The sequence below is a fragment of the Tauraco erythrolophus genome, chromosome 14, assembly GCF_009769465.1.
Source record: "Tauraco erythrolophus isolate bTauEry1 chromosome 14, bTauEry1.pri, whole genome shotgun sequence".
Taxonomy (NCBI): Eukaryota; Metazoa; Chordata; class Aves; order Musophagiformes; family Musophagidae; genus Tauraco; species Tauraco erythrolophus.
In genome coordinates this window covers 21390193-21458575 of record NC_141478.1, presented here as the reverse complement: position 1 = coordinate 21458575, position 68383 = coordinate 21390193, and the positions used below count along the sequence as shown (strand labels likewise).

The 68383-nt window shown below is 50.9% G+C and overlaps 4 protein-coding genes across 13 annotated transcripts in view; 1 reads left to right on the top strand and 3 right to left on the bottom strand.

Moving 5' to 3' along the window:
• Window positions 1-10235, bottom strand: part of SEMA7A (semaphorin 7A (JohnMiltonHagen blood group)) — a 25068-nt gene extending 14833 nt beyond the window's left edge. For both annotated transcript variants that reach the window (XM_009986032.2, XM_086620272.1), the window contains exon 1: window positions 10116-10235. In XM_009986032.2, the coding sequence (XP_009984334.1) occupies window positions 10116-10227 (112 nt within the window). In that variant the 5' untranslated portion in view covers window positions 10228-10235. The remainder of the gene's footprint in view (window positions 1-10115) is intronic.
• A 12830-nt stretch (window positions 10236-23065) lies between these two features.
• UBL7 (ubiquitin like 7) lies at window positions 23066-30087 on the bottom strand. 3 transcript variants are annotated; one of them, XM_086620319.1, is made up of 11 exons: window positions 30052-30087; window positions 29402-29626; window positions 28362-28481; window positions 27105-27187; window positions 26901-26985; window positions 26203-26260; window positions 25553-25686; window positions 25046-25095; window positions 24352-24519; window positions 23990-24112; window positions 23066-23638 (listed from the first exon to the last, which is right to left on the bottom strand). In XM_086620319.1, exons 2-11 carry the CDS (start codon window positions 29583-29585, stop codon window positions 23501-23503), a joined length of 1143 nt encoding a protein of 380 aa, XP_086476445.1. In that variant the 5' UTR covers window positions 29586-29626; window positions 30052-30087; the 3' UTR covers window positions 23066-23500. The 3 variants fall into 3 exon arrangements, with proteins under 3 accessions (XP_086476445.1, XP_086476446.1, XP_086476447.1); XM_086620320.1 differs by lacking the exon at window positions 30052-30087 and adding an exon at window positions 29714-29826; XM_086620321.1 differs by lacking the exon at window positions 28362-28481.
• Window positions 30088-31029: 942 nt separating this feature from the next.
• Window positions 31030-33189, bottom strand: LOC104374637 (actin, cytoplasmic type 5). 5 transcript variants are annotated; one of them, XM_086619974.1, is made up of 2 exons: window positions 32367-33021; window positions 31030-32255 (listed from the first exon to the last, which is right to left on the bottom strand). In XM_086619974.1, the coding sequence occupies exons 1-2, from the start codon at window positions 32647-32649 to the stop codon at window positions 31489-31491; spliced, it is 1050 nt and encodes a 349-aa protein (XP_086476100.1). In that variant the 5' UTR covers window positions 32650-33021; the 3' UTR covers window positions 31030-31488. The 5 variants fall into 5 exon arrangements, with proteins under 5 accessions (XP_086476100.1, XP_086476101.1, XP_009979099.2 ...); XM_086619975.1 differs by having other exon boundaries at window positions 31031-31827; window positions 31993-33020; XM_009980797.2 differs by having other exon boundaries at window positions 31031-32364; window positions 32491-33020.
• Window positions 33190-33519: 330 nt separating this feature from the next.
• On the top strand, window positions 33520-65499 carry ARID3B (AT-rich interaction domain 3B). 3 transcript variants are annotated; one of them, XM_086620239.1, is made up of 9 exons: window positions 33520-33560; window positions 36251-36930; window positions 46279-46350; window positions 47965-48037; window positions 59457-59640; window positions 60457-60716; window positions 60938-61195; window positions 64196-64297; window positions 65052-65499. In XM_086620239.1, exons 2-9 carry the CDS (start codon window positions 36340-36342, stop codon window positions 65204-65206), a joined length of 1695 nt encoding a protein of 564 aa, XP_086476365.1. In that variant the 5' UTR covers window positions 33520-33560; window positions 36251-36339; the 3' UTR covers window positions 65207-65499. The 3 variants fall into 3 exon arrangements, with proteins under 3 accessions (XP_086476365.1, XP_086476366.1, XP_086476364.1); XM_086620240.1 differs by lacking the exon at window positions 33520-33560 and adding an exon at window positions 34647-34850 and having other exon boundaries at window positions 64199-64297; XM_086620238.1 differs by lacking the exon at window positions 33520-33560 and adding an exon at window positions 34647-34850.
• Window positions 65500-68383: the final 2884 nt, after the last annotated feature.

The following is a 68383-nucleotide window of genomic DNA, read 5'->3' as shown; positions in this document are numbered from 1 at the left end:
ATGTGTGACAAGCAGCCCAGCACGGGCAAATTTCCTTTAAGGGCCTGAAATGGGATTCAGGTCCACTGTCTCAGTCACTCAGATGTCAGGACTCCCAGTCTCTGACATCAGCGAGTTCCAGTTTCACTATTCCTCCAGACGAAACCAAGAGAACAATTCCCAGATTTCCTATCTGTTTGGCCCCAGGAGCCCCACTGGCAGACGGTCCCCTCTAAGAGGAGCACGGGAAGACACAGCACCCACCCCAGAAGGATGGAGACACCCCACGGGGCTGCCATGGATCCCCTCCATCCCTGGGAGGAGGACTGGACTGAACCACACCGCTCCCATCCAAGAGCCATGCGCCGTCTGTCTCCCCAGCTCCGCCACGGATGTCGGCAAGAAGCCAAGCTGCGGGTTTTGGGGTTTTTTTTTAGATGATCTATAAATTCCCAAGTTGAGACATTTCAGAAGGAGGAAGTATGCCTCCGCGGAGCTGTTATGCTCACCGAGCAGCTAGGTTTTCCTTACCCCGTGACTTTACCCAAAGGGAACAACATGACACAAGGAAACCACAGTTGGGCCTCCCCAGAGCCCCACTCCCTTCCCAGGGGACGAACACCTCGAGCAGTCTGACCGGCTTCTGGGACCCGGCAGATCCTGCAGCAATGGGGTTTTTTTTATAGGAACAATTTGTCTCTAGATGAGACAACCCAGGAGGGACACACTGGGGGGGTTGGTCTGACCTGCCACAGAGTAATTGAAGGGTTGTGAGTTGCAAGGTCTCCAATACGTCTTGTGAAAAGCGATACGCTTTTGCGGGAGGGGTTTCTGAGAAAAGAGTGAAAAGGCAATACAATATGGGAAACCACTTCCTTCTCATTGCTCACAAAAAAACCCACACCAGCCCGTTGCTCCCTCCTCTCCCCGGCTTACACCATCAGCCCGCTGCCGAGGGGTTTAGCTGCCCCCCTGGGAGCTGGGACCCTTACAGCCACCTCTCGGTGCTGGGGACACAGAGGCACAGGCTGAAGGATCATCCCTCGGTGCAGACCTGCACCACTTCGGTTCAACCTACGCCCCAACATCAGACATTTCTGAAAGAAAGCAAAATAAAAAGAGCGGAACCAATATTTCTATCCCGGACCCCCAAGAGCTCCCTCCAGAGCCCTCCCAGGGCCAAATATCATCCTTGTTCCCCTTTCACTCCCTCCCTGTCCCCTAGTTATTCAGCTTGGCACGACGTAGCGGACTGGGAGCACAGCCACGAGCTGGTACCCATCAGCTTGGTGCCTGGCATGTCTCAGACGGGGTTTGTGCTGCCTGCCTTCCCCTCCCGGTCTCTTTCCCCTGCCTCCTTTTTAGGATGTTTGCAGGGACCCCTCAAATCTCCTCTGCAGTATCAGTCTGCCACAGGCCAAAAAATATTGGGGAGCAGCAGTGGCAGAAAACAGGCAACCAGAAAGAGTGCTAAAAGCATCTGTTACTGAAGCAGGACCAGACACAGGCACACATTTCCTGCTCTTTAAAACCCTCCGTGCTCTCCCAGCGCCCATGCCACTCCCTGCCACGGGGAGACCCTCAGCATGTGCCCATGCCCACCACGAGAGCCTTACACGGCAGCCACACTGCTTACATCTCTCCTGTTCCTGCCCCGAGCACGCCGCACCAGCTGAAAAACCACTGATGAAACACGGGTATGATTATTTCTAGTACCAACTGCCGGAGTCCAGGAGCAGTCACCGGCTGTGCCCAGCAGCTCCACAAAGGGCAGGGTCAGGAAAGCAGATCAGACAAGCCCTGTTGCAGGCATCAGTCATCTCTTACGTATTTCATACCAACACAACCTTTCCCATCGGGGCAGGGAAGGGCACTGACCAGGTAGGGCAGCAATGCTGACGTCAGAGCAGCTGCCTTTCCTTTAGCCAGACACTCCCACAGACAGATCCCAAGAGCATGTGTGCAACCAGAAAGGAAAGAGTAAGTAAAATAGTTTCCCAGTGAAGCCAAAGTGCTTTCTCATAAGACCAGGGTGGGTAAAAGCCCTGACCGTAATTTTCCCATGCCCTCCATCCTGTAGGAAACGGTTCGCTTCCCAAAAGTGGCACAGCTGAGAGCAAGGGCTTGGGCCATGTGCTGCTCCTTTTCCTTTTCCATCTGTGACCATTGTCCTTCACGTGGAGAACCAGCGAGCCCAGCATTGGGCACCACTGGCACCCTACAGCAGGTTGGAGAGCACCAGGGGGAACGTGCAACCCTGATCCTTTGCAGAGGGGTCCGTGCACTTGTGGGAAACCCAGAAGGAAGAGGTGTGAAAGCACGGAGGGGAGACGTGCAACCGGGAAGTCCACGTTACTCAAACCCAGACCTCACTGCCTTACACATTTCACTCCTCTTTCTCGTACTCAGTTCACGGCAAGTCAGAGCGACGGAGTTTAACCTGTCGGGTATTTCTCATCCTGTCTGTCCCCCAAGACAGTTTGGAGACAAGCATTTCATCATCTGCCCAGAAACCTCACGCTACCTTCTCCCACACCCCTCTCCAACTGCTTCTGACTCCCTCTAAGCACCCCTCCAAAGGAAAGAGCAAAGCCACGGATATATCAGTACCATCTACATCCTCTCCGCAGCGGGACCTCTCCACCCTTAGCCAAGCTACATTCCTGGCTACCACCACACGCCGCCGCTTGCCTCTTCTTTGGCTTCTTCCCCACTGCTCCTGAAGACCCTGCAATGCCAGGGTGCTCACACAGCTGCTTTCCGCTGCCCAAGGGATCCCTGCCATCAACAGCAAAACGCTCCGGAGCAGAGGAAACAATTCAGCCTGCGTTATCAGGGATACAGCCGACAAAAGCTCTCAGCTTGTGCACAATCCAAATGCCCGGGAGGGCCGCGCTAGCGCAGAGGAAAGGCTCGAGCTTACAAAGTACATTCTATAACTAGACAAATGTGCTTTTTTAGAGTTACACTCCAGAAGGCAAATATTCTGGCGCATTAACGATTTCCACTCTATTTCTGGTAAGCTCCGGAGTGTCTTGCCAGCAGTATTCAGCGCAGGGGTGAGCTAGGGCAGAGAGAAAGAGAAAAATTAAATAAAAATCTCGGTTTGGTAGCGCAGCTGCTGGGCATGGCTGCTCAAAAGCTCTTCTGAGAGCTATGCAGCCTGGATCCCCTTTGCGAGGGGCCTCCGAGCCGGAGCCAGAGCCGGCAGCGATCCCAAACGCCCACTCAGCAAAGCAACAAAAGAGACCCCCTAACCTGCAGCCGGGAAGGAACAAGCCTTGAATTCAAAGCCTCTGCCATCAGGCAGGGCTTGGTGAACACGGGCAGCGCTGCAGGGCTCCGCTTACCCTCGGAAGGCTCGAACCGGAGCGCTTTGCATTCCGAGAAAGATGAGTTTCTCCTTTTTTTAAACACAAAACGACTCTACGACAGGCACGGCAGTGTTTTCCACGCATGCTAACGCATTCCCGATATCCCCTGCCCGCCCCTGCATGCTCACCCCCCCAAAATTATGCAGCACTGAAGCCTGTGCCTCTGCGAGATGAGTCCAGAGCCTTTGATTTCACATGCAGCTCGTCATCCAGCAGGTACGTTTTTCCCTACCAGCCCCAAAGCCGAGCTGCTGGCTGCACCCTACGGACCACGGGCGCTAAATTTAGAGCCAGGTTTTGTTACTTCCCTAAAAGCCCTTCTCTGTAACGATGGTCCCGAGTTGTGCCGTGTTCCTGCTGGAAGCTGGGCAACCTCAGCCTGTGATTATGGTATTTTATTATACGGTCACTGGAACAACGGCAGAACAACAAAAGGATGCTTTTAGCAGGAGAGCTGCTATCTGGAGAGCCCGGCTGCCCCTCCTACTAGGAAGATCACTTTCCAGAGACTGATTTATCTTCAAAAGCCTTCCAGAACAAAAATTGCCCCGTGCACCTCTACGAGCATCCACCAGCGAAACAGCCGCTTTACCTTTCAGCTTAATTGGCCGCCATCTCCCACCTCCCCGCTGCTGGGTAGGGCACGGCAGCTGAAAAACCCTCCTCGGGCACATACCCTCTTCTCCCAGCCCAAGGGAGGCTCGCCAGGAGGTGGACACAGGCTAGGGGGACCTGTGCAGTCCCCCGTGGAGCCTCCAGCCTCTGCAGAGGTTTAAAGGTGGGAAGAAAGCTCCGTGGCTGCGGAACGAGGGTGAAGTCTCAGTTCCCTACAGAAAACAGATGAGATTACGTACGCAGCAAGGGGACTTTCTCGCTAGATTGGGAAGGACCGTCTTGCTCTTTGCAGTCCTCCTACCTGCTGCTGTAGGCTTCCCACCCCTGTAAGGAGTATCAGCTAGGTCTCAGCCTGGAGGAGTGCCATACAGACCTTCTTAGCACGCTATTTCTGGCTGCTTGACCCCCCACCACCCAGTATTTATTCTTCTTGCATCCGTCTTTGGCTGCGGCACTGCATTACTCAGACTTGGGAAGCCAAACCACCAGGTTACAGTCAGGCATTTGAAACCAGACACTCAGACTTTCCAAAACTTGCGTTATCCAAGATATGAGAAAACTCATGGCCACGGTTGTCGTGAGCAGCCCAAGGGCAGGTGTCTGGCCAGGACATTCCGTGCATCCCCCAAGGAAACTTCTACAGCTCCTTAAACTTGAGATGCCCTCTCCCTCCCAGTCCACGCACGCCCGATGACGGAGAATAATTTAAACCCAGTGAGTAATTAGATGCGGAGTCATCGCTGCAGGAGGACGCTGACACCAGATAAACAGTGTTCAAACTGGGCACTGGATAGGTTTAGCACTAGAGAACCAGAGCTGTCATTAAGGGCAGTATTAGGTTATTATATGAAGCTTGTTGCTCCAGATTTAAGTTGCTCTGGAATTAGTAGAGATGGTAGGAGATGCTTCTGCATCCAGCTCCTGCAGCACTCTTAGAGCCTTCCTCTGCCACACCAGACACCGAATGCAGTTAGACACGGGCTACTACACCGGGCAGAGCTGGGATTGAAAAGAAAGGAGGAACAAGTCCTATTCTTGTAGCAACCAGGAATAGCCGCACACCATAGGATGTAGCTCAACAGGAGACAGCTGGCTGCAAAACACCCAATTTCCTCCCTCCAACTCACCTTCCAGCCCTTTTTCTGGATACATGCTTCTTTAAAAAGCATCTTGTACTCAATACTTAGATTTAGTTTGTACTCGAATACTCAGGCTCAGATTTAGTTTGTGCTGCACTGAGCCGGACTACAGCAACTACAGAAAACATTCCCAGACCAATTTTCTGCAATTCTGACCCTGATTCAGCCCGAGGGCTGGCACAGAGTTGGGCTGCAGGTCAGCAATTTGAATGTGGCTCTTTTTCCCCAGCCCTGAGCGTTTCAGTGAAGCAGCCACAACTTTTATTACTTCGCCCATGCCTGTTGTTTTTGTGTCAAGCTCTTTGCAACAGGAGGTGGTTGTGATTCACTCGCTCGGTTTGTTTGGTTTGGTTTTCTTTTTCAATCTGCGCAGAGCAAAAAATATTTTCAACTAACATTTCATGGTACCAGCATCTCCCACCCTGCGAAAACGAGCCGTCTGCAGAAAATAGCGTTGCTGGGAAAGTGAGAAGCTCTCTCCTGGAAATGCTGATGCTCCGAGAGTTTCGTGCAAAACTGGCCTACAAATATGTTTCACACCCGTGGGGCCGTGGCTCCTAAGAAAACAGTGTCACTGGCACTGAGGAGTAAAAGCTGGTGCTAGCACCACGATCTCTCATTTTGCCACCGCTCCCCATCAGCGAGAGCTCGGCCTCACCTCTGATCAGCTCCTCTCTTCCTTTGCTAGTTGAAGGCAGACAGCACTGTAGCACCACTGAGCATGAAGAGCTGCTAGAAGAGCTCCTTCTCTCCTAAGGAGAGGCAGCTGAGCTCGGTAAAGCCCAGGAGCTACTACTGGCAGGGTGGGCAATTCCCAGAAACTGCCATTTTGGCTCCCCCTGTGTGACTCAGGGCAGTCGAGCCAGTCAAGGGTCAAGTGTATCATCTTCCTTTTCCCCTGTGGGACCTGCTTATCTCCTGTGAGGGACACACCAGCTCAGAACCCATCTTTCAGCCTCATCTGTTAATGAGAAAGACAGGAATAATTAAACCATCAGACCCCATCCCACCCTGAGGTGCGAACGCAGCAGGCAACCAGAGAGGGGCTGGGAGCTTGTCTCGGATCTACCACGTGCGAGTAAACAGGGACAAGATAACTTTCAACATGGTAGTAGTTAAAAATGATTCCTGTTCTGCACCAAAGCCCCCGGCTATAGGAGCCTGACCCAGCCCTCAGGCTCCTTGTTGTCCTCACTGCATTCCCGATGCTCGGTGACTTTCCGGTCATGAGACAGCCAGCGTGGGATGCCACGCTCCCGCTCTGGACAGAGGAGCTGTATCTGCCTGCTCTGCCAACCAGACAGCTCTGCCCAGCCCCGGGACACAGCGGTCTCCATCTCTGCAGATGGATCAGAAGAGTAAACACGTTATCTGTGCTGACAAGCAAAAGTTCAGTGTGGGATGTGAACGCACCTTTTCAAAGCAAAGCCCAGCTGGTCAGCGTTTCGTTAGAAAAACATCCATGGAGGCAGGGAGAGGATAGAAATAAAAGGGAAGATAAGCAAGAACACAGCGTGCAAGGTTGAAATACTTGCTTCTGCGCCAGCCCAGGCTGCTAAGGCTGAACTCACTCCCACTCTGCAAATCTCAAAACAGGGAACATTCAGCCTTGAAAAGAGAAGACTTCGGGGGGACCTAATAGCTGCCTTCCAATACCTGAAGGGAACCTACAGGAAGGCTGGGGAGGGACTTTTTACAAGAGTGTCCACTGACAGGACAAGGGGAAATGGGTTTAAGTTGAAGGAGAACAGATTTAGATTAGATCTTAGGAAGAAATTCTTCAGTATGAGGGTGGTAAGACTTTGGAATAAATTGCCCAGAGAAGTTGTGGATGTCCCCTCCCTGGAGGTGTTCAAGGCCAGGTTGGACAGAGCCTTGAGTAGCCTGATCTAGTCGAGAGGCACCCCTGCCCACGACAGGGAGGTTGGATTAGATGATCTCTAAGGTCCCTTCCAGCCTATGCCATTCTATGATTCTATGATTTATAATCTTCCTTCCTTAGGACACCGAGGAGGGTAATAGCCAAAAGAGACCCTGATCTATCTGTGTGCTGTGTCAGCTGCAAAGGGGAAGGAGGCAAAGTCCCTGACAGTAAAAAGGACCTTAAGTACTTCAGATATGACCAGTGATCTGGAGATGACCTCAGTCCTTTGTTCCAAGTGTCTTTCCCCTAAGAGGAAGAAATCCTGCAGAGTCAGACATGCTTTCAAATAACTGCTTACCCAGCCAGACCAGAGAGCTGCCACCTGTGCCAGCTGCTGGGAGGGCTCCAGGGCTCCTCACCCCACCTTCGGTGGCAAACGCTCCCAAGTACGTGTTGAAATAGGGCAGATGTTGGGGAAAAGCGTGCACCTTCCTTAACCCTTCCTGCACTGTGGCATCAGGGAAGCGAAATAGCAGCAGAACAAGCATCCGTGGCCGAGGCCTCGGGCTGGATTTATATGTGCTGCATGTTGCAGAGCAAGGCAGATCCGCAGACCACGGTGCTCCAGCCACCCCACTGCCACAAGTCCAAGTCCCCAGGACTGTGCAATTACTTAAACCCAGGCAGCTCCAAGCACCGAGACAGGCCAACTCGGTTTCTTTGTCTTCAGATCTGAGCTCAGGATCGTGCCACCTAAGCCCAGCTCCGTTTTTTTCCCAGCTCACCATGTCCCCTCACCTATTTCTTGCTATGAAACCAGACAAGGAGGGACCGCGGGGCGAAACAGCAGAGTAGCTCAGGCTGCCTGCAGCGAGGCCAGGGCTTTATCTCCCTGGCTTTGGTGAAGGGAACAAGGCTGAGAGATGGAAGGGCAGCTGCAGCTTTGCCCAGCACCAATTTCCTCCTCTCTCCCAGCACCACAGCCCGGGGAGGGATCCCACACACATATTCTTTGCTCCTAGTGAGAGCTGGGCCCTGGCCAGCACCAGGAATATCCTCCTTTGCCCGCAGGGCTGTAACGTCTCTAGGTGCCTTTGCTGAGGCTGCTGTACCTGGTGCCAGCGATGGGCTGTGGCGTGTAAGAAATTTAATTACGTGAAGAGCTGCCAGCTCCAGCAGAGCCCAGGGCTGAGGCCAGCGCTGCACCACGGCAAACGCGGCACGCCAGGTCCAGCCCTGGCACAAACGGCCATGCAAACGTCCCGGACCGCTGCTCTTCTCCATCCAGCTCCCAGGACCAGGGCTCGAGGCGCAAACGGAGCCCTGCAACACCATCACCCCCACGGCAAGGGATGAGTTTCTAGACATGGATGCGAACAGCAGCAGTGTGCTGACCTGCAGGTTCTACTAAAGATGCTGCGCTTGCCTTTCGCTGCGCCTGGAGCACTGGGGAAGTCAGAGAGGGTTCAGTGCCACCCACCGTGTCCCCTTTGCCCCTGTCCCATTTCTTCACCCTCCTCCAGAGCCTCCTCTCCAACCTCCTCCTCACCCACTGACCCACTTCCTAAAGGGTAGAGGTTACACCGAGCAAAATGCAATCTGTTAAGTAGGACATATGAGTGACTCTTAACGAGTGTGCCACACGGCTGCCTCTGATTCCTCCCCCTAATTGAATCCCCCCCCAAGCCTGCGTCCCAGCTAAGCTCTCAAAAAAAAAAAAAAAAGAAATAGAGATAAGCACGAGCTGATCCCCTTGCAGGGAAATGCCCTAACACTAATTGCTTTGGAGTTCCTCAGCGACAGATCCCCGCTGTGCCCACTGCCAGGAAAGCCACCATCTGACACAGGGGCAGGGAAGGGCGACTGACCGCACCGCGCGGGCATGCCAAGCGCGGCCCACAGACAGGTGCAAATCACTCCCCCGAGCCTGCTCTTCCCCCCCAGCGCAATTTTATTCCAAGACAGGCACTTCCGACCACACCAGACCCCAGTAATTTAACTTTCCCTCCCGCTCCCCTAAGGGGTGCAGGGGAAATATCCATGGAGAAACACGACCCCGTCCTCTGTTGGGTCTCGAGCTTCGTGCCTTCTCCTCTGCTTGCAGCTCCCTTCTCTGAGCCACTTTGCTTGCCAGCAACCAAAGCAAATGACATAATACCATGAGCAACCTTTTGCTGCCCTCCTTGCTGGTGTCTCTCCCCTTTGTGAGCCAGAAGAGGCCAGCTCCGAGCCACGCACCCAGCCCTCCCCTCCGCTCCCGGCCCTTCACCCGCGGGCAGCGGTGGGCCTGACGAGGAAGAAGGGCAGAATAAATAACGGCAGAGGAATAACAGATGGCGCAGAATAAACCACGGGAAATTCGCGTCCTCTGAAGTTGCCGGCGACCAGAAAAGACAGAGGAGGCTGTTGTACTGCAGAGCAGCGTGAGATCTGCAGCTCGGCTGAGCCAAACACCAGAACCGCCGGGGACAAGACCGGGGCTTTTGTTAAAGCCTCCCTGGAGGGTAGTAATCAAAAAGCTTGGAAGACACATGATAAAACCAGTAAACGTTAGTCTGCTCTTTTCAACACACGAAGCCGGGGCCGTGCTCTAAGCTCGCTCCGTGAAAACATTTCTTTGTTCGGTTTCTGCTAAGATTGGATCTGATTATTAGTCCTTGCGTGCCGTTTCAGGCACATATATTTTCTCAGAGAATACAGATCATCTGCAAACATTTACTCACAGAACTGGTCTGCAGCTAACAGGGCAAGTACATCAGATGAATAAGAAAATTAACTATTATGCAAATACACTTCTCCATTCGCCCTGCAAGTTAGGGGAAATGGTTACTGTGTCTGTTTCAGGGCTTTTCGACAGCCTTTAATACACCCAGCTTGTAGGAAAATGGTTTTAGAACATAGAAAAGAAAGGACTTGGCAAGAACAGGGGTCTAAAAATTCAACTAAAAGCAATCAAGGAAGCCAGAAGCCCCTCCCTGAGATCACAGGCGGTTTGGCTGCCCAAAGAGACAAAAGAAATAAAACCAAAAAAGACCAACTCTTCTCAAAAGACAAGACATAGGTAGAAAACACACGGCGCAGGGAGTAGCTGTCAGCTGCAGACGCTGCTGCTGCATCCCAAGGTTGCAGCCAAGCGGGACTCACCTTGTGGAGCTGTGATGATCCTGGGGTTCACCTTGGAGCGTCCCGCTGCCCACATGCCCAGCTGGGTGGCCCAGAGGGCCACGAAGAGGGCAACGGGTGACCTCCTGCCCATTTCTACTTACTCAGTGAGCAGCGATCATGAGCCTGTGAGGCTGACAGCTGCATCGCCTGCGTTATACAAGAGTTTCCAGCCTGCAGAACAGCCAATGAGGACGGAACAGGGCGGGACCATGTTAACTTCAGAGGAAGCAAATGTAATTTCAGCACCCATATGCCTCTTTCTCATCTAGTACCTCATTTCAGCAGTACCTGCAGGCTGTGCTGGGGGTTTCTTTCTGTTTTTTTCCCCCCTCCCTTCTCCTTCTGTAAGGGGAAGGTGGGAGCCTGATGGCTTTGTTCACCTTCAGGCTCTTGAGAAAAGCTGCAGCTGACCCGAGGCTTGCGGTCACCTTATCCCAGAGACTCGTACGAGGAATGTGAAGGTTGAGATGAATGAAATAAGAATGAACGTATGTGTGTGGAAGAACACGCCAGAGGCAACGGCAGACCAAGGGTGCAGAGACCAGTAACAAAGGATGCCGCTCCCCGTTGCTTAAATAGAGGGATGTGCCGAGGGCAGAAAGCCCCGCTCGGATATCGAGGCAGCAGGAACAGCTCGCTAACAGAAGACCCCGCGCTGCCATCGGGAAGGATGCAGCAAGGCTGCAGCGTGTCTCGCGTGCCAGCTCTCTTACTGCTCGTGCTACAATTAGAAAATAACGAAGGGCCACTCCTAGCAAAACAAAACACTGCCCAGAAATTCATTCATCGTCACAAGGCAGGAAGACTACGAGACATATACCAAGAGAGATGACGACAACTCAGCTGTGTCCCCTGTCCTGTGTCACGCCCCCCCCTTGCCAGACCAGTCGAACTTGCATCCTGGAACATGCAGGTGATTGACATTCCAGAGCGCTTGTGGAAAATCCATTTGGAGCTGGGGTGAAGCACCACTCCCTTCCCTAAGATCCTGCCTTAATTTTTGTGATGCTAATGCTCTCCAAAGCGAGGGGATGCTGAGCACACCGGCTCAGCGGCTGTGCCACAACCTTTGGAAAGTCACTTTGCTTTGCCAAACCTCCCCATGCTCCCAATTCCCCATCGGGAGGCCGGGAAGGGCTGACGGTCTTTGTGAAGCTCTGCGAGGTTTGTTAATGAGAAGAGGAGGCATTACGTGCAAGGAAAGCGAGGTCGGACGTGACCAGAATAGGAGAGCCCCACGGGGAACTCACAAGGATGAGAGACACAGCTGCGCTCTCTAAAGTTGGTGTTGAAGCTAAACCCAGGGCTGCTTGCTCCTGAAGGAGATCAACAGTGGCAGGGCAAGGGGGGGCATCTCGGAGGAAGCAAAAAAATTAATGAGCCAGCTCATGGTGAATTTTAAGGACCCACAGGAATTTCCCACCAACTTCAAGCATGGGGTTTCATCTTTCACCAAATATCTGCTTGGGTAACTACACACAGATCATGTCTGGTGTTTCACTTTTGGACATGGTGATTCCCAGCCTTGAACCCTTTTGCATTCCCGCTCACCTCGAAACAACTGCCTGTTCCCCTCCCATAGGCAGCTGTATTTCTCTACCTGCCCCATCGCTCCCAGAGGTGCTAAACCCCGTTACCACTTGTTTTCTTGCTGAAAAGCATCTGTCCTGGCTTCGGCTGGGATAGAGCTAGTTTTCTTCTCGGTGGCCGGTTCAGTGCTGTGTTTTCAGATTTAGTGCAAGAACAGCGCTGATATTGCACTGATGGTTTTAGTTATTGCTAAGCAGTAGAGCTAATTTTCTTCTTAGTAGGTGGCACGGTGCTAAGTTTTCAGATTTAGTACGAGGACAATACTGATACTATACTGATGGTTGCAGTTGTTGCTAAGCAGTCAAGGACTTTCAGCTCCCCCTGCTCTACCAGGTGCACAAGAAGCTGGGAGGGAGCTTCGCCAGGACAGCCAACTCTGACCAAAGGGATGTTTCCTACCACGTAACACCATGCTCGGTATATAAACTGGGGGAGCGCTGCTTGGGAACGAGCCGGGCATCACCGGTCAGCGGGCGGTGAGCAATTGTATTGTGCATCACTTGTTTTGTACGTTCTTTTATTATCATTGTTACTATAATTATTATAATTACTATTATTATTCTTCTCTTTTTTCCCCCTGTTGGGGTTAATCCACGACAACATCTAATTCGTTAAGGCTCTTTCATACAGTCAGGAGTGAAAAAGAGAGGCCGTTTGTAAATCAACAGCCTAAGCCATCCGACCCATGCTGGCTCCTTAACAAACATGGAGGCTTAGCATTTGCATCCACCCCAAATTTGGGCTATGCTATGAGTTGCATTCATTATTATCTGCTTTGCCTTTTACGACTCGATGCAGCTGGCGGGCCGGGAAACTGGCTTTCAACTCCCACTCTTGACAAAGTTGCCAACTGGAAACACAGAAGGGTTCTGATCAGAGATGAACGAGGAGAGTTTCTGCCTTATTAGAACACTAAATCCTTTGCTTTCCCCTTTTCCTTGCCCCTAACACACACGACTGGGGACTCTGCATGCTGAGCATTTAGGTTTCTTCCACCTACAGCTCAAAAAATGCTCCCGCATATAAAATTCAGCCTCAGATTCCCCCAAGAGTTTGGAATTACTCAGCTCTGGGCTTTTTCTACTTCAACACACGATACTTGCTACACCTCCTAGACCATGAGCAGAGCCACCCCATGAACATGACTGTGTTGTGGTCCTGGAATCAGAACGATGCTGTAGCATGTTTTGCTTTTGCAAAGAGACTCAGCAGACAGCTGAGTGTGTATCGACTGAATACAAAGCTGTGCGAGATTTCTGCACGCCAGCTCAGCAAAGCTGCCTGCAGCAGAGGAGAAAAAAGGGATAGTGGTGGAACAGGCAAGCACACACGAGCATCGCACCCAAAATGCTGGCTACAACTCTTCAAACGAACGTTCTTCGTTAAAATTGAGCTTTCACCCAAATGCCTTTGCTCCCTGCAGAAGCTGCAGCTCCCCTTAGCGTCCTTTTTGCTCCCCACAAGCTCCTTCAGGGCAGCAGCGTGACTGATCAGCTGGGGTGAGCCTGACTCCCACTGTTGCAGAAACATCACATCATTGCACAGGACAACGTTGGGAAAGCGTTCAAGATCTGGAATGCCAAGGGAGTGGCATGACACACACTGAGCAACACACGGGGCAAAGAACTCCTCCAGGAGCTCCCCACGGGCAAGGCTGTCCCACAGAGACACACACAGCAGCACAGTGCTAATGCTGCACACGCTTGGTCAAGGAACAGCCCACCTTGCACGCTTCAGAGGAGCACAGAGCCAATTTTCAAGGTTGCTCCAACCCCATATCAGCTCGCAGGAGGTGCCGACCACAGAACAGTGCCCTGAATGCAGCCCGAAACTCGCCGTGCATTAAGCACATCCACACCCATCCCAAAGCAGGCGAGCACTTCTGGGAGAGTTTGTTTGCTCGGCCACATGCCACATCCTCTTCTACCAACAAGGAATGTGTACACAAGAGATCGGCTTCTTCCAGGCACGGACTCCCTGCTCAGCCCCCACTGCCTCCTACAGAGGTTTCCATCTGCTTCTCGAGTATCAAAACTTCCACAGCACAAATTATGTGTGGTTTTTTCCAGATCATGCTACTCAGTTCCAACGTGGATCCGAAGGCAGCTTCCCTCAAGTACCTTGTAAAAACCATAAAGCACAGATTTTTCCTTAAGAGGAACAGTTTTGCTCATCACTGCGGAGAAGACAGGCTGCTTGAATGTCTGTGGCCCGGGCAGTCTAACTACCATGAAACCTCCTATTTCAGTTGGCATCTTTTCATTAGATAAGAGCAGGTATGTTAGAACTTCAATCACAAGGACATTATCTCTGACCTCCTGCTAACCTCCAGACCAGGAACATGGCCCTGGAAACAGCCAGCAGGCATGATGCGAACACAGACAAATCTTCCATGGAAAAAAAAAAACATACCAACAACTTATCCCAGCAAAAGGCAGGCAAGATCCTTCCTCAGCTGTACCATCTCTTCCAGAAACCTGGAAAGTGTATGTCGATCTCTGGCTGTTATCAGCCATGGCAGCTTCAGAAAAGTCCAAAGAGGGACCTTTCTGAACATGGCACAAAAGGCTGAGGATGTTCACCAGGCCCATCGTGCCACACACGTGCACATGTCTCCACAGTCCCTCCCCAGATGAGATTGGGAAACTGCATGTTTTGACACAGCCCATAGGAAATTCTCCGTTAAACCCAGCCTGGGCAGGGACCTCACTGCAGGATGGTCGGATGCCCCATGAGGCTGGGACACAGGTATAAATGACCACTATAGAGCTTTGGAAGACCAGAGCTTCAATTTCTTACCCCTTGCATTTTGCCCTTTAGGAGCAGGTAGACTTGTAGGAACGGACTTTGAAAGGAAAAAAGTGAAATTCCACCCACTGTTTCTTTTAGCACTGACCAACACGTCTTTCAGCCCTCAGATGACAAAGTGAGGTGGGAAGAAGCAAAGCGGATCATTTCTCAGCAAACTGCTGCATTCTGCTTTCAATACACAAATCCTCCCCACGACTCACATTCCTTGCAGACAGCTACCAAAACCTCAGCAATCTTTTTCCAGTAGATTTTATTTGCCAAAGGAAGCCTGTGCCAGAGCAGTCTCACACTTAGCCCCTCGGAGAGCAGCACAACACTCCTAGCTGGGACTCCTCCTCTTCCATGCTTCACCCCCTCCTGCTGAGGAAACCCCTGGGGCTCAACCCAGGTAGGACCTCCCAGATTAGACTTCACACCACCATTCACGGACCCCAGCAGCTCACGGAGGTCCTGCCCGAGGACCAGCCAGAAACTCAGCTCATCTAGATGACCTGGAAACCACACCTCATCCTTTCCATTGCAAACACCCATTTGACTGGCAAATGAATTTCACTTGAATGCTCATTACAGCAACAAGCAGCGCTGTCAACAGCGATCCGGTGAGAACTCACTGATGGAGCGGGAGAGGAGGTAAAACAGTGGCACGTCTGTGAAACACACCGCTGAGGGCACGCACAGCCCTCAGCCAGGGGTGCCAAAGGCTTTAGGCAGAGTAAACAAAACCCAACGCAGAGTCCTTCCCAATTAACACAAAGCTAAACCAAAAAGGACGGAAATAAGTTGCTTTGTTGAGATTGATCTGCCGCGCTCCCACCACGAGAGCTGCATGCTGATGTATTAATGGTGCCCAGTGTGTCAGCTCTGTCTTTCGACGAGGGCCCAGCAGGCCAGACTGTGTTTTACTTACCTGAAACTCCTGGGGTTTCTTTTCCTGACAGCTGTGCTCCTCTGCTTCCTGGCAGGGCTTGGATTGCAGGGCAGGATCGCCACGCGCTGCAGAGCTCTCCTGCAGGAACGCTACATTTCAGCAGTGGGCAAAGCAGCCTCTGCAGCACCACACATTCCCACACCTGCCAGCTGCTCTGAACAGTCCCAAGAAGGGTCCAGCACCCACCACCCCATACACAAGCTTATACATTCCCTTTATCAGCTCCATGAAACACACAAATTCCTCCTGGAAACACACAAGTTAAGGTTCACTCTCCACAATCTGCTCTCCCACCCCCCGCAATAACATGGGTTGGAATTTAGGTCCACGTTTTTCTCTGGGTAATCAAAGCAAGTCACCCAGTCCCCAAGAAACCACTTCAAACTGCTGCTGCAAAAAATGTCAACAGTGTCTTTTAGAAGCTGGCCAGACACATAAGATGAAGTGGAGGCTGCTCAGGAAAGTAAACTATTCTAAAAGATATTAAGTTGACCTTGTAGCGTTCAAGTACTTCCAGCAGTGATATCTGTCTCGCCAGGAAGGGAGAGACATCTAAGTGGTCTATCTCCTGCTCCTCCCTCTTTTGGCCCCTGCTAGCCCATCCTGGGCCAAATGACGCAGAAGGTAAGTCACTCAGCACTGTCCTTGGCTCTAAATTCAGAGCCTGCCTGGTGACACAGTGGCTCAGCACCGCAGATGTACTGGTTTCTCTTTCCATCAGATATGGGAAGCCCGCCATCTCTTCCAGCAGGAGAGTGGGAACAGCGCAGGATCTCACCATGTGCTGGACCCGTTTGACTTGTTTTTCCTTGTGACCTGTCAAAACTCAGTAAAGAGACACTGGCTTGGGGCAGGGAAGAGTTCTCCTCTTTCTTCCTTCCTATCTGCCCTTCCTTGTGCGGGCTTCGTGCCTGTCACCTGCTTCCTGGTTATTATGCATCCAGATCATTCCCACAACACTCATTCAGGAAAGCAATTGCAGGAAGCCATAAGCAACCAGGTCACAGACTTTTGGGAGGGGAGGAAAAGAAGAATAAAAAAAAAAATGGAGTGGACATGAACTCATGTGGCCAGAGAGCAGCTGGTAGGATGCATGGGATGATTAAATTATGTGTAACTGAGGATCCTTTGGGATCAAAGCATTTAATGTGAGGGAGCTACACCTCAGAAAGGAATCCTCCAGAGACAGGAAAGTCAGCACTCCTTCCCTTCCCTGGAACGGAGCTGTACGCAAACAAACCAATTAACACACAGATACAGAGTTTGGAGGCTGCTCTGCAGGACATCAGGGCAGCACGCTGAGCATGGCTGGGGGATTACAGAGCTCTGCTGTCATTAGCAACCCTTTCTGCTTTGGCGAGATGAAGTGACAATTTTCTCCCTGGTGGCCCAACTCTCCTACTTATCCTCGTTACCTGTTGCTACTTCAGTGGCCACAGCAGTCCCAGGCACCCAAAAGTTAAACCTTAGAGCTTGACTGGGACCACTGCCACCCCTTTAGAGTGTGACAGCCCAGAAGTTACCTGTGCCACAGTCCCACAGCTGCACGTCATCTCCCCCTTCCAGCTGCTGAACACTCCTGCAGGTCACGGACTTGGAACCTTGCTGCCAGGTGGCACGGAGGCTACAAGTTTATCTGTGTTCAAAGAAAAAAGTCTGGGGTCTGTTAACTACTAACACCCCATTTCTGGCTCTAAAAGTCCCTAAGCCTCAGATCACTGGATGCTAGAAAATCTATTAGAGATTGACCTTTCTCTTGCTAAGTTTTGCTGCAGCATCTGTTATTGGCCACTGCAGGAACACAGGGGACCGTCTCTCATCCTACGAAACCTATTTGATGCTTTTATCACCCCTGGAGTGGAACGCCACAGCTCTCCAGCTTCCCCCTCAAACTCAACACCTAAACTAACACACCCAATTGAACAAGCAGACCATGCTCTTAAATCAGCAAGGTATTTATTTCAATGGGAGGGGAGTTAAAAAAAGTCTCAAAGTGATTTTGGGACCACCCTTCTACTTGCTGGCAGCCTGGAATACCCAGAAGTCAGCTAGAGAGACTGTGTGGTCAGAAACATTCCCCAAAAATCCCTGGTCTCACCTTAAGAGTGTTGGGTGGGTTGTCTTTTTTTTTTTTGGCTTTTTTAAAGCTTCCAGGCTCAATTCAAGAGGACTAGAGTCAGGAAGCTTCATGTTTAAAGCCAGTGGCTAAGCCATTGTCTTGACTTCAAAGGATATATCCGGGGATCTTTATCTTCTTCCCTCTGAACTTTCCTTTTGCTTACCATGCTTTTAAACTCCAGCATCCTCATAAGGCAGAACTAGAACTACATGCACTACTACAAATCAAAGGATTATTCATAAACACTGTGATTTATAGATACTAGAATACTATAAATATAGAAGAAAATACTTGGAAATAGAAGTATTTTCATGGTGTGACATTTTCAGCACATTTCTGCTATCACCAAGTTAAAAGAGAGTCAGTTGCCTTAAAGCCACACTGGTTTATGGTGCTGTTCTCCAGTTGGCACCACGCGGACTCTTAGCTGTGTGAAGCACAGTTCCTTGAAAGGATGCTTCCATGCCTAAAGTCACAGAGCTCCCCTTTAGTCACTTCTGAAGAAAAACTTTCTGAAGAAATTCGTGCTACGAATCGGCTGAGTCCCGCAGGACACGGGCTGCTGGGAAGCTGCGCTGCATCGCCAGCCCGCATCTTTGGGCTCTCACCTTATTCCTGATCAGTTGTCCCAGCATCAGTAAAACTCTTCCCTCCTTCCTCAAAAGTTTGCCTGAGAAAGAGTAAGACCAAGATTTCGTTATCGCCAAGGAAACCCCACCAGGTCCCGCTGCCCCATCTGCCCTTAGCCCTGGCACTAGCCGGTCCCCCACGGTGAGATGGTTCAGCTCACGGAACCAGCACAAAGCAAACTTGAGAAGTAAAACTAGAAACGATTACGTTGTTTCCTGACACTTCGGCATTCCCCACAAGGACAAAGCTGAAAGCAGTCAGGAAACCACCGAGTCCTTCGTAAAAAAAGCAAGCCAATGGGCGAGGGCTCTGCCAGAGAGGTTCCCAGCTGCTGTTGATGATAGGGATGGATCCTGCCAGGCTGCCCAAGCTTACTCCTGTTCTAGCAAATCCTGAGGGAGACAGAATCATAGAATCATAGAATGGTTAGGGTTGGAAGGGACCTCAAAGATCATCTTGTTCCAACCCCCCTGCCATGGGCAGGGAAATCCTCCACTACACCAGGTTGCTCAAAGCCTCATCCAACCTGGCCTTGAACACTGCCAGGGACGGGGCATCCACAACTTCTCTGGGCAACCTGTTCCAGTACCTCACCACCCTCAATGTAAAGAATTTCTTTCTTATATCTAGCCTAAATCTCCCCTCTTTCAGTTTGAATCCATTGCCCCTTGTCCTATCACTACACACCCTTGTAAAAAGTCCCTCTCCAGCTTTCCTGTAGGTCCCCTTTAGGTACTGGAAAGCTGCTATAAGATCACCCCGGAGCCTCCTCTTCTCCAGGCTGAACAGCCCCAACAGCGGCTCAGATGCTGAGCTGCTGCATCTGGAGCACTGGAGAATGTCACCTTCACCAGTCTTCTGAATTCATGTGCCAGAGAGGAGCTGGGGAGCCAAGGCGTGTAGCCCCACACTGTGCTGGGGAGAAGAGAAGGACGTTCCCTCAGCTCAGCACAGATGTCCGTGATGAGCAGGGGCGTTGCGATGGTTAGTCCTCTGGCTCCCGCGCTTTTATCTGCGGATGGAGCTGGGCAAAAGAGTGAAGCTGGTTTAAGGTGCTCTGCTGCCTTGCCCAGACAGGGAATTGGTTCCTGTGGCAGGATCCTGCAAGCAGGGGACACTCAGAGCCTCTGTTTGGCTGGGAGAGCAAGGAAGAAACATTTACTCTGAAATACCAGAGACAAAAGGGAGGACAAGGGGAAATCTCTCTCATATCAGTCACTTGGAAGTCAGGAATCAAGGCTGAAAGACCTTGAAACTTTGGCAGTTTCTGATCTGATCCAACGACCCACCCAAGCACACCTACAGCAGAGAGACTGTGTCTGCACACAAACAATTAATACCTCGACCAGCAACATCTGCTCCTGGGACAGATCTTGTCAGTTCCGTTCACTTCACACATGGGAAGGCTCCAGCATCACTGTGAAAGCGGAGGAAGACGGAGGCAGGCAGTCACACAGGCTGAGGTACTGCGAAAGCCATCAGGGACGTGAAGCCTGGGAGATTCTGCTCCTTCTCCATTTCACCCTTTTGCTGGAAAATTACCCCCAGACAACACCGCTGCACTCCCCGTGGAGACAGTCAGCTCAGGACTGTCTTTGGCAAAAAGAGACAAGGCGGAAACGGTGAAAAAGCCATCGAAACGGCCAAAGTACAAAAGCAGAGCACATATGGAGAGGAACCTCGATCCCAGCCAAACTGCCAACCTCTGCACGTGTCCACAGTGCACCAGTACTGACGGTCAGGCACCAGAACAAATAACGAGATTACCGAAAACACAGGAGTACAAACAGCTGCTGCCATCACTACTGAAAACACCCGCCGCTACTGCTTCCCTTGTCAGCTCCATTAAAGGCCAAGAAGGAACTGAACCAAAAATTTCTCTTTGATGTCAGAACCAGAAAGTCCCTCCTGAAAGCGCTTACGCTGAGGAACTGTGGTCTGACCTCCACCTCTTCCACAGGGTCAGCCAAGCACCTCTCAGTTGGCGACAGTGCCGGTGACGTGGCCAGGCCACAGATGCTCAGCTGGCAAACAGAGCGTGGTGGAGGTTGGGCACGCAGGCAGGACACGGATAAGCCAAGACCCAAGAAAAACGGATGCACCTCTAACCCAAGCATGGAAGTAGCCAGGAGGAGGGGAAGGTGTCAGGGCAGCGGCGCCAAGGATGGACCACAGGGAACAGGCAGGTGGGAGACAGCACATCACGATTTGCTCCCAAAGACACTGACAAGGTAGCACCTGAGCTCAGCTGCTTTCTCAGCAAGCGATGATACCAGCATCTCCCAGAGTCATTCCAGTTTTGTTTGATATCCCTCTTGGGATACAGGCTCCGCCAACGACTGTAGAAGTCAGGACAACTGGCTCGGACAACAGACCTCAGGCTACATCCCCATAAGCCACATTTAGGCTGCTCACCCTACCATAGGGCCTCTGCAAACCTGTGGCCTCCCCACGGTCGGTTTCTGCCCCTTGGCAGAGGCTGTGCTGGCTGAGCTTTCTCTGCACGCAGAGGTGGCTGCCAGCATCGCCTTCATCCCAAAGCTGGGAAGCAGGAGGCACTCAGCCATCAGAGGAAGCGGGAAGGCAACGCTCACCGGGCTGCTGCAGAGCCAGTTCTCAGGAACTCTGAGCTTCTGCTTTCCTACAAGAGCTCCTGCAGCAAAATTTCCCTTCCTCCTCCTCCTCCTCCATCCCCAGCCCTGCAGGGGCCAGGCAGAGCTGCTCTTCCCATCCCTGCATCTCTAAATTTGCCTGGTTGCTGAGCACGTCTATTCCAGGCAGCCAAAGGCAGGCGAGATGAGGGAAGCGAAGCGCACGCATCAGGCGCGTCGTGAGCGACGCCGGTGCCAAGCTCTTCTCTGCTGCAGCCAGCTCAGACGGAGAACGCGTCTGATGTGGTGCTCCAAGCCAAGGAACGCCATCTCTGAAAGATATTGGAAAAAACTTCTTTCCATATAAAACATCCAGGCAACTCTCAATTTTCCAGGGGCACAGGGAGAAGCAGAAATAGCCATTGTAACAGAAGAATCACAGAATCACGGAATGGTTTGGGTTGGAAGGGACCTCAAAGATCATCCAGTTCCAACCCCCCTGCCATGGGCAGGGGACACCTTCCACTACACCAGGTTGCCCAAAGCGTCATCCAACCTGGCCTTGAACACTTCCAGGGATGGGGCAGCCACAGCTTCTCTGGGCAACCTGTCCCAGTGCCTCACCAGCCTCAGAGGGAAGAATTTCTTCCTTATATCCAATCGAAATCTCCCCTCTTTCAGTTTAAAGCCATTGCCCCTTGTCCTATCACTACACGCCCTTGTAAAAAGTCCCTCTCCAGCTTTCCTGTAGGCCCCCTTTAAGTACTGGAAGGCTGCTACAAGATCACCCCGGAGCCTTCTCTTCTCCAGGCTGAACAGCCCCAACAAACTACCTAATACAAACGTGGGTCAACGAAGCCATTAAATCACTAAGTGCAAGGTGAGGACAGAAAAGAAATACCATTTTGGGCCACCAAGAACCCCAAGCTGGCCTAACCTGAGAACAGACATGGTACAGCAAAGCAAACTAGTCACCCTGGCCCCAAAGCAAGTCCTGCTGGCCTTGAGCAGGTCTGGGAGAGCCTGCAAATGCTCTCCAGCTTTGGGCAGCAGCATCTGCGATACAGCTAATCCTCAGTTAGTCCAGGAGGATTGAGGGCTGACAGCAGCGCTTGTCCCCACAGTGGGGAAGGGCGGGAGGGAGGATGCTGTGCATATGCTATCCTCTCCTCCGGCAAAGCAAAGAGTGAAGGCACCACGGACAGGAACAAATTAATCAGTTTTCATACTCAAAATCACAGCTATCATCCAGACTGGGTTTCCAAGGCAGGTAATGAGGGCAGTGACCCGGAAGGGTGTATCAAAATGTCCATCACACCTTATCTCCTACATATTGAAAAATCAAACCAGTCCCTCCCTCCTGAAGGATTTAATCCTCTAGGCAGGATTAAAGTCTATCAATCAACAGGCTGCCCTGGAGAGAACAACCCAGCATTTGCTGGGTGATAGCTGAGATCGTATCAGCAAGGGATTGCAGTGCTTGGAGAGGAATTAGAAGGGAGTGAGAGCAGCCTGAAGGTAGGAGAACATTTCCTGCTTTTAGCTTCCCTGGTAACGCACGGTGACACTTCAGGCGAACGAGGTCCCGTTTTCATGCCTTGTTAATCCCAACAGTACGATCGGAGTGAAGCCAAGCCCAGCTCTGGTGCTGGCTTCTCTCAGCTCCCACTGACTGTAATTACAGGCAAACACCTTTGATTGTCTTTGCAACTCAGGTCCTGGGCACCTCGCACGTGGTGCCCAGGATTAAAAGACATTTTGGAAAACACTTTAGTTTACAGCTGGACTAACCTGTGTCAGAGGCAGCACCTCACACTCTCTGACAACTACCTCAACCCTTGTGCTTGCCTTTTTTTACCGTCACCTTGTGGTGGCCGTGAACTCCTACACCCTTGTTCTTAGCGTGCAGGACTCTACCAGCCTCACCCAACCCAACTGAGAACAAACAGGTTTCTGCTGAGGAGACATGATGCTTCTCTGCAGCACCTTCTTGGAGAACATCTGGAGCAACAAATAGCTCTTTTGTATTGGCCTAACTCAGGGCAGGATGGCTGTGCAGGTCAGCTACACCCCAATCCCTGCTCTCCTAGCGGACACAGCTTTGCTCTGTAAGAGGGGTGCCCTCTGCTGAAATCACAACACTCCTACAACAGCCAAAGCACTTTCTCCAGTTGCCTTCACGCAACGAGCGCATTGCCTCGCAGATCTGGAACACAACCCGGGACAGATCACAACCCAAACAACAGGCAAGTGAATACAGTCCATTTAATACAGCCAAACACGGAGGGACCACAACAGCAAAACAAGACAGACTGAGGCACATCAGGTGGGCAGGAATGAAGCAACGGGCAGGAGAATGTCTTGACAGATTTAAGACTGCAGAACCGCAGGTGCCACACCTCTCCAACACAGAGCCACCTCTTTCTCCATGCTGGACAAAGTTCTGAGGTCCCATCACTGGTGGCCAGAAGGAGGAGACTGGAGAGAGGTACCTGGAGCTGGAGGAGTTACCCTCAACGTGGTCAGTGCTCTCAAACAGAAGCACGCTGCAAGGAGAGGAGCAGCCACCCCAACCACTCCATGCTGGAGAGAGGAACCCCAGTGCAGAGAAGAGTTTCAGGGCTGAGTCCCAGACCACGGAATGTCACAGCTGCCTCAGTGCAACTCACCAGTCCAGCCTCTCCTGCCCAAAAAGCTAGGGAGCCCCACCAGCAAAGATGAGCTCCAGGGCAGCCTGAATGTCCCCTCCAGTGGCTTGCAGGGCCCGGAGACTTAGGTCATCATCGTGTATGCCCATGTCTCGCAGCTGCTGAAGCTGTGGTTGCCACTGGCTCTACAGACAAGAAACAAAAGAAGTCAAGGGTAGGTGCGAGAGTCCAAGCAGAAACTTCTCCACAGCTCACTCCCCCACCTCTCTCTAGCTCACAGGTACAGCGTGCAAACAGATTCTGAAAGCTCAAAGTCTCGCTGCAAACTCCTCAAATCCACCAGCCCAACCCTCCCGCTTCCACCCAGTTCCTCTGCATGAGTATCATGCCTCCTACAAGCACCACTCCCCAGTGATGCCCCTTTCAGCTTAACATCCAGCCACAGGAGGCAGCTGGAGGAACCACTTCCCCCCTGAGACACTGGATGCGACACGGGGCTCTCACGGGCTCCCGAAGGAAGAGGCTGTGACACTGACCTGCAGGCTGGGCTGCCCCGAGGCCTGCAGGGCATGCTGTAAGGCCTGGCTGAAGAGGTCGTTGGTGATGGGTGTTCCTGACTGGACACTGGATGACATCGGGGAGGTTCCAGAGGAGTGACCCTAGGAGGAAATAAGTTGTAGAGGGATCAGGAGAACACTTGGCACAGGAATCAGAGTCAGGACAGGGCAACACCTGCTGTACCCCCGCTATCCTGCCTCCCCAAGTCCATATGGAGAAGACCCCAGCCATAAGAAAATAAAACAGTGAGGAATCCCAGACCTGAGCAGGGCTTGCGCTCAGTCAAGCGCTGGTTTTATGGCCCAGGAGGATCTCCCTAGCTGCCACGCTGCCATTGTACCTGGGTGCCAGGGGTGGGCGTGTGGGAGCTGCTCTCTGGGGTGCTGGCCAGTGCCAGCGCAGTCGCCAGCTCGCTCTGGGTGATCGGCCGGGGTCCAGCAGCCCCGGCGTAGCCAAGGGAAGCTGGGCGGGAACCAGAAGTGCTGCTGGATGGTGTAGATCTTGTGCTCTGCATGGAGGGAAATAAAAAATAATCCGCCTCTGATGTTGGTGTCCGTGTCCCAGTAAAATCTGGCTCATGTGCTCATCCCTGGGGAACCCTTTCCTACAATTCTTGAAACTCAAGTGTGGAACTTTTAAAAATAAACACGGCAGAATTGGATGTGCTTTTTTCCACAAACTCAGCTTTTACAATGCTGCAGAAACCAGCAGTAAACCTTTTAATATATCATCTATCAGCTTAAACCAAAGTGTTATTAGCCTGTAACAAAGCAATTAGCTGTTGACAGTCACTTTTTCTGCCTAAATATGCAATTTCTCTCACAAAATACTCAGTCCTTCAGAGAGGAAAACCTCCCTACATGCAGAAGCACAACACAATCAATATGTTTGTCTTCACAATACCCCTAGGAGCCAGAGCAGCTCGTGTCGTTCATGAGGCAGGAGGAGAGAAAACCTTTGGAGTCTTTAAGGGCTACAAGTTAAACCTATATTCCAAGTCTGGAACAGCTGTTCCACTCAATCTGGTCTCTTACCTGGTGGAAGTCATCTTCATCATCAGAGAGACCTTCAAACAGAAAGCCACCTGCAACAGAAAGAAGAAACAGATGCAGAAAATAGGGTGCTGGCAGGAATTAGGCACCATCTGAGAATCCCGTGGAGTCCTTGGCCACGCAGCCAGGCTCAGCCCCAGCTAACGCACTGGTTAGGACAGAGGCCTCAGCACCAACAAGTTCACGTGCAGCAGGTCAGCAGAAGACAGGTCTGGCCCATCGTTTGCACAAAACAGAGGTCACAGCACCCTGCTACCAACAAGCATTACACATGCTTGGTTGGGAGAGGTCCTGAGGCCAAAATACCCGAGATGAGTCTCACCCAGTGAAAAATCTATACAACCACAGTGCGTGTTTCCAGCTCAGGAACCTAAACCTGTTCTCCTTCCAGCCTGAGGAAGACTCTGGCAGTACAGCACAGATTTGCCTGTGAATCCCGCAGCACGTCATCTCCGCGGGTTCCCCACTCATCCGTGTGGTGGAACGTACCTGGCATGTCCCGGTAAGAGCCAGAGGACATGCCACGGGAGGACGTCTCTGGGGCTGGGAGCGGGGTGCTGCCAGCCACGGAGTGCAGGACGAGGACAATGGCATTCACAAGTGCGGGGTGGGCTGGGATTAGCCTGGAGAGAGAGAGTGGAAGAATGAATCATGTACACAGGGAAACTAAGAAACCAGCAGCGAACTTCTGTCAGGAACGGCAGAGCCATCACCACCTCAGACATTGCCTTTGGCCATCCAGTGACAAACACCTCCCCTCCTTGTTCCACACAGGCAGAGAAACTGGGGCTCCTTCACGACTCCACGCCAACCCTCCCATTGTATACATCCCCCAAACGCTCCCATGGGATGAAATCTCTGCTGTGAGCAACCAGATTGGGATTTGAACCCGTGATCTGGATGCAATCATGGGCCTGTCTCCCACTAAATATCTTTAGGTCTAACCCAACAGCGGAGGCAAACGTGTATCCAAGTATCAGTTCCCTCCTTCCTGCTGCTGAGAAGGAAGAGTCCCAGCCTGAATCTCTGGCCTGGTGTACCTGTACTGGCAGGCAGGAGCAGAACTCCCTCTCCCACCCAGAGAGAAGTTGTGCAACAAAGGCACTGCTTAGTCACTGCGCCGGCTCGTGTGAACTTACGTGTCCAGCATGTTGGGGTCTGCAAACACTGAAAAGAGATCCTTGTCCTGTAGGACTCCTGGGAGGGACCAGGAAACACGACGAGTAAAAGACAGGATACAAGAAACCGGAGCCAGTCAAACAAGAGCCATGGGAAAAAACAAAAGAATTAATTGTTTTTCAGGAACTGAGTCACTAACAGACACCATAAATACTCTATTATTGTTCTTTCTGAAGACTTTTACGTCTTTCTGGAGACTCTCAATCACAGCCACACCCCCAAGGGCTGGGGCTTTCCCAGCAGATCCCACAGCTGTGCTCCAGCACAGACAGCTCCACTTAAGGGCAGGATCAGATGCAGCACCCAGCTCACTCCAGCCAGGTTGTGACTGCATCCCATATCCCACCTGCCTCATAGCAATGTGCCAAGAAACCTAGTAACATCCCAGGCCAAAAGCAGGGAAAACACATCCATCCCCACTGCTCTCCTTTGGGTTCTGTGTTCCCTAATCTTTTTGAAGCCAGCGCCCACCCCCAAACACTACCAACAGAGTACAACTCCGACACCTGAGCAGGCACTTAGTCTTATGCTCCACAAAGGGATCAAAAAAGACACTTTCTCCAGAAAAGGGGAGCTCTCCCTTCCCCGTGTCAGGAATTAAACACTGACTATCTCTATCTGGCTTTCCTCAGATCCTCTGGATCATATCTGGACTCACCCAAAGCAACAGGGTCGCTGCTGAGGCCGGGAGTAGCTACAATGATCTGATCCAGCGACTCCTTGTTCCCCAGCATTTTGAAGACCTGCCAGAGAAATCAGGGAAGGTCAGCAGCACCGCACAACGAGGCTCCACTCCGGGACTCTCCCACAAAGTGGGGACAGACAAAAGACACCCAGATGGCCAAGTATGAGCTCCACTCACTGCATCTCTGTAGGCAGGACTGCTGTGCAGGGCAGTGTGAAGGACACGGAACTCGCGGATTGCTGCCACCTTATCCACAGGCTCTGAGGGAGGAAAAACAGTGGGAGAACGGTGTTTTGTTCTGTTGTCAGCCTTACTAGCCATTTTACATGCCACTGGGACTTCCATGCTGCAACAGCAGTGGTAATCCTTTAATGCCCCTGGATTCAGCCAGCCCAGAGTGGAAGGACACAGACTATTCATTGTGACTGTCTCAGTACAGTCATAGAATCACAGAATCATGGAATGGTTTGGGTTGGAAGGGACCTCAAAGATCATCCAGTTCCAACTCCCCTGCCATAGGCAGGGAAACCCTCCACTACACCGGGTTGCCCAAAGCCTCATCCAACTTGGCCTTGAACACTTCCAGGGGTGGGGCATCTACAACTTCTCTGGGCAACCTGTGCCAGTGCCTCACCACCCTCAGAGGGAAGAACTTCTTCCTTATATCCAATTGAAATCTGCCCTCTTTCAGTTTAAAGCCATTACCCCTTGTCCTGTCACTACACGCCCTTGTAAAAGGTCCCTCTCCAGCTTTCCTGTAGCCCCCTTTAAGTACTGGAAGGCTGCAATAAGATCACCCTGGAGCCTTCTCTTCTCCAGGCTGAACAGCCCCAACTCTCTCAGCCTGTCTCCATAGCAGAGGTGCTCCAGCCCTCGCATCATCTCTGTGGCCTCCTCTGGACTCACTCCAACAGCAACATGTCCTTCTTGTGTTGGGGACTCCAGTCACCACAGCGTAACAAGTAGGCGCACTCTCAGCTCCCAGACGTACAAAAATACACAGCTACACCCTCCGACATGTACAAAAGCACCTGTGTTAAAGTAACAACTCTAACCTAACCCAACTTATTTTACAGTCAGGCAGACCAGAACACGCACAAGCCTGCTCATCCCTCGAGCTGAGTAACCAGTCACTTTGTTCCTGCTTCTCTGGCAACACCCTAAAACTGATCCCAGTCAAGTAAGGAAAGGCTATTCACTCCCCACATTACATAGCCAATTCCTGAACTCTCCCCTCAGCAAGAAAAACGTAACATCTATTGGCTGCTGTTAGAGGGCGAAAGTTCCCAAGCAAATCAATCAATCCCTCTTCCAAACTGCACATCAGCCTCCCAGAGACAAATCACAAGAGCAGCTGCTCTGCGGTCGCACAGGACCCACACCAAACACGTTCCGAGGACATATAAGCGGTAACTCACACTGGCTCCTCCTCACCTGGTTTCTGGTCAGGCTCAGGCCAGGACTTGCGCAGGACGTGAACGGTGGAGCCAGACTGGATGCCATAAAAATCAAGCGTCTGGTCATCCCTCAGCTTACGGCCACAGTAGATCAGGTCTAGGAGAAACAAACATCTAAAGATAAACATCCGTGGCACACTCAGAAGGGCCTCAGGTCTTTAAGTGAGAACTGCTGAGGGGTTATTGTAGAATCACAGAATGGTTCGGGTTGGAAGGGACCTCAAAGATCATCCAGTTCCAACCCCCCTGCCATGGGCAGGGACACCTTCCACTATACCAGGTTGCTCAAAGCCTCATCCAACCTGGCCTTGAACACTTCCAGGGATGGGACAGCCACAGCTTCTCTGAGCAACCTGTTCCAGTGCCTCACCACCCTCTGAGTGAAAAATTTCTCCCTTAGATCTAATCTAAATCTCCCCTTTTTCAGTTTAAATCCATTGCCTCTTGTCCTATCGCTACATGCCCTTGTAAAAAGTCCCTCTCCAGCTTTCTTGCAGGCCCCCTTTAGGCACTGGAAGGAGTACCACATGGGGTTATCGCCCCATATGTGTAGCTGCTTCATCTGGTCAGCAGCACAGGGACTCTGTAACACAGGGAAGTTACGGAGCTGAGATTCAGGGTTAGGAATCAAAGAGCTCAGACTCACAGAAAGTGACTTTGCCACCACCTTTAGAAGGGCCGACCTTTCCCACAGTTCTCATAAGAGATCTCACAAGGACACACCGGTGTTAGCAAGTCAAAAGATTTCTTAACAAGGGCACCGATCCTGCAGGAGCACCGTGATCCCACGCAAACACAGAACAAACTATCCAAATCACAAGGTGGTAAGACTGCTGCAGCACAGCAGGGTCTCTGGAGCAAGCTTTGAGTCCCCACGCCGGGACAGCTGGTCGTGCCGAGTCTCCCCACCCACCCGAAATCACTAGCAGTAGGATGTTTGTGTCCCGGTGGAAGCGAGGAGAGGAAGAGGGTGGCCCCAAGGGGCAGGGCAGTGACATAACCCACGCAAGCACCTACCGATGAGCTCAGGGTCTGGGACCGACTCCTGCAGCTTGCCCGTGATGAGCTGCTTGAGGTACGAGATGCTGCACCCACCGAGCGGGCATTCTCCCAGCTCCGTCTCTGGCAAACGCAGGATGGATTTCGGAGCCAGCGGCTGATCCGCCAGCTTCACCGCAATGTGCCACTCCGACAGGGACATTTCACTGAACACAGCCAAGCCAACCTGCGACCCGAAAAGCTCTGGAAAGCGAGGAAAACAAGCCACGGTGAGACACGAACCAACAACTAACCAACCAGGCAGACATCCTATAAACGCACGGGCCTCACCCTTCCTGGGAAGCACGCAGGAGACGAACAGGAGGCCTGACCAACACACAGCCGTAATTTTTCAGTTCCTGACCTCAGTCTTGAGCCATACCTGAAGCTACGGGGGTGGCAGAAACACGCCCGCCCGCCTCAACATCCAGCCAAGGAAGAACCGACGCCAAAAGCAAGGCCCGGCCCGGTTCTCCTGGCACACACCTCCCCCAGACGAGGCCCCGGCCCCCGAAAGCCCTGTTTCCGGGCACGGAGACGGTGGAGCACAAGGGAGATGTGGATCCCAGCACCGCCAACCCCCGCTCCGTGCCCGGCAACCCCCCCCGCCACCCGCGGCCGCCCCTCACCGCCGCTCTACCCGCATCCCCGGGAGCCACCGGAAGTGGAAGCGAAGCCCGGCCGCGCTTTGCATCCTGGGAAACGGAGTCCGCCAGAGAAGGCGGCGCGTAACTCGAGGCGGCTGCGGGATGGGAGAAGCCACCGATTGGCTGGCGCCGCCATGACGTAGCGGAACGAGCCAACGGGAAGCCGGCGGAGGGTTTAAAAGCGGGAGCGCGGCGGGAAGCGCGCACTGTGCGGCGCGGCGGGGCGCGGTAACGGAGCGTGGCGCCGGCGGCCCCTCCGCAGGGCGCCCCCCCGGCCCCCCCTCCGGCTCGGCGGGAGGACGGACAGCCCCGGCACCAGCCGTAAGGAAGCCACCGGCCAGGCGGCGAAGCGTTGGGCAGGGGGAAGCCGCCGTCTGCCGTCCCTCGAGTCATGGAGGCGAACCGGGATCCAACTCCGTTAAAAAAGGAGAATAAGGAGGGAAGGAGGTGGTTTGGTCGGAGGGCGGATGTCCCCAGAAGGCTGTGGGGACAGGATCAAACGCACCCCTTTGCTCCTCACATTACTGCCCAGTGCCCCACCTTTTAGTTAATGATGTTTAATTGAAGTGATTGCCAGCCCTCCCCATGGAAAGGCAGCTCCTGCAGGCAGCCTCCTGGAGCAGGAGGGACCAGCTCCCCTGAGCTGAGCTGCAGTGCTGTCTCCTGATTCATCTTGTCACCCTCTCCCAAAAAAGGAAAAGCTGCTGCTCCTCCGGTCACCAAAAGCCATGCCAAGGCACCGCGTTTTTCTAACAAGAAGAGCTGTTTGTGTTCTAAAAAAAGCCAAGTTACCATGAAAGTACAGAAAGGCTGCGAGCGCCACATTCCAGCCAAGCTTTCCTCCCTGGCAGCTCTGAACATGGTCCGCACCGCACAAGGCGGCTTTAAAAGGTGCCATTACACGGTTTGTTTAGAGTTTGTCCCAAATTTCCTTCTCCAAGTTTCAAGCAGGCAGCCATAGGCCAAGTTTGGGTCTAAAACCACGTATGAGAAGAATTCCTTGCAGCAAGGAGATGGAGAGCCCACCCCAAAAGAAAGCAAAACAACCTCCAGCAGTTTGGAAGTCTACAAGGTTTATTTGTTTCCCTACAAAGGGGTCTGCTGTGACAAACCTAGAGGTGACAAGTCTAACTTCAGTGTCATCCTAGCAGTGTTACACAGGAAAAGTGAACCACCCTCCATCTACTTCCCAGCCCCAGCGAGGCACGAGGAAGAGGAGCAGCTAGCCAGCCACAGGAGAACTACAGCCTAAGTGGCCTTTGAAACACACATGTCACTACTCAGTACCTCAACAGATGAGTTAAAACCTAAAACAAGGAACAGCCAAACAATTCTGGTCCAACGTGGAAGGAGGAGGAGGAGGGTGTCTCCGCACGCTCCCTGGCGCGGACGGCCCTCAGGTGACTGCCAGCAGTCCCTCTAGAAGCACTTGCGGTGGACGATGGAGGGGCCGGACTCATCGTACTCCTGCTTGCTGATCCACATCTGCTGGAAGGTGGAGAGGGACGCCAGGATGGAGCCGCCGATCCAGACAGAGTATTTACGCTCCGGCGGGGCGATGATCTTGATCTTCATGGTGCTGGGTGCCAGGGCTGTGATTTCCTTCTGCATCCTGTCGGCGATGCCGGGGTACATGGTGGTACCGCCAGACAGCACCGTGTTGGCATACAGGTCCTTCCGGATGTCCACATCGCACTTCATGATGGAGTTGAAGGTGGTCTCATGGATGCCGCAGGACTCCATGCCCAGGAAGGAGGGCTGGAAGATGGCCTCAGGGCATCGGAAGCGCTCATTCCCAATGGTGATCACCTGCCCATCGGGCAGCTCATAGCTCTTCTCCAGAGAGGAGGAGGAGGCAGCTGTAGCCATCTCCTGCTCAAAGTCCAGAGCGACATAGCAGAGCTTCTCCTTGATGTCCCGCACAATCTCCCTCTCAGCCGTGGTGGTGAAGCTGTAGCCCCGCTCCGTGAGGATCTTCATGAGGTAGTCGGTCAGGTCACGGCCAGCCAAGTCAAGACGCAGGATAGCGTGGGGCAACGCGTAGCCTTCATAGATGGGTACAGTGTGGGTGACACCATCACCAGAGTCCATGACGATGCCAGTGGTGCGGCCAGAGGCATAGAGGGACAGCACAGCCTGGATGGCTACGTACATCGCTGGGGTGTTGAAGGTCTCAAACATGATCTGGGTCATCTTCTCCCGGTTGGCCTTGGGGTTCAGGGGGGCCTCAGTGAGCAGGACAGGGTGCTCCTCTGGGGCAACACGCAGCTCATTGTAGAAGGTGTGGTGCCATATCTTCTCCATGTCATCCCAGTTGGTGACAATGCCATGCTCAATGGGGTACTTCAGGGTGAGGATGCCCCTCTTGCTCTGGGCCTCATCTCCCACATAGCTGTCCTTCTGCCCCATGCCCACCATGACACCCTGATGCCGGGGGCGTCCCACAATGGAGGGAAACACAGCACGGGGGGCATCATCCCCTGCAAAGCCTGCCTTGCACATGCCAGAGCCATTGTCCACCACAAGCGCTGCGATCTCCTCATCCGCCATGCTGACCGGGCCTGAGATGAGCAGGGACATAAAGACATCACCAAGGACCCTCCTCAGAGGGAGCAGAGCAGGAACATCAGGGAGCCCTGACGCTTGCCCCCATGCATTACAGACCTAGAAGGAGTTAATACACTGGCGACCAGCAGCGTTGGCCACTGCTGGTCCCATATAACACCCACCCAGCAATGCTGAAGGATCTGAGGTGAGAGGGAACATGGAAGAACCTTGAAAGTTCTACCCACAGAGCCTTGAGGGCTAGAGCAGAGCAGACACACCGGTGACGGCCAGCACTCATCCACCCCTCCCCAAACACACATATACACGCACAACCCTTGAGAAGAAGGCGACAAGCACAGACCCTTCCCCGTTTCTCCTCAGGGACCAGTGGAGAGCCCCCATCATGGGCACCCCCCACCCCTTCGCCACACACCTGAGGGAACAAAGGCCGCACGCAAAGCACTTCCCTCCGGGGACCCGAGGGGACGGCGGAAAGCCCCAGCCCCGCGGGAAGGGACGGACGGGCCCGGGAGGAGCCGCCGCCGCGCTCACCTGCGCGCCGCCGTCCACTCCGTCTCCTCAGCGACTGCCGCGCCCGGCCCCGCGCGCGCCCTTTTATCCTCCCGGAACCGGAAGCCGTCCCTCGCTCCGCTATTTCATTGGCTCCCTGCGGCTCGGCGGCCCCACCCCCTTCCCCCTTTCTTGAGCCGTTTCCGGTGGCGGCGGTGCTCGCGCTTCCGCTGCTGGCGCCGTACCCGGAAGTGGGGCGGGCGCTTCCGCTGCCGGGCGCCGCCTCCGCCGCCCCGTTTCCGGCTCGGCTGAGGAGGGGCGGCGCGGGGCGGGGGGGGGGGGGGGCGGCGGCAGAGGAAGGAGGTTCCGTTGCGGGCGGAGCTGAGGCGACCGCGCACCGGCCAGCAGCGACCCGCTCCCGGGGCCCGCGGGAGGTAACGGCTCCGTTTGCCTCCGGGCGGGGGCGGGGGGAAGGTTTGGGACGGCTACGGGGGGGAGCGAAGGGGGGTGAGTGGTACTGGGGGAGCGAAGGGAGGGGGGGCGGTACTGGCCCTGGGGGCTGGGCCTGTACCGGCCGCCGGTACCGAAGCGGGAGGGGTCGGTTTGGGGACTGGGCGGGCGGGTGGGGCCAGTTTGGGGACTGGGGGAGCGGGGCTGGCCGGCTGCCCCGGGGTAGGCCCCTTCGGTGAGGGGGGGGGGGGGGTGGTCGGTGGTTTCGTGCGGGGCACCGGGAAATCTCCGGTAAAATCGGGGGGTGGGGGGGCGTTGGGGGAGTTGTTTCCCACCCTGGGAGACCTCTCCCTTCCTCGGGGCCGGGAGGCAGGCTGGCCTCGGCTGCTCGGCTCACGCTTTAACCCTTTCAGGTGACTTCCCCTTGGGGAAAAAAAAAAAAAAAAACAAAACGAAAAAAAACTTTTCCCAAGCGCCGTTGGCGCGAAGGCGGGTGTTTTCCCCAGTTACGCCGCGAATCGAACTGGTTCGGAATTCAAATCAAGGGGCTTTTTAATTAACCCGCACGCCCGGGGGTTAAAAGCCGCACGACGGCTGGCTCGGGAGGACCCGAAGGTTCAAGCCTTGGTTGGGAGAGACACAAAAAATGAGGGAACATCCGTGCTGAGGGGTAAAACGGGTGTTAAAGCTGGGGGTGGTGTAAGTCTGTAGCCTCTGTTCTCCCAAACTCTGTCGTGATATTGGGACTTCACTCTTTGCGGTCAGCAATGCATCTCCCTGTTGACTTCCAACTCCGCGGTGACACCCAGACCTGCTGAGGGGGTGCCTGCTGTGGCCAAAAATCCATCTTTTCGGAGTTTTTTTCCAAACCCTCGGCGGCTGCGCGCAGAAATGCTGCTGCGACCCGTCACAGGCGTTGTACCTGAGCTCCAGGAAACACGCCGGCGCCGCATTCCAGGGTGTTGCTGCTCCCGAGGTGTGTTTGCTCGCTGAGTATCGGGTCATTTATTATCATTCCGGTACCCGAGGCGTGTGTGAAGCGCACGCCCTGCTGGGTGTCCCCCCGGGCAGGAGAGGTGACACCTCACCGGGCCTCAGGTGCAACAATATCCAGCAAGGTGTGGGCTGGAGGTTCTCCAGCCTGCTTCGTGGCTGCTGTTGCAACACCCGCACCGCTTCATTGTCGCTTTCCTGGGCTGGAATGTGTGCGTGGAGCTGGGCCGGGTGGTGGCTTGTGCCTTCCCAAGGAGCCTGAGACTCTGTTCAGCTGGCAGGTAACGCCTTATTGCTCCCGACATCCAGACCGCTAATCCACTTTATATCCTTACATTTGCAAGCCAAACGCACCACGGGCCAGGCTTTTCCTTTTGGTGCTGGGTTGGTGTTTAGCACAGGGAAGAGTTTGCGGAGGAAAAATGAGTCGGGCGTCGTAGTTCGTGGGCGCTTCGTACGGAGAAAGGTGGCCTGACTGCCTTAGAGGAAGACTCGGAGTGGCACTAGGGATGCTGGAAGTTGTCTTTCGCTTTTAAAGCTGCTGTCTGGTAGGTTATTTGGTGTTTTAGGGCAGAACCGTGTCTGTTTGGAAAACGCGTGGTAGCGAAAAAGTGTCTTTTTTGAAGTGTGTGGCTCGAATAGCGCAGTGCTGGTTGTAAACAGGGTGGTGGGAGGTGACCAGGAGACTCCGTAGCTTGTTTGTAGTTGGCCTTTCCTTTGTTTCTCCAAGCTGACTGTATTTTGATATCAGTGAACCTTAAAGGGCGGTGAGTGGGATCCGTTTAAGCATCTTTTTACATAAAAACACAACCGAGAAGGGCAGTCTTTGCCAGCAGGTCCAGTTTGTGACACACGGTCCAAAATACAGGTGCTGGTTTTGATGGTTGAGGATTAAAGGCGTAGTTGCCTTTCTAGGATTTACTGTGGATCAGAGCCGTGTTTCTGACTGCGGTCTCTTCTCTTGGTCCCTGCTCCAGAGGAGGCTGGAGCTGGCTCAGTGTGGGCTTGCTGCGGGTCAAAATGGAGAGCTAGGAAAGCTCCTGGGTTCCTGGGAACGGGAGGCAGGAGCTGCTCGGTGCTCAGCGGTCTGGTTCAGGCTGCAGTAGTCTTTGCCACCCTTGTCTCCATCTCCTTGGGCAAAATAATGGCTAAATATAGTTGTTTTTTTTTAAGAAAGATGTATGATGTGTAAAGAATTTGGAAACGTAATGAAAGCGTAGAAGAATGTAGAGATAACTGATATGTGATAAATTCCTGCCTGTTTTTTTAATAGAAATGTGGTCAAGCTGATCACCCTGGCTGTCTCCTTTTAAGGCAGTGTTTTCAGAAGCACGGAACACTAGATGTTAAACCCAACGTTTCAAAAGTAATCATTTGGGAAGCGTGGAAGCCTTCTGACCAAAAAAATGAACTGCTGGGACAGTGGACAAAGGCATTTCAGATGGTGTCTTTGGGGTATATGAAACTGAGGTTATAGCAAATGTGTTCAGCTTGAAAATACAATTAAACAGTCTGAAAATTGAATGCAAGTTTGAGCCTGAGGCTGTTAAACATGAAGCTGATTGTTTCACGGTCTCCTGCACAGGAAAGAGTATTGGCTTTGCACTCTATTTATCCTCTTCCTGGGGAAAAGATGAAAGCATTTTATATTCATACGGACAAATATTTGTCTATCTTTCAGATTCTGCCAATCTCCCAAGGTCGGGGCTTGAACCCTGCCAGATAAAGTCGAAACCGCCTCCCTCTTTTCCCAGCCATGCAAACTGCGGGATGAAGCTGGAAGCTGTGGTCGAGCAGCTGCAGAAGCAGCAGCAGAAGCAGCAAACGCCTCTGCAGATGGATTCCAGGGAGAGACAGCAGAGGCAGATGAGAGAAGCGCAGCTGCTCTACACTCAGCAGCTGGCCGTGCAGCAGGCCGTCCTAGCAGCCACATCTGGCAGGGCTTCAGGCGGCTCCGCCGTTGGTCCCTTGGCCAGAGGCCCACCTGCAGCCGGAGCTACGCGGGCTTTTGATCAGAGCAGCATGAATTCAGAGCCAGAAGATGAAGAGGAGGAGGAAGAGGAGGAGGAAGACGATGAGGAGGAGGAAGAGGAGGAGGAAGGGGGTTTGGAAGGTGGCGATCTTGAGGATGGCGCTGATGTGACTGGGAAAGAAACCTGCTCTGCTCTGAAGTATTTCCATGCTCCCAAAGTTGCCCATCACAACCAAAGAGTGGCCTCTACCTCTAATCCTCTTCCGGCTTCAGGGCACCAGCGGGGCCAGCAGGGCAAAGAAGAACAGGGTAAAGACACTACTAAGCCACCGTATTCCGGTTCCCCGTCTGGACGCCAGAACTGGCGCTTGGACGAGCAGCTCAAACAGGTCAGTGTTAACATGACTTCCTTCTGAACAAGAGGGACCATCTTCAGTCAGAGTGAGGGTTTCTTTAGCCCAGTGTCCTGTTACGAGCACTGGCCGTTCACAAGTGCTTTGGAAAAAGGGATGGAACGGGACATGTGTGCAGCGGTGCTCCCCTGATGTGCTCTTCCAGGTTTACTCTGTATAAAGAGATGTCACAAGAGCTTGGTTTGCTTTACAGATACAGATTTCCAGCTAATCCTATGGAAACCCCAGTCTCTGAGAGCCTTTGTGGCGAGGTGGAGGTTTGATCTTTGGCTTGTTTATCTTCTATCTCGCTGCCGCAGCGCCGTTCAGAATGGAACAGGCTGGTGTTATATTTATTTTTGGTGCAGACACTTGCCTGCTAATGCCTCTCTCGCGTTATTTCGCGTACGACATCTATAACCCCTTTGTGTAAGAGCTCTGGGATGCAGCGACTTTGCCTGGATTTCTGGTTGGTGGTGTGGGCAGGCAGGGAAGAGTATCCCGTGAGTAAGTGCCACTTGATATTTCATGTGTGGGAAAGAGGGAGCTGGCTTGCTATTGCTTTACTGGTTTTAGTAGGAGGTTAATTCTACGTTTGAATGAAGAATTACTGCTCCTGGTAGATAAATGACACAGGATCAAGAATTTTCTGTCGTGAGCGGGTATTTCGGCTCACGTAGCACCCGTGTGCTGTTTTGTTACAGAGCTAACTTGAACAGACTTTCAGGGACATTTATAGCATTTATGTGTATTGAAACTGAGCCAAAGGACCACACAGTTTACATAGAGAAAGAGAGTTGGACCTAATTGTCCTTTTCTACAGACATTAGCCTGAGTGTGAAGAGCGCCAGGTTTTGCTTCAGATAGAACCTTTGAGCTAAGAAACCTTGTATGGACAAAAACAGAGCTATGTTGTGGTTTTTTTTTTTAATTCCCTCCTGCAAACCCTAGGAAGTAAAAAAGCCGGAGCTGCTTCGTGGTGGCTGGTGACCCATAGGTGCTTGAAAGTTTGCTGGGAGCACTCGGGGCAGTCCCTTCCCGAAGCTGTTGGTCGCACGCACAAGATAATTTCTCTTATGCTGCCATGGGCAGCAGTTTGAGGAGGGACTTCTAAAGTTCAGCAAGCTTTATTTCTTCTCCCATTCCATTTAGCGTGGCCTGCAGGCTCCTGCCCAGCTGCCTCTGCAAAACTGTGCCGGTTTGGTGTTTCTACACCAATGTGTGTGGCAGGAACTCCTCTAAGTGGCCGGGTGAATGGCCTTTGTGGCTCTCGGTGCTATAAAGCACGCTGGTGAAGCAGCCCTCGTGCACGGGATGCAGCAGGCAACCAGTTGCTGCCGTGTTTTCTCTGTGCTTGCTTCTCAAGAGGGGTTGGAGTGAAACAGAAAAGTGTTGCTCAAGCTGTTGTAGGGAAATGAGGTGGGTACGTGGGTCAGGGGACGGTCGCTAGAGGTATTGCTTCAGAATTTACTGGAGTGACTGGTGGAAACTTCCTCTTTCAGCTCTTGGGGTGGAGAACAGGGGGCAGGACTCTGTTAGGGGGATCACTTTCTGAAAAAAAAAAACAAAAAAACACAAACCACCAATAAACTTAGCATTAGTCTTTGTTTTTATTTCTGGCTCGGCCAGTGCTAACAAGTATGTCATTGTGTTTCTTTCCACTACTTATCTTGTGAGAGTCCTGTGAATCTTAATTAATAGGCTTGATTCCTAGGTCACTTGCCCTGCTCTGGGAAGACAGATGACCATAAGCATGCTGGATCTGGTCTAAGCTGATGTGGAATAGCAAAAAAAAAAAAAGCCAACAAATACTGGTTTGTACTGTGCACTAATACTGATCCGGTTATTTTGGCCCCTTTCAACTGTAATCAAGTGTTTTGGTAGTAATTTGCAGCTTAGTCTGATTTCAGACCAACTTATTCTGGAAGCTGAAGCGCACAAAGCTTCACCAGGAGGCAAAACTAGAGGAAAAACTCTCTTGCTGCTGTGTTTAAGTGATTCTTTTCACTGCTGGGGAGGCAGACAGTACAGCAGTAAAGAAAGGAATTAGAGGAATTCATGGACATCAAGTTGAGGAATGGATCGTAAAGGAGTATCAGGGATGTGCTGTGGTGCAACACTTCTAGATAGTAGGAAAGTGTGGCAGAAGGTGGGTGTGTTCACGGGTTGTCCCGAAATACTGTCTCCTGGTAGTGTCGTTGAAGACGGAGCGCTGGGCTAGGTGGTGTGCCCCAGTGAGGCATGGCTCCTGTTCGTAATCCCACTGGTGAACGACGTAATCAAGGTGCTATGGGGTGCCCAAAAGGCCGTGTTAAGTGCCTGATATTAGCGATGCTGGTGCAGTATATTCACCTTGAGTAGGGTAAATATTGCAGATCAACTTGTTTGCATTCACCAGTGGAGTCTGCATACCAGGGAGTAAAAATTTAACTGCAGTATACCAGTTTGGAGCTGGTGAGCAGGGGGCTGCGTGGAGGTGGGACTCAACTGGGGAGGGGGGGGGGGGGGCAGGCAAAAACTGTGAGCTGGCAGGACACCAAATGGGGGGAAATGTGTGTGCAGCTGTGGGCTGTCTGCATAATTTTGTATGCTAAATGGTTGAGCCTGGCTTGAATTTTTCGTTTCAAACACGCAGTTTAAAGCTACTGAGATTTTTCTTTTGCCTTTGTGTGAAATAGTTTTTAGGCAGCAAAATCAGGATCAAACGCAGAAGTGCCTGCGTCCTCTGGTTTGTTTTCAAAATGATTCCTGAGCTTGTCTTTTATTTTTTTTTAGCTTCAGTTGAGATGGAGGCTAATAACCAGTCACACACCCTGCTTCCAGCTAGCTCTGCGCTGGGAGCGTTTGTGGTATGCATAATGGCTGTTGCTTGAGGAAGAGGAGGGGGAAAAGTCACTTCTATTTCTTCTTTCAAGTGTGGATTGTTCTTCTGCAAGTGACGCCCTTGGAGAAAAATGTGTCTTGAAAGTGTAAGGCTGGGATTGCCTGGAAGGTGTGTGGCGTGAAGGTGGCGGAAAGATGGAAACTCCCAGCCAGATGAAGCCTCGTTCTGCTCGGTCCCGGACAACCGAGTAAATAATTGTAGAACAAGCTGGCAGACAAAAGAGCTGGCTCAGCTTCTGACACAGGGGCGGTGGGAATCCTGTCAGCACAAAACAACAAGGGAGTGGAGTTGCTTGTCGGGGAGTCGCAGTCCTGAAAGAAGAGCTGGGGGGGTGGTGTGTACTCAGCTCGCTCCTCGGACTTGCTTGAATCCCGTGCAAATCCATCACGGGGCTCCGACAGCCGAAGGATCCCGCAGCCGTCCTGGAAAAGGGCGTTGTGGGCTTGCCTGTCTTTGAAGAAAAACGAGCTTTTAATCCCGTGGGTGAAAAATGGTGGTTTTTAGCAGATGGTTGGGTGCGGGTCCCGGTCCCGCGGGCTCTCGCATTGCCGGGCGATGTCTCCGGTTACCAGGGAGAGCCGTGGAGGGAAGGCAGGACCACAGCCACTGGTCAGTGGGTGCTTCTGGCTCCTTTTCCGCACGGAACCGGTGTGCAGCGCTCGCGTGAGCGGGTTGGTCAGGCTGTTACTGCAGCAGGTGCCTTAGTACGTGCATTCCTTGGCGGAATGTAAAACTAAAGCCGAGGTTTTCAGGCATCAGCTGGTACCTAATGCCTTCCTAAATGCAGCAAGGTAAGTCCCCGGCGAGCAGCTGTCTGACTTTCAGAGAGTGGTTTGCAGTCTGGTTTTTGGGGATGCCTCACGTTGGGTTCTCAGAAATCACCAGTCACTCCAGAAAATCCTGACCTACGCTTTTACAAAGGTCATGGGGTTTATTAAGATAAGTCAGCTTAAAATAATTACTTTGCTTTTGCTCTAGGGTCTAGGAATGAGTGGCTGAGATTCCATAACCTTAAGTATGCGCCTCAAGTGTTGTGCGTATTGAGGTATTGCTCAGGAGATACTCATTAATCCAGAGAGGGTGAAGGTCCCAGGAATAAAAAAGTTGTGTTTCACACAGTGTGTTTTTTGCCTCCTAGTTATTTCATATCTTCAAGGGCTGGATTTTTAATTCCTTCTGCAGGTCACCGGGTAATTTTCTTTTTATGATGTAGTGGGAGGAGAATTCTTCATTAATAGCTGATGTTAGATGTTTGGTTTCTCTTTCACTGGAAGCTGTTTTCCGTAAGAACGGATTTTAGTTTTAAATTGCCAATTGCTGCTCCTCCTGAATTGATGGTTTAGGTTTGTTTCGAGGAAGTCTTGATCCCTGTGACAGTCTGCTGCTGCAGCAGCCCCTAACTTGGAGTCAATGCTTAAAGTATGGCTGGAGCAGAGCGGAATCGTGGTAACAAAGTCTCCTTTTTGTTTGATATAACAAAGTATGGGAGAAGAGATCCAAGAAACTGTTTGTGATAATGGCTGTAGGGCAGGAGCCTACGAACAACTCGTGTTAGACATCTGAGAATTCTCCCAGATCTTCATCTCAAGGGGCAGCTCCGTAGGCTTCATCGGGGTTGTTCTATATCTGGAGGCAGAGCAAAGGAGCAGAGCGAGGAGCTCAGTTATATCCTGGGGCAGATACGGCTCATTTTAGGACTCGTTCGGGTGCTAAATTTGGCTTTAGGAATCGTTGCAGCTTGTCTCCTTCGGTGGCAATTTATAGAAATTCCAGCTAACGCTGGAGAGCTGAAAGAGCTCGAATGTGTTGGGTTCTTGCACTTCTGTTTTTCTCACTTCAGGGTAAATCCGAGACTCGTGTGGCAGTGAGAATTTCTCTTCCCGCAGCCGGGTAGCACCGAACAGATCTTCTGGTCGCTTACATTTTAGTTAATTCCTCTGAGTATTCGTGAGTAGGAGTCGCTCACAAAGAGTCCAACTTTTCCTTAAGGATAAGGAAGCAGATTCCTGTTTTGCAAAGAATTGTGTTGGTGCTGCAGTCACTGGGTCATGGGAGCGTGTAAAAGAAACTTGGTAAAACCCAGTAATTAATCTGTTAACTTCAGTCCATTCTTTTTCTTTCCTTCCCCATCCTCCCTGTCGTTCCTGAAATCACTCGCATGTTTTTCAAAACCCATCTTTGAAGCTCGTAGGTGTTGAATTGAGCTCTGTTATTAGTGAGACTGGGAAGGGTTTATTCCAATTTCAGCAGAGCTTTGCCAGGCAGCTCGTGCACGCAGTAATTATAACTTGGTTCTCCATGCTTGAGAACTTGCAGCTCAGGGCAGTAGTCCTGATCTTATCAGCGTTTTGTAGTACAACAGTTTTCTTTATAATAGCATCTGTTTCACTTCCTAAGGCTTAACTCTGCCCACAAAAGGAATTTCTGTGGATTCTCTGATAATCCTGAAATTGCTGCCCCTGTACCTTTTCATTGACTCAGTGCTTCCAGTTAACCCATGGGGTAGGGGAGGGGCTTTCTTTTTCACTGCAACATTTAACCTCGTCCCTAAGTGGATATTTCAGCAGATTTCTGGCCAAAAACCTCTGCAGAAACTGCAGGTCTGCAGGAGGGAGGTGCAGGATGGGTTTGAGTTTCATGCCAGAAGGTTTTTTTTTCCTCTTTTCTTTTATATCTCAAAGTTTTCGTGGATTCTCTCCAGTTCAGAGTTTGCCATTTGAATACAACTTTTGGGCTTTAGCTGAGCCTCTCTCAAACACCTGTATAAAACTGGAGTGGGGGAGAAGGGAATGAGCTGGAAAAGGAGCATTTCCAATTTCTCCTTAATGTCTCTGCTTGCACACTAACTGCAAATTGTACTGGCAAAACTGGAGAAGGTGACGATGAGTTGCTGTTCTGTTTGCCTTCATCCTTCACTACTTTTATTGAGTGTGGTGTTTCAATTAGTTCTCTGGTCTCTGGGAGTGATGGACATGGGAGATGGTAATGTCTGAGAGGTAGGTGTCCCACAGGGAGGGCTTGAGGCTGCTTGTTTTTGAGGATTTTTATCCTTAAAAGAATGGGCTGGATGAAGCAAGGAAGTGTTTGTCACCTCCTTTTCTGTCTGCTTGGCAACTCAGGGTTAATGCTGGCTTTTGAATGTGAGATTGGAAACCAAAATTGCTCTGGACATCTGAGCTTTCCTCTAATAAGATATTCCAGGTGGTTAGGGAGTAATCCTAAAATAGCTCCAGATATAATTGCTTCTGAAGCCAGACCTGCAGCCTCTGGAGGAGGGGGTGATCCGGGGGGAGCTCCGATGGCCTCCGAGGTGTGTCTGCAGCCTGGGGAAGGCTTCCCTGGCTCTTCCAGCAGCCCATGAAGGTGGCCAGCCCTTCCCTGACACCTCTGCCTTGCCACTCGGGCTCAGCTTCAGGGGGTAAAGCGCAGCCAGTGCTGCTTTTCTGCAAGAAACCAGATAAATTCCTGCCGGTGGTAAGGCAAGGGCTGTTTGTCAAACATCAGCAAATTCCCGTGATACGGAGGGGCGGAGGGAGAGGCAGGACTCTCCCCAGAGAACGACTTTGCCTCTCTGAACAGTGTTTTTTCCTTCCTGCTACTATTGCCTGACTTATACAAAGGTCTTTTAATGACTTGTGAGGATATATTGATTTCTCAGGTTCCTGCTGATTATACAGAGGAGGGCTTCTCAGCAGAGGGTAACTTTGTTTTCCGAGGAGGAATAGAAAGGAAGCTTGATACCAAAGCTCCTGCTGAGCTCTCCTGCTGTGTGAAACGTAGTTTATTCTACATACAGAGCACCTCTTGCTTCAGGAGCTTCGTGGGACTCTTAACTGATTTACCTGTTCCAGTTGTGCCCAGGTCGCTGCTCCAACCGCTGCCAATGTTTGGCGTCTTCGGTCGTAGCCTTGGCACGGACCCAAAGGTTTTTGGTGAGCAGAACAGCCCCTCAAGATCAAAGCTGAGGCCTGGGAAAGTGCCTGTCTCTGTTCTCTGAATAAATAAGGCTTTATTCCCCGGCTGCTGAGCTGACATTTCATGCTGGCCTGAGACTTTGCCAACTCCGCTACCCAAAACAAACCTGTGCTCTGTCCTCGGCTCTCTGCAGCCCGAGTGTCGTTTCAGTGCACCCTTGCTGATTTACACCACGGCGGCGGCTGCTGCTTGCCCCGACGTGGACGAGGAGGAGCACTCTCCTTATCTCTTCTGATAGCCTAACGTGGGGAGTGGTAACTGCCTTTAAACCTTTCCAGTTATCCTGGGAGGAAACGCTAATGCTGTCTGCTGTCTCTCACCTCGCATCGCTCCGTGTCATGCCAGGTGATAGCCAGCTCTGCCAATTTTCTGGACATATGGCAAAAGGCTGCTGGTTTCAGGTAGCTTTAAGCTCCTTTTCACTGGCGAGGTGTGGGGGGAGCGTTGCTTCCGTGCTCTCGAGCATCTCGGGATGTAGGGACGGGAAGCGGGGTGCATACGTTCTGTTTTCTCTCTGTATCAAACCTTAATCTTATTTATTTTTCCCAATTACCCTTTTTTCTCAAAAGAAAACAAGTAAAATCACTTCTAAAGAGGCTTTAATCCCATGGAAAGTTTCGTTCCTGGAAATCTTACCAAGTTCAAACCCACTGGCAGGAGAGAATTGTCACCTTTAAGCTGTCTTCTCTTTCCTGTCCCTGTCCTCAAACGTAGCGGAATAAGCTCCCAGCATGACCAAAGGTCCCTATAAAAGCAAACATTTTGCTTCTTGGAGCACCCAGGTTAACACCACGAGGAATTTTGCCCTCTGGATTTATAATCTAGTACAAACTCAGGGAGAAAGCATCTCTCAGCCCTTTACGAATCGCTTTGCCTTGGAGTACGTGAAGTTGAGGATGGGAAATAGCTGCTGCCTTCCGAAGAGACTGTCTCTTATCCTGGCTGCTCACATAGGTTTGTTGATCTGAGTTAACAATCAGGGGGTTTTAGGAGCAGCTGGATGTTACTGTAATTAGCAAAAAACCTGTGTTTTTAATCTCTGCTAGCAAAGGACACCCAGATGAATCCTCCTGTGAACAAAACCGGTCTTCAGATCTCTTCCTAGAGAGGGCTGGGAATTGATCTGCTGTAATAAACAGCTGACATAACAGAAGTGGCAATAATCCCCCATTAAATATCTTTCAGTTGATGGGACTCACTGGATAATTGACTTTCCAGCAGGAATTACTGGCTCAAACTAAATCAGCAGGCATTAGGGCAGCTCGCTGCGGTGTTTTTTAAAGGGGGGAATGTGGCTTTCCCTGGCCTTGACAAGAGCTATTCATCTTTCTAATTCAATGTATGTGTCACTACCAGATGACTCCAAGATTTCCGATATTGGACCACCTCTCTAATTCACGTGCTTTTTATTTTGTGCTGAAACCTCTTGCTATCTTCAGTGCTTTTCTATCTGTGTGCCGTGTGTTTAGCAGGACAGGATAGTCCCACCTACTTTGCCAGGTGAGTTTGGCTGTTCTCTTTCCTTGAGTGGCTCTGGAGCACTCGCTGTACCGGAGCTTTATGGAGTTTATGGGTTAAAGATGCTTGAAGATACTTCAGGATCATTCTCCTGGTCTCAGTTCTGCCATACAGCGGGAGGCTGATCCCCAGCCCTGGTGATTGCTTCAGGATGATGATTTACCAAGTAGAATGGACCTAACTAGAGTAATCCTTCTAATGCCTAAGAAGAATGAACCTTAATCCAGCAAAGCTGAGCTTTCCATTTCTGTGGGGAAAATCCACATCCAGTAGCTCCTGGGAGTAAGGGTCCTGGGTTGGCAAGAAGTGTTCCAGCAGGGTTATTTCCCTCTTTCTTTGGCATATTTTGGTTTTGTAGGCAAGTGAGGGGAGACCAGAAGGGCGTTTCCAAGTGTGGAGGAGAGCATTTAGGTATCATCTGGCAAACAGAAATGAAGGATACCCATGTTACACCTGCACCCTTTCACCAGGGGCTTTAGGATGTGCATTTGGTAAAAATGATGGACATGGAGAGCAAAAGCAGCACCTCTGTTTAGGTGTTGGACCTCATTACAGCAAAGCAGCTGCTGCAGGGCGGTTAGCGTACTTCTCTTTAGCAGATGAAGGAAGGCGGCTGTTGAAGGTGTTGAGGGCTTTCCTCTAGAGTGGTTTGCCCTGGTGTTGAGACAAGTTTTTTGAGGTATGTTTCTGCAGAAGACATCTCAGGGCTGGAAAAACTTCCCTTACCTTCAGTAGTGGCCTGGAAGGTGAAATGCCACTTCCCATTTTGGGCTGAGTGTCAGAGATTCCAGGAAGGTGCACTGTGACAAATGCACCAACGTCCCCCATCTTTCTAGGCTTCTTGGTCTAAGCCAGCAGCTGCTTTTGCACGTGTTTCTCCCCCAAAATGCACGTTTGTGAGCTTTCTGGAATTGTCTGCAAAGCCTCTCTGGGGCGATCCTTTCACCCTTTCGTTTCTCTCTCCCTAGAACGGTAACGTGACCTGGAGTGATGAAGGTGATGGATGCCGAGGAAGAGAAATTTCACGAGACTTTGCCAAGGTCAGTCGATCAAGGGGATTTTGAGGAAGGGGTAACTTTGGGGAATTCTTCCACTGGTCTGTGGCAGAGGGTGACTACGGAGCCCTCACTATTCCCCTGTAGTGAATTTATAAGAAAACTGCGTTGTCCTGCAGCCCTCTGCCTACAAACCTGCTGGTTTGTTGGGCTCTCTTGAGCCGTTTTGTTGCCTTTAGTCACTGGAATATAGTTTGAACTAAGACTTAATAACCAGACTTTTGACATTTAAAATCTTAGTCAATACTTTCTCCAGCTGGGAGAAGAGTATTTTGTTTCTTGAACCTGACTAGCACCGTGACTGTGGATTTGAATGTGGCAGCTGTGTGTCACATCAGCTGGAGGAATTAATTTTAAACTCAGCTGGCTCTTTCAGAAAGGGTGCAGCTAATTGCTCTGCTAAAATGCTGGTGCATTTTCTTCCCAGAGCTCAGTGTGTGAGACAGCACAGAGCTCTGCAGGAAACAAGCCCAAAAAGCCCCTCTTCTCTTGGAGCAAGTAGCCAGCAGCATCTACAGAGCAGCTGAAATACATATTTCCCAGTGAATCCTTGCTTTTCCCTTGAGCTGCTCCACAAGAGTAGCGACAAGCAGCGAAAAATTCCCTGGAGTGATGCAAGATTCTTCCTCGATGCAAGATTCTTCCTCAATGCAAGCGAGAGAAGGACTTGAATTATTCTTGTAAAGTGTTGTCTTCTGTCTTGTTCTATATCCTCCCGTATCTCAGTGAGAGACCGACTTCAGCCCCTTCAACCTGTCACTTTGTGGCCTCACAGGGTTCCTGACAGGTGAAAATTAGATTTTTCTGTTCAAGAGGTCGTTGTAAGATGACGCTTTCGCCTGGCCCTTCTGGAAAACCAGTGCATAATGCTAGTGTGCAGTGCCTCCCCTTTGAAACAAGCTGCTTCTGGAACTTTATTTTAAATACTTGGGGTTTTAAGCCTTTTGGTAAAATGATTTCTGCAGCAAATTGGTTCTGGGCTGGTTTCTGATAGTTTTGAAGGCTTTTTGGCTTATTTTAGAGGAGCCTTTCCTGCCAGGCATTAGTAGTTAGAGGAAAGCTCTATCCCCTTTCATCTCCTCCTTCAAGGGACATGGAGTTTGTCACTTATGTGACAATCCCTGAAGGAGGGAATGGTGAGGCTAGGAGAAGCTGCACAGAAGTTTCCCTCCCTGGTGCCTCAAAGGTACGGATCACTAATCTGCCCTGAACCACTGTCACCTTCCTCTTGGTTGTCTCGTCTTTCTTTCCAGCTTAGTAGTTCCTCTCCCCTTTGCTTCCAGGTGGTTTCAAACCCTGCTCTGTAGCAGTGCTGTTAACTGAGCTGGATCCTGGTCCCTTCAGGGTGCCAGTCTCTGCTGTGCCCAGATGAGTTAGAGGTGCTGAGCAAGGCAAAATGTAATGAGGCTGCTCAAACCATCACTGCAGCCTTGCCCACCGCATTGCTCAGAAATCCTTCTTTGTATTGCCTCCTTGCCTGTGGCCGCCTTTCACCCCTCCAGTACAAACACTGGATCACCCACTGGAAGAAGCTAATATTATGACTTTATTTTCTGTCTTGTTATGGATTGTGCCTTCATTTTTATTCTTTTCCCCCAGCTCTATGAACTGGATAGTGACCCCGAACGGAAAGAGTTCCTGGATGACCTCTTCATCTTTATGCAGAAGAGGGGTGAGTGAGCATTGGTTTGAACTTGACAGGGTAAAATGGGGCAGAGAGGTGCTGCTGCCGTTTGAATTCTTCCCTCCTGCACAAATCCAGCCCTTGAACTCACAAATCAGGTGGAAGAGCAATGGTAAGACTTGAGATATTGGTCTTGGGAGATAAGTAGCACAGTAGGAAAAAACTCTTCTGCCCTGTAACTTAATTTCAAAGACACTACTTTTCTACCCTCACCCCTACCTAATACTCAAGTTGTCCATGCACTGGAGAGCCCAAGAAGGCTGGATTGCCCAGAATTTTTGAAACAAGGCTGACTACCACCAGGGATTGTCCAGCCTCCCCTTCAGGAGGCATGATCACACGTCTTCTCGTGTTTGATTTCAATGGCATGTGGGAGCTGAGTGTGAATGCGTTCCCAGCCTGCACAGAGTAGTGGCAAGCAATCTGGGGACTGGGAAAATAGACACCAAGCCACATTTTCCTGTAGATTCGCAACGTGTCAGCTTTCCTTTTAGTAATTTTGTGTAAGAAGCGCACAGTTTCTCACATTCTTCCCTGCGGTGTCAGCAACTTGCACGTCTCCTTGCTACAGGAGTGGTGATGCATGTGTGAAGTAGCTCAGCTGAGATGTCACAAAAGTCTTTCTGTCCCCTAGTTATCAAAGTTCAGGTCCCTCATTGCAAACTATTCATAATAAAAATGTGCACATGTGTGGTATTGTATAAAACATAAGTCTCTGAACGTTTGTGGTGAACCCTCTGTGGTGCTCTCTTCCTTTACCCCTCCAAGCATGCCAGGCCAGACTCTTCCAACAAAGATGCCTCTGACAAAAAGTGTGAAATTATGCTGTAGACCTTTTCATTGCTTCCAAAAAGACTGCTGAAGGTAGGTGTGAAGAGCAGACGTGAAAAGGACCCTTTCCTCTCTCGTGGCATAACGTGCTCCGAGTGTGCTGGACCAAACAAGCCAGGTTGTGCGTGTTTGGAAGTGTCACCAGTGTCACCAGCAATGTTGTCCCCTGAGAGTCTAATAAAGCATAAAGCTGCAACATCTCAGTTGCATCTATCTGAAAATGATCTGTTTGCTGGGTTGCTGCTAGAGTCTTATTTTTAGTTGTCTTTTGAACCCAGCATCTGCAGACGCATCCCCCTCTGTGGGCGACTAGGTCACAAGCAGAGGAAAGGCCATCTAAAACGCAGCTATTGCAATTGCTCTTCATATCCCTGTCCGTTTTTCCTGGCATGGGGAGAGCTGACAGCTGACCTGTGTGAATTTTCCCTCTCCAGCAGTTTGAGGTTACGCTTCCAAGTCGGTTAAAAATTAGAGCCGGGTTTTGCTGGTATTTTTGGCTTCCGTGTGCAGAGGCATAACCAGCCTTAATTAGTTTACTTGGAGATGTTAACCTGAGCTCACATGTTCATGTAAGGGCTGGGATGACTGACAGGCAAGACAATAATCTGAAGGGTGTGATTGGCAGCAACAGAAAACCTCCAGATACCTAGAGAGAAATCTGCTTAATACTTCAGTGTCTCCTTCCTATTACCTTTTAATTATTTATAATTGACACATTCCCGGTGCAGGGGACTGAGCTGGTCACCAGCTGGTTGCTGTAGGAGTTTAGCTTTTAATCATCTGGGCATTTCCAAGTGTATTTGTTTTCTGGAGACTCCCTTGTTTTCTTGCTCGCTGGAAGGCTGAAAATGAAATATAAGAGCCCCAGCACCCGTGGGGGAGAGATGCTGTGAACTGACAGCCCTCTCCCAGAGGGGCTGGAAATGTTTGGCCCTGCTCCAGGGAATTGGCTGGATTGTAGGGTACGAGGCAGTTGTGGGCTTGCTTTATATTTTGGCACCCCTAAAAGAAATAGGCAGGAGGACTCTGGGGAGCCAAGTTCCTTTAAGTTGATGGAACTGAATGGTATATGTTGAGCTATAGGAGACACCTTCTCTTCTGTCGTTCATCTGAGCTGCTGCAGAAGAAGTCTTCTGACTTGGCGTGGTTTTTCAGAAGCTGTACTGTCCACTTTTCCCATGCCTGCTCTCCCCACCACTATCTACACCAGGGCTTTGGTTTTCTAGTGAGCAGATGGACTTCCCCACTGCGTCCTAATCTGGGATCATCAAAAATCTGGGAGTTTCTACAGCAAGGTTATCACAGGACACCACTTGGGCTTTTATTTCTCCTCCCCTTGCTTTATGTGCCAGACGAGCATCCTAAACCAAACCAGGCTGAAGAGCTGCCTTGTCCTGAGAGAGTCCCTGAAGATGGCTACAGCTCAGGGCTCATTGCACCTGAGAGCAAAGGGCTGTGTTTCTTAGCTAGTATGTGTGAAGAGCTGGTTAATTTGCACCTCGTGTCTGAAGGGAATGGAAAGCAGCTCTGCTAATAAACATTGCTGGTGTAAAGATGGGAATTTTACTGTTGTCCACGAGGAGCTGGAGAAGTGCTGGCCCTTGTTTTGGGGCTGATGGATTTGGGGTGCAGATTGCTAACTGATGCTGGCCAAAAAAAAAGCCTGGTGTGAAAGATAAATGCCAGATTTCAGAGGAACTACCGAGTAGTGGGAGGGATGAAAAGATGTGGTTGTTGGTGCTGTTGTTAGGAATGTACCTAGAAATGTGAAGCCATGAAATGGGCTTAATGCAGATCAAATGTGCAGGTCTCATCTGCCTCTGAGCACAGCAGGTTGTCGCTGAATGACCACAGCTGCAAGTGATAAAATGGCCCTTCAGTGGCAATAATGATGGAAGAGGGGGATGAGAGGAAAGCTGTAACTCTTCCTTTGTTGGATGTTTTATTCCTTGTATGTGTTTAGGTGAATGGGTCCCACCATGGCTGTGATTGAAGGGGCAGATGGGCAGAGGAGGGGGAGAGCAGCCGATGAGAGCAATTAGTGTGCAGGACTGACTTCCAAACAGCCTACAACAGGACTGGGACGATACTAGCTGGTTGTGTTAACGCTTCCACCTTCCCTCTGAAGTCTCAAACCAAAGGCTGACGTTCCTCAAACTGGGCGGGGATACGCAGCCTGGGCAGTGGCTTCCCTCCGTCTCCGTGGCTGATCTGGTGGCTTGTGCCAAGCTGAGCCTCGATGTCCCGAGGTCTGGCTTCTCAGAAGCTGTATTTTTAACCTCCAGCTGCATGAGGAGCTACTCTATGGGCAAGTTTGTGGTTCGGGGTGTTTTTTTTTTAAGGGCACGGGCTGAGGCTTCTCTGCCAGTGGGCTGCGTTGCAGATAATAGAGGCTGGATTTGTTCTGCCTGCTGCTGAGGGCACCGCGGGCAGGAGCAGTTTGCTACCTGCCCAGGCTGGAGCTGCCTCTGTTACAACAACTCAGGGTAATCGTGTGTTCCCCTCTCTTTTGTATCACCCAAAAGGATTCGATACAGAAATGAATGTAGCCAGATGGGCAACTTCATTTACTCAGGTCAGACTTAGAGGTGGTGACATCTTCCGCTGCTTTTTGGATCTTTCTCACCTTCTGAACGCACTGTGAGGCTAAATTTCGGCTTCATCTTTTTGTGTGTGTGACAGAAGGCATAGATATGATGAGTAGTAGAAAAATGTAGCTGTTAGCCCTGTAGCAGGTGCTAGGTAGCATAGCCAGACTGCTTTTTGTCCCCAGATAGTGAAGGGCTGTTAGTGGCATGACTCTTACCAGCCACACCACTAAGGCAGCCACCAGTAATTAAGCTGATTGTATTCCAGTAGCATTGGTCAGGAGAGAGTTGGAGTAGTGGGACTGTTCCATCCTCTGGAAGGCTCAGCAGTGTTGGTGCAAGACACTGCTCTTGAGAACAGGTTTGATGGGGAAGAGACCTAACTGCGTGCTACGGTGCATTAGGAAAGGCTGGCTTTCAAGGAGAGCTGTTTTGTTCATTTTAAGTACTGCCTTTGTGAAGACCTCATAAAACGTCTCCAATTGTACAGCTCTACTAATTTTGTTCAAGGTTTCTGCGTGACCTTGGTTCTCCCAGATGGCTTGACCATTCTGGGGTTTTATGCGTATATACATAGAAGGGGCTTTGTAAGTCTGGGCGCGTGGTTTTAATGTTTTCCTGCTGTTGTGTGCTCTGTCTGCACGCCTGAGATGTGGAAATACAACAAATCCACGGTATTGACAAAAGCATTTACTGATGGATCCTTTTATCTATAGGCCAAGTGGTGTTTATGAAATGTTTGTCCAGGGAATACGCTTTGTTATTCTACTGATTCAGTTTTACAGGTTTCTTCTTTTGAGCCTCTGGAGATATTTTTGCTTCTGAATTAAGCAGTGTAGTTCTCTAAATGAGACATGGCTGGACGTAAATTCTCAGCGTCCTTTGCTGATGCTGCCTGCTTAACGCTGAGCCACAGCAAACGCTTCCCTAAATAGCAGATGATGTTCTGCAGTGGAAAATTCGCACTCAAGGCACTGCCAAGGTCTGTCCTGGGTGGTCCAAATCGACCAGGCAAAGTCCTCTTCCCTGTTAGACCCTTGGATTTGTGCACAGCTACATCTCTGCCTCCTGTACCTCCTTTAAAGAACCTCTTCTTTGGTCAACTTAGGGAAAATGGTGACTAGTGTCTTGTGCAAATGGTAGGCATACGTGGGGATCAGTGAAATATTGCAGGTTTGATGTTGTTAGAAAGAATGGAAGGAATGACTTTTCCTTCAGTTGTAGGGGGAGCTGGCATTCTGGTTTACATTCCTCCGTGGTCTTTAAATGGTTGGAGCCTTTCAGAACAGGGAACAGAGAATGCACCACTCTGTTCTTAAACACTTTTAAGTGATGCTGGGATGAAAACAGGTGCAAGGCAAAGTGCTTGGGATCTTTTTCTTTGCAGGGAGTGTCTCGCTCATCAGCCTTAAGTGCCAGGTGACTTAAAAGTCTTAACCAGATATGTAAGTTGATATTCTGGAGGAGTTTACCTGGGTCAATCTGAAATAACTTAGAAGTAGTTATCAGCAAATAAGAAACAAATTTTCTCCTCGTGTTTTTTATAAATTGAAACATTCATTCCAGTCATGGAGACAGGAGGTTTTTTTCCTCTGATTTGGAAAAAGCCTAGAAGTTTCCCTTTGGAAAGATCTAAAAAACCCATCTTTTCTAGGAAAATACCCACCATTTTTCAATCCGAATAATTCATATCCCTGGCTTTTAAGCAGCTGAAAACTGGTGTTTTAAACTGAATATTGGTTCAGCTCCAATGAAGAATTGTATTTGAAGCTGCAGTTGTAAAAAAAAGGAAAACAGGAGTTTACTTGGTTCTGGCTTCCAGGAGGCTTGTTTTAAATTTAGCCAGCATGAGGAATGTTTGAGCAGCTTAAATGTTTTGTTATGAACTGAGTTGGCATTGGACAGGGTGCAAAAGAAATATATTTGAAATGATTGGCTGTTGTTGCTCTGTAGGGTATTCATCTCATCCCAGGCTGCTCTCGTGATTGCCAGCCGAGGATTCCTGCATCCCAGCTCCTTCCTGGGAATACAGAATTGAGTGATGGAGTCACAAGGGTTTTTTTTTCCTTATTTCCCCTGAAGATTGAGATGTTACGTTGTCACGTGTTTGTCCAGCGTCTCAAAGACTGGATGTTTGTGTCTCAAATCCTCGTCTTCTCGAGCTCTTTTATATTGGTACTTCCTCTTTGCTGTGGATGTTCTGGCCCTCCTTCCTAAATTTGACAGCATGTTTTTCAGATGATTAATGAACTGTTGCACTCCAGAGACAGTTCAAGGCTGAAGAGATGATCCCATAGATATCCAGGTGGGTGGAAGAAGGTGGAACTGTTTGGCATGAAGGTGCCCCAATTTTGGACTTTGTGCAGCCTGCCTGACCAACTTTTATTTTCCCCGTCTGTCCTCGTTTCTCTGCATTGCCTTCTCTATTTGTACCTCTCTTTGCCTAGAGAAGAAGAGTTTGTCCCTTCAGCTCAAAGGTCGTGTGTATGGAAGCCCACCAGCAGTTGCATGGCTCTTCAACATCTGGTGAAGACATTTGTAATAACAAATATGTTGGACCCAGCTGTGTCAGTAGCAACCAGACAGTTGGACTGTAGTTGAACTGGGCACAAGAGAGAAAATATCCATGGGATCTCTGTTTCAGGGATGGAGTACCACCCTGTATGGGGAGGTTAACGTGGCTGGAGCCTTGGTTGATACAGGCAAGACGCTGGATGCCAGTTAGGCTGCCTCTGGTTCAGCAGCCGAAATCTGATAAGGGGCTGCTGTCAGCCTCGTTTATTGAGGAGGGAAGCAGAAACTGATGGCGTTTCGAGGGGTGCAGATAAGGAGTGGGCCTCCTGTCAAATAGAGCATGATTAATTACCCTCTATCCTGGCTCCTGCTTTGATAGGAGTGTCTAATGGTCTGCAGGATTGCGGATCAGGTGGTGACATTCCGGTTGGGAGGTGAGAATGCCTGCTGTGGAAATGCCACGTGGAAGGAGAGATTAGATCAGCTGTGGCACGGACAGGGAGTAAGAGGGGAGAGGTTGTTTCCTTTCTGTATACCTTTGCTTTTTGTTTTAATATCGAGTGAGTGCTTGGGACAGACTCAAACCAAATCCACAACTAAAACTCATGCAAAGGAGGAACTGGCGTGGCTGAACAGGCAGCTTTTCATGAAGCCAGCCAGGATTTATCCTGGGAGAAGAATTCCAGCAAACTGGGGACTGAGACAGTGCAGGGTTCAAGTTGATATGCTCCTATCCTGTGCTACTGATCTGCTGTTGAACTGATTTTTCCCTCTGTTTAGCCTGGGAGAGCAGGGAGATAATTCATACCAGGTGGTATTACTCTGGCTCCCTTCAAAGAAACATGAAGAGCTCTTCCAAGGTTTGGTTCAAAATTATTTTAAATCACCATGGACTTCTCCAGTCTCCTGGGGAAAACCTCTTCCTTTTGGCAGTCTGATACTGTTTCTCTTAACATATTTAGAGTAGGAGCTGGAAAGAGCAGCTCTTTCCTTAACTGTACAGATTGTGGCTTAAAAATGCCCCTTCCTGCCTATTTTTACACTCCAGAGCATGTTTTATTGCAATTTGAATGTTGCTCTGCAGAATAAATGTTTGGGATTCTCGCCTCCTTTGTTCCTTACTTAAATGGATAGTTCTGAAAGTAAATTGGATAGGGGGAAAAAAAAAAAAAGGGAGGTGATTGAAAAAAGTAATGCTCCAGGCTGGGTATAATTAACCGCTCTGTCTCTTGCATGCAGGACAAGTCATGGCTTAGGCTGCTTGATGGTGGGGAACTCCCTGCAGTGGGCAATGGCTCAGCACGAGGAGAGGCAAGAGTGGCCCTTGGCAGCGGATCCCCGTCGTGGAGGACTCGCAAACCCAAGCAAATCCCTGCAAAAATGAGGGGGCACTTATTTTCTATTCTTCGATGAAGAACAGTCTTAGGGTGGTTTTCTTTGTTTGGCATCAGTCTGCATCTGCAGAATTAGGTGTAAATCTGAAGTCTGGCTAAGTCAGGATGAAGAGCAGGAGAAAGCCCACCTTGGGTAGCGTGCTTGGGTGGGTGAGGAAGATGATGGTCCAAAGCTTAGGTCCCTTTCCCCCAGCAGGATGGTGGAACCCCAGCACTGAGCGAGTGGCTGGCGCGGGAACGGAGCCCGTGTGTGCCAGTGGCTCAGCCGGTGCCCACGAGATACTGGTTCATTGCCAACAGATGTAAAAACAGTCACTCAAAGATTATCCAGGGTTTACAGCTTCCTCAGGCCCTTCTTAAAAGAGCTCTTGAAGGGTGGAAATCGAACAGTTGCTCCTTCTGCCTCTCCAGCATAGGGGACATAGGGGACATTCAGGCCTATCTGCATAAGCCCTTTAGGCTTCTGTTACGTCTGCCTGAAACAGAAGAGGCTTTTGAGCGGGGTGAAACATCTTGGCAGAGGGGGCTGCTTATTTCCCTGGAAGGACAGCGATGTTTATAGCTACAGTCAGGCTTCCTCCAGGAAACTCTTGATTGCAGAAATCTGCGTTGTAGTTCCAGCTGTCTTTCCCTTCAGAAAACCAGAAGCCCGTGGCTATGGGGTGATTCTTCCTTCTCTTTCCAGTGTCATTCTTGAGCCTTTTTTGTCGTCTTCATAGCCTTTCTACTTAGCAAAGGAGGACGCAGGCTGTCTGGAGTCTTACAGCCTCTTTCCTGTAGGCTGTGCTCCCACTCTTGGGTCTTTGATTGCAGGGTTTTGTCTTCTGAGATCTCCCGTGCTCGTGCACTATGCATCATCCCTTTTCCAGTGGAAACAGACTCCTTGTCCCCCCCTTCTTTGGCTGATTCCTTGCAGGAATGACTCATACTTGCATAGCTGGGGTTATACTGAAAGGAAAAGAAGTCGTTTACCGAGAAGCCTAAGAGAGGAGCAAGTCATCTTCCTCACCCTCTTCCTGGCTCTTGGCAAGCACGGTACGTACAGCGCTTCTGAGAGCCGGCAGAATAGAGAGGCTTGAAAGTACAGTAAAATGAGTTTGCCATCAAAAGGCAACAAGTCTTATGCTGTGCCCCTGGCTGCTGACCTTTCCCTCTGGAATTCTCCCCTCTGACCTCCGGATCATTAATCCTGATGCTGCCAGATGACAGTAATCCATCACGGCCCCTGACAAGCCTCGCAGCCGCCTGTGAAAGGATCCGCTCGGCTTCAGCATCCAACCGTCCCATGATACTCGTTTTTCAGCCTTTCCTGTTGGAGCGCTGGGGGTTTCCAATAAAGACTTTATCGCTTTGCTTTTCCTCGGAGAGGGGCTGGGGGAGGAGAGGGCTGCCAGAGCAGCCTTTCCGTCCTTCTCGGCTCTTCTGCACTCAGATCCTATGAAACATGCAGAGCCCTGGTTGAAAAGTACTGAGAAGTACAGTTCATTTACCAGATCCAAACCCCAAATTGCTCTTTTTTGCTAGCTCTGGGGGCTCTTCCTTGGAGTGGTGCTATGAGGAAGCGTGGGAGGAAAATTACTGAGTCTCCGTGCTCGAGTGGTAGAGGGATGGAAGTAGTTTTGTCCCTGCTGTCAAGTTTCTCAGCCCGCATAAAGAAATTGTCTGGGGGTGTGGGGCAAAGCTATAGGTTTAAGCTTAGTTTATAAAGCTACTAATTAAATTTCAGGGCACTTGGGTCTGTGGGTCTCGTTTAAAAGCAAACTTCAGGAAGGGAAGGTGTCAAAGGGGTAGTAACGTGAGGCGGGGAGGTCAGATCTGAATGCTGTTCCTACTCCAGCCAGGAGCTGTGTCTCTGGAAATATATTTAAGCCTTTATTTCCCACTGATGTAGATGATTGACTTTCACAGGAGCATTTGGATAAACTTGCTTGTGTACTTTTTCAGATGCTGAGATGGGAGAGTCTAGAGAAGAGTAAAACTGCGCAGTATATTAAAAAAGTAGATGTTTCCTTACGCTTCTATATCAGCGGCTTGTTTGCCCGAGGAGCCTTACCCATGACCCTTCCCTTTCACTCTCCATCTGGTCACTACCCAAGGAGAGCTGGATGAAAGTCCCTTCTGGACAAGTTAATGCTATTCCCTAAATTGGATTGGGGAAAAGCGGGTGGCTGTGAGCAGCGCAGGGTTGCTGGAGGATTTGGGGGGGGGGGAGAAGGTCTTGATCCTGCCCCAGTGGAGCAAAGGCTTTGCTGGCAATGCAGTGCTGCTTAGGACACTCTGACTTTCCTTGCTGCTGGGGCAGAAGTGCTGAACTGGTAATGAAAGGACGTTTTAGGGTGGAAAAAACCCACCCTGGCTCGTCCTAGAGACCTCTGAGATAAACATTTCCCTTCTTTTCATTTGGAGTGGGCTGGGTGTGAGTCTGGTTACTGGGGCTCAGCTGATGAATGATAACTTCAGGCTGGTAACATGATCGCTCCCAGCCCTTCCGTGTGTCTGGAACGACGCTGTTAGTGTGCTCTTAATCTTTGCAATAATGCACTGAGACAAAATGGTGGCTGAGGGAAAACTGAAGCAAACCGAGGATTGCGTTTATACAGGCTGGCCTTTTGGGAGGGACCAGCTCCTGGCTGGGATGGATGGAGCTGCAGCGTGTTTAAACAGTTTGGAAACGTCTCTGTCTCTGCTCCCTGAGGGAAGTGTCGTCTCTGAAATGCAGGAAGAGGATCTGATGTTGTTTGTGAAATTATTGTTTTGTGGGCTTTTCTGTTGTGGATGGGGAAGGGGTTGTTTCGACAAGGCAAAGGAAAGAGGATAGGATAAGTACAAAATGGAGTGTGCAGACCAAGGCTGATCAGGTTGCTCTTTGTTTTCTTACAGTTTGAGAGTTAGTAACTTGGTGAAATTGAAGGCAGCCCTTTTAAAGCTAAAAAAGTTTACTTTTTTCTATCCAACATCTCATTAACCTGTGGGAATTGGTACCATGAGCTAATGCATAACAGACTTCAAAAAGAAAAGAGAAGGGGTGGGAAAAAAATTACACTTACACATATAATGAGGACATCTGCAGAGCTGAACTCCTTTTCACTAAACAGAATAAAACCCATTTATAAGGGCCATAAACCGCTCTGCTTCGGGGCATTAACCGAATCGCTGGCTGATGAGCGGTGGCAGAAGTCTCCCCTGTGGGTTGGGTATCCCATAATTGTCCATTACAGCGCTTCGCAGGCTTTCCGGTAAAGGCTGCTGCTGACCATTGTGGTAGACAGGATACTGACCTCAGATGGACGGCTCTTTGATCCAGGACAGTATTTTCTATGCAAAATAAAAGGTTTGCTCCATCAGCCTTTCTTCTTCCTCCTCCCCCCTTGCTTCTCCTTGCCTAAATCTCATTAGTTTGGCTTTTTCAAACCCTGTGTGCTTTATCACCTTAGGGTGCTGCGAAAAGGGCAGTTCCCTGCGTCCAGGGAAAAGGAGCAGGAGGGTGACAATGCTTTGCGAGAGCAGAAGCTGCAGCAAAATATTAGGAACGTGCTTGTGAAGGGAGGACGATGCTCTCGAGCGGCGCGCGCCCTTTTCCGTCGCCGTTCCCAAGCAATGCAGGATGGCAAACCCTGGGGAGCCAGGGAGCCGAATCCCAATGCCCCAGTAGCTCAAGCTGCCTGGCTGCTCAGCCCCTTCCTGAGCACAACCAATGCAGATTTATTTTTTTTATCTGAGATTGTCCTGGGAGCTCATAAAAAAAAAAAAAAAATAATTCCTCTGCGCTGTTTCCTCGCCCCTAGGATTGAATAGTCCCTACTTCCCCTCTTGCTATTTTCGAAGTTGCTCCTAGCTGCAGGTTATTATTGGCCTGATAATTGCTTTTTGCCTACAGGAAAGGATTTTTCATGGAAAGGACGTGCCGCGTTGCTGCATTTCTGTCTCATTTACTCACCCGTAGAGAGGCCTTAAGTCAGGCTGCAAACAGAGTTGCCTGAATTTCCTATTAGAAAGAAGATCGATAGCCCCAACCTCCCAGTTTTCTTGGCCTCGTTTTCTCTCTGACTCCGTGTTTCCTTCCCTGCTGTTTCCCTGCAGGAACTCCCATCAATCGGATCCCCATCATGGCAAAGCAGATCCTGGATCTCTACATGCTCTACAAGCTGGTGACTGAGAAAGGCGGGCTGGTGGAAATCATCAACAAGAAGATCTGGCGAGAGATCACCAAAGGCCTTAATCTGCCCACCTCCATCACCAGTGCCGCGTTCACGCTTCGAACCCAGTAAGTCTGGAAGGTGGAAGAGCGTGGATGCGAACGCAGAAGTGGGGGTTGGGGTGGAAGAATTGAAAGACTGAATTCTACCCTGTGGCCAGGGAGGAGCTGGGAAGTTGCTTCATTTATCCTTCTCACCCAAGTGTAAGAAGGTCACCTACTGTAAAATCTAAGCAACAGGGCGAAGCTGTGCTTTAGTGACTCGAGCACAGAAGGCTGGGCTCTGGGAATCCATGCTCAGCTTTCACACAGCGTTGGAATTCTTGGGAGGTATTACAGCCCCTGAGTCCCAGAGAGGGAAGCTCCTTGCTGTTTCTACAGCCTTTGGTACAAACGGGCTGGCTCCAGCAAACATGTTCGCTGGAATTCAGCAGGAGCAGTAGGGTTTGGTGCTGCCCAATACAAATGACTTGGACACTGGTAATTCCTTATTCTTCTTTCCTTGCATGTGTTACAGTCCAAGATCTTAATTCTTATAATTTTAGATGGTATCTCAGTTGTAAAGAAATTCTGGATTACTTTTTTCCTTGCCCTTGTGCATGTAGCGGTATGTAACCATGTGCTTCCCTAGAAACACCGATTAAACTGAAAGTTTCTTATGAAAGCTATGCCTTACACCCGAACTACTCGGTGCTTACACCCAAACTACTCAATGCTTATCAAACCAAGCGCAGCACTGGTCGTGATACGCAGACAAAGACTCCACATCTGCAGAGGACCTCAGTCTGAAAGTCTTCCTGAATGCAATGCTTGGTGCTGCGGCCGATAATTTCATGTTCTGTTGAGAAACCTACTTGAGTTTCCCTGTGCTCGCCTCTCTCCCAGGTATATGAAGTACCTGTATGCCTACGAATGCGAGAAGAAATCCCTCAGTTCTCCTGCCGAGCTCCAGGCTGCAATCGACGGCAACAGGCGGGAAGGCAGGCGGCCCAGCTACAGCTCCTCTTTGTTCAGCTACTCGCCCACCACCACGGGGCCTCCTTCCCTCCTGTCTCCCCCAAAGATCCGCTTCCCCATCATCGGCGTCGCGCCAGGCAGTGGGACCAGCAATCCTCGGGTGTCTCCAGCAGCAGCTGTCAGAAAAGGTCCGCTGCTTTTACCAGCAGCAGAGGGAATGGCTGGGTTAAGAAGTGCAGGCACCGTAACAATTATTTTCCGTTTTGTCCACCCACACTGGTTTGGACTGGAGGGTAGTGGGACTTGGGTGGCTCAGGGTTGGCAGAATATTCTGCCTGAGGCTTAAACCTTTGCGTGCTCGCTTTAGGAAGGGCTGGAGGAGGGACTAAGCGGCTCTTTCCTTTTCTAGGTGACGGTGTGCCCTTGACTGTGTCTATGCCAAATCGTATTGCCGTGCCAGTGACCTTGGCTAGCCAGCAGGCAACTGTGGCAGCAAGAACAGCCACTCTGGAGCAGCTGAGGGAGCGGCTGGAGTCGGGAGAGCCTCCGGAGAAGAAGGTCTCGCGGATGACGGAGGAGGAGCAGCGGCTTGTCCAGCAGGCTCTTCAACGCAACCTGTTCAGCATGGCGCGGCAGATCCCCATGAAGATCAAAATCAATGGCAAGGGTAAGCAGCACCTCTAGATACACAAAAGGTCTTTACAGACTGCAGGAGGGGAGGAACCGCTCCCAGTCTAGGATGTCACACACCTCTGTGCACACAGGCTCGATCAGCCCCCTGGGTATCAGGCAGAGGTCACTGTTGAGAAGCTGTTACAACGGAGCACGATGACCACAAAGCTTGAACCATAGTGATATTCTGTTAGGTTTTACTTACCGCTGCTGGGTTAGTTCTGTTCTTGCTGATGCATAAGCCAGCCTGAGTTCAGAAACACCCCTCGCCGTGTTCAGAAAGCTCTGCATCTGAGCTCATAAAACCCACTTAACCCACTTGACCCAGACAAGAAGACCCTGACGCTGAGCAGATGACCTCCTGTGTTGATCACAGTGAGATTGCTTCAGGACTCAAGCTGTGGCATCGCCACAGGACTTGCACTATGGGGAATCACCGGTTTCAGCTGATGCTAACTCGGTTGTCCTTGCAGCAGTGCTCTGTTGTGTGCTCTAAGTACGCTCCTTCCTTCTTGGGAAGCACATGGGGTGCCTGAAATTGCTTTGGAGCACACATCTGACCCCGTCATGTTTAATACCTGGTGCATACTTCAGATCCGAGAGCGTGGTTCAGCCTAGCCAAAGGCAGTTCTGGGATTCTGCAGTCCCTAAGCTGACTTCTGGAGGGGAAGCCTATCATTTGCCAGGTGCTCAGCTTTCCCCTGCTCTCATCTGAGCTCCATGCCAGCATTGTGCTGCAGGGAATGATTTTTCTCTCCTTTCCTGCTCAGAAACCCTTTTCACTGATCGTAGAGGTAAGAGCTTTTTCCACATGGGTAGCAAACTGCAGGAGAGAGACGCCCAGCTTTTAGGAATCCTTTCAGGTGTGATGAGGAGGCCACAAAGACCTGTATATCTGCAGGGGGGCCCGTGAGCATCCCAGGGCTTTTAGCAAATCAGGTGATTTCTACCAACATCTGCTCCAACCCTATGCACAGCCTCCAGGCAAAGAACTCCTGGCAAGGCTGGGTTAGAAGGTCACATAGAAGCAGCACTCATGGCCTGGGAAAAGCTCCTGAAATGCTTTGTGAAGGGGAGGCACCCCGTAAAGGTCACGTTGTCGGAATCAATACTGCTATGTAGTGGCTTCAAAAGCTCGATTAAGCACCATGATTCCCTTACCTGTCCGGGGGGCTGCACTTCACTGGACAGCAAAGCCTCAGAAAATTTCCAGTCCCAACAGCTGCTTCCTCCAAACCTTTTGATCCGTTAAAATTAAAGGTCTCAGACTCCCTATTAATTGTACAGTTGGATGTAGGCACAAGGCCGGGCAGGTTTGGCATGGCTTAGAAGAAAGGGAAGAGTTGTTCTTGAGGCCTTTGCTGGCAACACTGGTAAATGCTTTATTTTGAGATGCTTTGCCAGACATATGTGGCAAAGGGTCAAAGCAGGTCCTTTTTTGAAGCAGTAGCAGCTTGCTGTGGAGTTAAATGGGATTGGGGACTTCACTTCCCAGTCCCTGACAGCTGTGCATCCACCTAAATTTCACATTTACATAAAAACAAAACCAAACCAAAAATAGTGAATAAAAGGGAATACAACTTTTATTGAGTAATGTTCATTCCTTCTCATCTCACCTTATTTTTTTTTCTCTCTCCACCCTGAGCTTAAATCAAAAGGCAAGGAATAATTTTAGTCCCTATGAATAGTAACAGGCTGAGAGCTGAGCCCTAAGGATTCCATGATACTATTCCCACCTTTGTTAGGTGACTGTGGGCAAGTCTGTCCTGTCTTTTGTGCCCTAATTTTCCCAATTGTAAAACAAAATTGATCCTGTGCTTTTGAAAAGCACCACGTGAGCTTATCATAGCCTGATAGCAACATTTAGGTTAATTGTTAACAATGTCCTTAGAATTTTTTGCAGGGACAGTGGAGTTGCTGTCCCAGCAGACTCAAAAGGAGCTAAAAACATGCATTTTACGTGCCATGTCAGAGCCTGAGCGGACTGTCTGCATAATCTCTCTCTGTTTTAATAGCCCAGTGCCCCAAAACCAACGTGGGGTGGGCTGGTAACCACGGTACGGCCGTGCAAACCGTAAGCGTGCGTTCGTGAGCGCAGAGAAGCAATCCTGCAACCCCAGGCTCTGGGTAGATTTAGATTAGATATAAGGAAGAAATTTTTCAATTTTTCACTCTGAGGGTGGTGAGGCACTGGCACAGGTTGCCCAGAGAAGCTGTGGCTGCCCCATCCCTGGAAGTGTTCAAGGCCAGGCTGGATGAGGCTTTGGGCAACCTGGTGTAGTGGCAGGTGTCCCTGCCCATGGCAGGGGGGTTGGAACTAGATGATCGTTGAGGTCCCTTCCAACCCAGACCATTCCATGATTCTATGATCAGGCTCACCGTTACGGCTTTTCATAGGTTGTAGGCTCGGAAGCATCCGGGAGAGTTTGACATTCAGCTCCCTGTAAACATCAGTGCAAACTGAACCCCTGCTCAGCATTGACGCTTCCAGAGCTGCCCATCATGGCTCAGAAAGGACCCTCCAGGCTGAGGACGTATTAAAAAAAACACGTAGTAAGGGCAGCTGAGCGTTGTGTTCCCGGGGTGGAGTCCTTGGTGCTGTGTCCCCTCCCTCCAGCAGCTGCTGGGGTCTGAGCCCTCGCAGGGAATCGCACCAGCTCCGTGAGAAACCACCAACCCTCTGCTGCAAACACAGCCACAACCCAGCTGAGTTCAGTACAGCCTCGTCTTGTGCGCTGGCAGCTTTTTCTTTGGAGGGGTTGGGTTATTTTGGGTTAATTTGACCTGGATGGAGATTCACAACAGGCTCCCTGCCTATCCTCAATTCACCCTGAAGCACCTTTGTAGACTTCTAACAGGACTGGAATTGGATGTCTTGTGGGGATTTCCTGCCCAAAGAGGGGGCAAAAGGGCTGTGTGCACCTTTGATCATCTCTGGGCAGCGCAGGGAACAGGATAGTTACTCTCTAACTCCACGTCTTTTCTTTCTGGAAAGAAGATAAACCCGACTCGGCGGCGGCAGCAGCGCTGAATTTGTCACCAAACGGCATTGGGAGCATTAACATGTCGGTGGAGATCAACGGCACGATTTATGCTGGTGAGGAAGAGCCGCTCCCGGGGATGGGTAGAGAGCCAGGCTGGTGGTGCAGAGCAGGACGTGGCGAGGGTGGCGTGGTCCCAGGGGCTGGTCCTCACCAGAGCACGACACACCCAGCCTGTCGGGCTTAGAAAGCTCAGTAGGAGATGATTTCTGTCCTCTTTTTTTTTCCAGACCTAGGCGGTCAAGATGAACACCCTTTCTTTTTGGTGATGGTGGTTGTTACAAGTCCCTTCCCTTAAGTTTTAAAAATACTATGGAAGCGTTAGCAGGAAGGAGTGTTATCCCTCCTCTCCTACGGAGGAGCTTTTCCTCGCTCATCTCTGGGAAGGGCTGGTTGTTGTCCCAAATCGTTGTCCCCTGTGCTCTGCTCAAGCCCTTTCGCTTCTGCAGGTCACACGCCTGCATCCTTGGAGTAAAGCCCAAGTGGGAGGCCTGGCAGCGCAGGGCAATGAAAGTCCCTTCTCTCCTCCAAAGGTGTTGGAGCCGTTTGAGAACTTTCAGTCCTCTGTAAGCAAAACATCCCTGTGACAGAGGCTGCCAGAGCGAGTCCCGGGGCATCCCTTCTTAAATCCTGGTCACCATTGACCCTCCGATCTGTCTCCAAACCTGCTTGTCCTGCACTGAGCCTCTTTCCGTTGGGATGAGGTCTTTGGGGTTGGATAGACTGTTCTTTGCTCTGTACCCTGTCCTGCTCAGCTGTGCCACCCCATAGTCCCAGTAACCCTTCTCTTTACCTCTCTGTGCCTCGCAGGAGTGCTCTTTGCCCAGAAGCCAGTTGTCCACCTCATCGCAGGCTCCAGCACCCAAAGTTCCTGCAGCAGCAGCAGCAGCTCCCACTGCTCTCCCAGCCCTACCTCATCCCGGGGAACCCCCAGCGCAGAGCCCTCCACCAGCTGGTCTCTCTGATGGACGGCCGAGCCTGCTGTCTCTCACACTGGCCTCCGGCAGCCCTTCCTCTCCGCTCTCGGCAGGGAGCGAGCCGGGAAGGAGTCGCACAGATTACCTCATCTCAAGGAACCTGCTTTTGGGGTTGGCCAACGGCAAGATGATGATGATGCTGAAACCTTTCCATGCCAGCGAGTCTTTCTTCATCATCTGTTTGTCCAGCCTTTTCCTTTGTTCTCCTCTTTCTTCCTCCCTTTGGTTTTTTGTTGTTTTCTTCCTCCTCCTCCTCCTCCTCCTCCTCCCAGGGTTTGCTGTGTTCCTGTTGGGGGGGTGGGCCATGGGCGGGGGGTGGGGGGCATGCCTGGCGTTTTTCAATCAGGGATCGTCTCTAGGAGCTGCAGGTTGAGAGAGGGCTGAGACGTCACCAAGGCAGGTGGAAAGAGCTGCAGTTGGGGCAGGGCAACTCGGTTCTCCTCGAACCAGTAGCCACAAGGACTCTTCCCACAAAACACCTCTGTGTATTGACAATCCTAAGAGCCGGTGGGGTGCCTTGCCCCTGTCCTGCCGTGGCTTGTGCTGCAGGAGGCCACCTGGTTGCAGAACAGGCAAGCTTCCTCGCTTTTCTTCGGGCTCTGTCGTGGTCCGGTGTTTGTACATCCTCCTGTAGAACACACGCTCTTGGCTCCTGAGCCTCCTTCCCCCTCTCCGAGGTCTTGGCAAGAGAGGAAGGACTTTCTCACTGCTACGTTTGACCCATAGACACATTAAAACCCTCTCCATCAGCTGCTTCCTTCTCTTGGCTGGTGCTGGCCTCTTCCCTACTGTTGCCTTCTTCAGGCTTTCAGCCAAGTTTTAAATGCCCTTGACCTTGACTCTCTCCCCTTGAGGAACTCGTCCCACTGACATTTACCCTGACGGCCTGAACTGATTTTGGCGCAGTGTTTTGATCCTCGGCCCCCGTGACACAAAAGGGCTGTCATTTAGGTTGATCTGGGCTTCCTGGAGTGACTTCCTTCTCCCAAGGTGTCTTTCAGCAGCCCCTGGCTGCTCTCCACGCCCGTGTGCTGAGAAAATAGACGACAATGTTTGAAACGTAACTCGGTGGGGCCGTGGGGCGCCCGTCGGCGTCGCGGGGAACGTTACACGCGCGTCTTTGCGTTGGTCTCTGAGCAAGTCTACGGCTGCCCAGTCCCTTCCAAACTGTATGTGAGCAAAAAGTGGCTCGATCTCAGCTGAGTAGGACCTTTTGCTCTCCTGGGTGGAAGCAGAGCAAAGGAAATCAAGCTCTTCCTTGCCCTTTCCCTTCAAAACTCCAGTTGAAAGCAAGGGGAGGTTGGCCATGGCGCTCGCGTCTGGAGCCAACCGAGCCGACTTAGTGACTCCATGGACTCAACTCCTGCTCAGGTGGCCTCATTCTGTCCTCTCCTCTCTGTCCTCTCCTCTCCTCTCCTTCCCACCCGCGCTTTCCCCAGCCTGGAGCTCAGGTCCAAGCACCATCCATCCATCCTGCCCTGGTGACGTCCTTCCCATCCTCCAGGCCCAAGTCAGGGTTTTTTGAGCAGATGAAATACCTCAGATATGTGCTTGTTGTTGGGGTTGGGTTTTTTTGTTTGTTTTGGGTTGGTTTTTTTTAACCTCTTCAGGAGTTATTGGCATATCTTATCGCTTGGGTTTTTTTTATATGTGGTTTTGCTGACATTGTGTGGGGTTTTTTTATTATTATTTGCAATTGTATCACCAAAGACAGAAAGAAAAGCTGAGCAAAGGAGCAGTGACTTCCCTGTCTTTTAGGCTAGCAGGAGACAAGCTGAACAGCATTGTCCCAGGACATGTGCGTGTGGTGCAGGAGGACAGGTAGAGGTAGGAAAAAAGGGCAAGAGTGGCTGCTGACTTAGAAGATCTGTCCTGTGTGTTGGACACAAGGGTGTCTCCAAAGTCCCTGTTGTTTTTTCCAAGCTCCAGGATCTGTGCTTACCTTTTAGCAAAGCTGCTTGGTGCAGCCGGGAGATGCCAGCACTGCTTATGCTACAGGTGGGCCCAGCATCTCACAGGAAAGTGGCTTTCTGGCACCTGAAAGCACAGTTTGGTCTCGTGGTGCTGCACCCAACCACCTCAGCTGTGCTGGGACTTGTAGACACAGAGAAGTCTGTCTACACCACAAGACAAATCTGTGCTGGACAGCCTTTGCGAGAGGTGCCAAAATAAGAAGTTACTCTAGATTTTCACCTGTTTGTAGGTGCTCTTGTGGTTCCAGGCTGTGGCTACCTGCACCGCTGAGCCCCAGCACGGCCCAAAGCGTCTGTCCCTTCCCTGCTCAGTCATTTCTGCGATGCACTGTGAGCAACTTCAGCCTTAGTATTCCATGAGACCTTATGGGTCTGAGGGAGGTGCCCTCCTGTAGTGCCTCTGGTTAGCTGTGGCATAGTCCTCGTGCTCCCAGAAGCTGGTTATTTTATACTACTGAAAACAGCACAGCTCTTCAAAACACCAGGCCAGGTACCACCACGGGGAAAAAAACCCATCAGCAGCCTGGGGATTGAGCTTAAAAACGTACATAGAAAACAAAATGACTAATCCTTCCTTTAAACTCTCAAATGTCAGGTTCTCCTTTTCAATCCCACAGCACCACTGGGCTGGGCGGCCGCTCTGTCCTTGAGAGCTGAGTGCTCCTACTAAGGCTTGTGTAAACCACGGGCAGGACCTCCTGGTAGTTGCAAGAGGCTCCGTGCTCTCTACGTGTTAGTTTATACACTATGAGTTGAGTTACCTCCTACCCGACACGGTCAGGACGTGGTGGGAGGAAAAGTACGTGTCCTGAGATAGATGCTGCTCCGACGTGTCCCATCTCCGGTTGGTTTTAGCTGGAGGAACGCGTGCCGCACGCCTCCACGGCATTTCATCCTCGCAGGCTCAGAGAGGATTTTCCAGACTCTGGGGCTCATTCAGGTTGTTGGGGGATTTTTCCCTTTTTTGTTTTCTTCCGGTTGTTTGTTGTTTTGTTTGTTTGTTGGTTTGTTTTTTTTTTTTTAATTTGGGGGTGGGTTTGGGAGCTATTTCCTATGAGTGGGACTGGGGGACTTTTTGCTTTTCCTTACGCTTTCTTCTCTGGTCCTGGGGAGCAGAGGTTAGTAATGGGTGGTTTCGCTTATGTATCACATGCTAACATTGTGTTTCCTTGCACAGAAAGGCACTCGAATC

What these genes read in the sequence shown, in the direction of transcription:
- UBL7 (XM_086620319.1), bottom strand. Translation starts at nt 29,585, where the DNA reads ATGTCCCTGTCGGAGTGGCACATTGCGGTGAAGCTGGCGGATCAGCCG. An exon ending in GACCCCAACATGCTGGACAC is followed by an intron (nt 25,687 to 26,202) that starts GTAAGTTCACAC and finishes CTCTCTCTCCAG; the next exon opens with GCTAATCCCAGCCCACCCCG. An exon ending in CTCTTACCGGGACATGCCAG is followed by an intron (nt 25,096 to 25,552) that starts GTACGTTCCACC and finishes TTTCTGTTGCAG; the next exon opens with GTGGCTTTCTGTTTGAAGGT.
- ARID3B (XM_086620239.1), top strand. Translation starts at nt 36,340, where the DNA reads ATGAAGCTGGAAGCTGTGGTCGAGCAGCTGCAGAAGCAGCAGCAGAAG. An exon ending in TGGACGAGCAGCTCAAACAG is followed by an intron (nt 36,931 to 46,278) that starts GTCAGTGTTAAC and finishes CTCTCTCCCTAG; the next exon opens with AACGGTAACGTGACCTGGAG. An exon ending in GCGTTCACGCTTCGAACCCA is followed by an intron (nt 59,641 to 60,456) that starts GTAAGTCTGGAA and finishes CCTCTCTCCCAG; the next exon opens with GTATATGAAGTACCTGTATG.
- LOC104374637 (XM_009980790.2), bottom strand. Translation starts at nt 32,619, where the DNA reads ATGGCGGATGAGGAGATCGCAGCGCTTGTGGTGGACAATGGCTCTGGC.